The 72089-nt window shown below is 38.5% G+C and overlaps 1 protein-coding gene across 5 annotated transcripts; it reads left to right on the top strand.

The window, feature by feature from the left end:
• The first annotated feature begins 7089 nt into the window (after positions 1-7089).
• On the top strand, positions 7090-55617 carry PTGFR (prostaglandin F receptor). 5 transcript variants are annotated; one of them, XM_014849943.3, is made up of 3 exons: positions 7090-7326; positions 9342-10211; positions 49518-55617. In XM_014849943.3, exons 2-3 carry the CDS (start codon positions 9414-9416, stop codon positions 49818-49820), a joined length of 1101 nt encoding a protein of 366 aa, XP_014705429.1. In that variant the 5' UTR covers positions 7090-7326; positions 9342-9413; the 3' UTR covers positions 49821-55617. The 5 variants fall into 5 exon arrangements, with proteins under 5 accessions (XP_014705429.1, XP_014705410.1, XP_044605221.1 ...); XM_014849924.3 differs by lacking the exon at positions 7090-7326 and adding an exon at positions 7729-7880; XM_044749286.2 differs by lacking the exon at positions 7090-7326 and adding an exon at positions 7892-8068.
• Positions 55618-72089: the final 16472 nt, after the last annotated feature.

Genomic DNA, 72089 nt, shown 5'->3' on the forward strand with positions numbered 1-72089 from the left:
TTGCCCCTGTGCTGGCCCAGACAAGTCTCACTTGGAGTGGGTTGGCAGCAACCATGCCCTGCCTCAAGATGCCATAGGGTGTGTACCAACCTCAACCCTACCCAAGCTCTCAGCCAGGCCCCTTCCTAGGTGAAGAGTGGCAGCAATTCTAAGGTGGGGGTGGGGAGGGGGAGGCTGGTTGGGGTCTAGGACAAGGGAATGGGTGGCTGAGAACTTGTCACAGAGAGGTCCATCCCCATGAGGTGGGATGGTGCAGGAGCCAGAGCTTCTAAGCCCCTGGTGCGTGCGCCATTGTCCCATTAGACTTCACTTACAACACACAAATGCAAAGATAAAATGATTAAGAATTTCAAGATCGACTGGCTGCATGCCCAAGAAGCCAGTTGTACTCTGGAGCTTAGCTTTTTGATATTGTTTCCATGGCTGTGATGGCTCCATCTTCCAGGGAAAGCAGTTTCCTCTTTGTGTTGAATTAGAGGAACAGCAAGCCTGTCAATACTTTCCCTTTCAAGCTTTCTTCACTTGAATTGCAGTTCAGGGGACTAATTTTTAATGTTTTTTTAGGGATGGTTTTCTTTACTTTTCCAAGGATGATCTCATCATGCTTCCTGCTGGTTTCAGATTTGCTTTAGATTTGGATGCTGGGGTTTTGAGGCTTCATGAAAGCAAAGCTCACATGAAGATTTTGGACAAGAAGTGAATACAGTCAGGGTGTCAAGATGACCCCTGATGACCACGTAGCCACCAAAGGACATTCCGTGGCAGTCGCCAATACTTGGACAACACTGCATGTTCAGCTACAGTGAGCAGGGGAGTCTTGGCTGCTCATCACTTTCAGTGATGCAGTCTGGGCCAGGTTAAGGTCAAGGACTCAGGAGTGGAACAGACCTGGGGCTGAGTTCCTCCTCTACTGTCAGGTGATTGAACCCTTCATCTTTCTGTGCCTCAGTTGCCTCATGTGCAAAAGGAGAATCATGGTTTTGTCTTTTCTTATAGAGTTCTTGTGAAGGTTAATCGAATACACATGCAAAGTGTTTAACATGGTACTCAACACATAGTCAGTTGTCAATAGATGTAAATTCTACATCTTTTCATATGCAAGCATGAACTAAAAAGGGGAAGGAGGCAAAGTTTCTTTAAATAACCACCTGATGGTGTTAATGTGTACATTAAAAGAGCCTGTCACAGTGCTGGGCACAGGGCGGGAAATCCATACATATTATTTTTCTGTTCTGCCTCCTTCCAGCCTTCCCTTCTTTCCACCTGGCAGACTTTCTATTCTGCCCCTGTCATGAAGAGTTAATAAAAACATTAGTGCTAATAAAGGGCCACTGTTGGTTTTGGATATTGTGAAAGAATGTAGATGGATTGCTGCAAAACTTTTTGCACTGAAAGAAAAACAATACAGGCATCTGTCCTTCTGATGGTGAGATTAGCAACAACAAACCCTGTGTGGAAAGGACAGCGCTTTGTGTTTTGTTAACCCAGAGGCAGTACCAAGAGTTGGTAGGAGCATGGGTTTTGTGGTCAGACTTGGTTGTGTCACATGTGCTTGCCATTCTAATCACTTCTTTGTGCTTGGATTTCCACATCTGTAGTATACCTACTTCATTTGTTCGTTTATTCATTCATTCCTGAGCACCTCTACAGCCTGTGCAAGGTGCTGGAAACACAATGGCCATGACAGCTGTGCAGTTAGCATGATGTGCAGAAAGCACACTGACTTGTGGGGTGCTGAGCTGTGAAGCCTCAATAGGAGTCAGGCAGTGTGCGAGGGGTTGAAGGAGGGTTATTAAACGGGGAGCATGACTGAAAGCAAGAGACTGGTTTCAGGAGCTGAGAATGTCAGTGTTGCTGAGGCACAGAGTTCTAGGGGTGAGCAATGAGAGTTAAGCCTGTGGGGAGAAGTTGCTGGATAGATTAGGAAGGGCCCTGAAAACCACGTTAAAGAATTCAGAGTTTACCTTAAAGGTGACAATAGCACTTCCTAAACAGTACTTCCCCGTAAGACCAGAGTCCAGTGGGACCCACTGAGAACTCTCCCTTCCAGAAGATTCACAACACACATTAGTATCTATTAATGTTCTTTGGTAAAGGATTCTGTTTAATATTTGTTTAACAGTTTTCTCAAACCTAATTAATATTTAAAAAATATTAATCTCTCATAACTGAGGCTCAACTGGCACTGTGCTTGACAGAAATGATGAGAAATGAGAAGCCATTTTGGGGTTGTGAGTTGGGCCCAAACATAACCATATTTGCATTTTAGAGGTGGGTCTAGTCATAGCTACCACACAGGGAGCACCAGGCACTCTTCAAAGCACTTAAGTAATCAATTCTTATGACAAGTCCGTGAGGTAAGTATTGTTATGTTTTGCATTGTTAAAATGAGGAAACCAAAGCATAAAAGAATTAGGTAATTTCCTAACTTTATGGAATTAGTTATGAGGAGGGCCTTGCATATGAACTTGGCCAGTCTGGCCTTGGAGCCCATACTCAGCAGATTGATCTGACTGCATGGGGCAATGGATTGGAGTCAAACAAGACCGGAGACAATTAGGAAGAGATTGTTGCCATAATTCAGGTGAGAGATGATGGCCACATGGACTTCACACATTTGTTTAGAGGATTAAATATTATAACATGATTAAAGTACCAGTATAGTTTTTACCATATAGTAGGCAGTCAACAAATAATAATTTTCTCATACATATATGGAAAGTTGATATATGAGATACAGATATTCCAGGTTAGTGGGGAAGGGAGGGTGTATAAATTTGCTGGGGTTGCCAGAACAAAGTACCACAAACTGGGTGGATTAAACAACAGAAATTCGTTGTCTCACGGTTCTGGAGGCTAGAAGTCCGAAATCAAGGTGTTGGCACAGTTGGTTCCTTCTGAGGACTGTGAGGGAAGGATCTGTTCCAGCCCTTTCTCCTTGTCTGGTAGTTGGCCATCTTCATGTTTATATGGTGTTCTCCCTGTATGTGTGTTTGTCTCCAAATTTCCCCTTTTCACAAGGACACCAGTCATATTGGCTTAGGACCCACCCTGCTGACCTCATTTTAAGTCATTTACCGCTGTAAAGACATTATTTCCAAATAAGGTCACATCTGAGGTACTGGGGTTTGGGACTTCAACATATGAATTTGGGGGACACAACTCAACTTATAATAGAGGGGTTATTTAATAATGGCACCATGAATATTGGTTATTTATATGGAGAAAAACCCTGGGTTCCTTCCTCACATAGTACTCAAAAATCATTATTTGAAGGATTAAAGACTTAAATGTGGAAGGCAAAAAGGTTAAAATGTTTAGAAAATATAGAGTAGAATATCTTTATAATCCAGTTTCTGGAAGGATTTTAAAATGCTAAAATACAACACAAAGGATGTGATTTAAAATATTTAAATTTGATCGTATTAAAATTAAGAACTGCTCGTAAAAAATGATAGCATAAAGAAAGTGAAAAGGCAAGTTGTGATTTGGAAAAAGATGTTTGCAAAGCATATAACTGATAGAAGATTAGTATCTAGAATACACAAAACAAATTAGTAAGAAGAGGACAACCAATCCAGCAAAAAATTGGACAAAAGAGACGAACGGATATTTCACAGAAGAAACATGAATGGAAAAGGAAATGCAATTTAGGCCCATGATGTGATTTCATTTTACGACCACCTGGTTGGTAAGAAGCTGGACACCTCCAAGCATTATCAGGACTTTGGCTGAAGGGGAACTCCTAAGCACAGTTTGAAGGAGCATGAATTTATCGATACAAGGTTTTAGCATCATCTTGTAAAGTTGAACAATCTCATACCCTATGACTCAGTGATATCCCTCCAGGTATATATCCTACAGAAGCTCCCCACACAAGGTGATGGGTATGAGACATGAGACCAACCAGAGTAGAATATTTCCTAAGAACAAAAAACTGGAAATAACCCCAATGCTTACTGACAGAATACTATTAAAAAATTTGGACGTCAAAACATTGAGGTATTGTAGAACTTTGTAAATGAATAAGCTAGCACTATATATAACAATATACATGAATCATAACTCTTGTATGGAAAAAGCAAGTTACAGAAGTTACGTTACAAAACAAGGAAAATTAAATAATATATTTGTTCATTTGCATATTTATGTGATAAAACAATAAAATGCAAGGGAATGATGACAACAATACAATTCAGGATAGTGGTTATGTCAGTTGTCTCTGGGGGCAGGATACAGAGGAATGCAATGGAGGCAGAAATGTGCCGATAGATAAAACAATATTAGTAATGTTCTAACAGTCTTTGTTATGGATTGAATTGCTCCTCCCCAAAAAAGATATGTATGTTGGAGTCCTAACCTCCGGTATCTCAGAATTTGACATTATTCGGAAATAAGGTCATTGCAGATGTAATTAATTAAGATGAGGTCATACTGGAGTACAGTGGACCCCTACTCCAATAAGACTGAGGTCCTTATAAGGAGATGGTCATGTGAGGACAGAGACATGGAGAATGGCACATGAAGATGAAGGCAGTGGTTGGAGTGATGCATCTATAAGCCAAGGAACACTAGAGATTGCCAGGAAATCACCAGAAGGTAGGCCTTGGGCCCCGACAGATTCTCCCTCACAGTGCTCAGAAGGAACCAACCCTGCCAACACCTTGATTTTGGGCTTCTAGCCTTCAGACTGTAAGACAACAAATTTCTGTTTAAGCCACTGAATTGTGGTACATACTTTGTTACAGCAGCCCTAGGAATCCCTTAATGGATTTAAATTAGGTAGAAGGTGCATGGTGTTTTAATTTATATCATAATTCACAATTTACAAGTGTGTTACATATGTTACTTTTTATGTATCAAATAGTTTTGTTGTTAGTACCTTCCAGATTCGGGCTCCTAGTGACCCTGTGTACAGCAGAGCGGAACCCTGCCCAGTCTTTTGTGCCATCCTCTCGTCTTCTGGCACCATATCAGACAATGCTCTGCTGCCATTAATATGATTTTCATCAAGCAGTTATGTAATAAAAATAAAAAGATAAAAGAAGATATTATTATTTTCATTACTACCAAACCGGGGCATGTTTCTATTATTAATCTTGATGGCAAATTCCAGAAAAGCTTTTCTAGACAGTTTTTTTAAACTATAAAAATCAACTTTCAACACTCCCTTTGATTTTTATGGAGTTTTAATTTCAACCTCAGTGTCACTGAGTCCTTTTTTCTCTGACTTTAATTATAGTGTGCACATCTTCTGAGCAAAGTGTCCAGCATCTAATCCTGAATGAAAATGATTGCCAAGCACACACTTGTCATGGTATGTTATCTCCCTGTAGACAGGCCAACATCAGCTTTGGCTGCATTGAACACAAAGGGAATCCTGGGCATCTAACATCACATCAAGGTTTTGGGCATGCATGCCACAAAAGTAAGCACCTTCCCTGAGCCCAGAAGCCATACCAGAGCAGGGGCTCGTGTGCTTTGTTCTCTTAGCTATACTTCTGCCTTCTAGAAAACAGTGCCTGACAGGTACTCAAGAACTTTGTTGAACGAATGTATAAGTGCGTAGTTTTATGAGAGTATCCACTTCTCCGAAATAACAATACAAACTATCACTCTTCAAAAGAGTTTATCAGCCATCCCCGTTTGTTTCCTGATCTGTGTGTTTCCCACATCTGCTGATTCACCAGCTCTTCCTCCTCATGTAAGCAGTCAAAGACTTTCTCTGGGAACTTTGAACAGAGGATCAGATTTTGGTCCCATAAGGCCAGACATGTGTATGTGTGTGTTACTATGTTTTTTCTTTTAAGAGTAGTTAGTTGTTTAATCTTCCATACAAATTAATAGCTTGCTTTACTAACAGTAACATAATCTTGCCGTCTTGAGGAGAAGACATGTAGGTGCTTTGGAACCTTTTATTGATACTCAGGTGAAATGTGTCTTGATTAAAGAATAGATTTTTAAAAAGGAACTCTAAGAATGCATGCGAAGTAGATAATTTTTTTTAAAATGGGATTTACCTAATACTTTGAAAAATAAATTAATATTGTTTTGAGTATATTACACAATGAATGTTATGATTTGACATTGCATTAATGAGGTTTTTTCCTTTTTTTACTTGGTAGATAGAGCAGCTGACGTTAGTGGGGGGTTCCAGTGAGGGAGGGAGAGTTTCCTAGACCTCAAACTGTAATACTTGAAATGCTGACTGTAACACTGATAAATTCAAGCAACATTTGATAAGTGACCAGGCATATTTCTAGGTGAGAATAGACAGAGGAGCAAGACCTCTGTAGGAATTCAGTTCAGTGGGAGAGATGTAAGTAAACAGATAATTGCAATATAATGTGATTAAGTGCTATTAATCATCAAAGGGAAAATGGTACTCTATATCATTCACATTTTCAATGTGGTTTATTACACAGTTGTTCTTTGGATACTGGCCATCCAGACATAATGTTTCTCTACTAACCAGAATATTTGATTAACTAAATTGTTCAGTTCCCTGACCATACCTGAGTAACAGTTTATTTTACAAGTTATGATCAGGTCATTACAAAAACATCTCGATATCTACCACAGGGGAAAACTGTGCAATCATTCTTTTCTGTAATTAACGGCTAATTTATTTTATCTCGCTGTAGTATTTTATGATCCTTTTCAATTTCCAGAAATTTAGAGGCCTCTTCTGATTTTAGAATGGAGAAAAGATGGTTTATTTCTGTGTGACACTGGTTTTTTACATAGGTGGTGGCAACATTTTACTAAAATAAAAAGAGCAAAGATCAGTAATAGATTCCTATAAGTGTTTACCTGGAAAAATGAGGCACAGTTAATAGGTATGGGGCAAAATGGTATTAGTAAAAAACAGCTATAGTATTAAACTGGCTCATTATAATTTCTTATGAAGTAATGGATATTGCTTCACTTGATCATGAAATTTTCTCCATAAAATTTGTTAGATTCACATCTCTTTGGGTAAATACTCACGAGAAATTCTCTCCCCATTGGGCCTTTTAATCATTAAAATGTTACAATCCCTTGTCTGCAGGGTTCTTCCAGAATGCTTCTCATCGCTTTCCCTTCTCACATTCCTTAGAAAGCCAGAAACACAGTCAGTGCTCTAATTGACAGTGAACCCTAAGGCAGGGACTGTTTCCATTTACAACACGTGGCTTGACTACCTGCTTTCAACTCCGTGGGGGATATCAACCACCAAGCCCTTCCTCAAATACACCATCTCTTTCTTCGTACCTGGTTTCTTTATCCTTTCCGAGCTGGATTTGGGATGAATTAACTCTGCAAACTACGATCTGACAGCTGTGGGTAAGCTTTCCTCCGCTCTCCAGATTCCCATTTTGTAGCCCTAGGGATGGCGTCTTGAGCTTGAAAATGAGTTCAAACAAAACTTTTCCCTAAGTGGTCGGGCTGCTGAAAGGGCAGCTCTGAGGCTGACGGGGGAGCCGTAGCATCTGAGCGCGATGCCCTCGTCTCTCCGGGTCCGGCTCTGGGCTCATGGAAAAGGGGCGGAGAGGAGACAGAAGAGAAAGGGGCGGAGGTCACCCGCGCCCTCCAGCCTGCCCAGGCTGCGAGCGCAGCTAGGTGCTGAGGGATCGGAGGAGCCGAGCGCCCGGCAGGTTCCACGGTGGGGGAGCGCGCAGAGGGACGCGCGGCCAGACCCAGCCTGAGCCGGAGCCGGAGCCGGGGCCGGGGCCGGGGCGGGAGCGGGAGCCGGGGCCGGGGCCGGAGCCGGAGCGGGGGCGCGGCGCCCGAGGAACCTGTGGCGGCGGTGGCGGAGCGGAGCCGGGCGCGCGATGGCGCACCGAGCGGCGCGCTCTGCTGCTCCGCCGAGAGCCCTGCCGGCGGCCCTGGACGCCAAGGTAAGCACCCTTCCGGCGGCTGGCTTCCCACGCGGCTGCCTCCGGATGCTCAGCCCGATCACGGGTTGGCCACCCTATCCCCGGACGCTCGGCGGCATCTGCAGCCGGCCGCACTGGAGGGCACCTTAGCCTGCGCTTGGCGACAAGTTTGGACCATGCCCCAAGCTGGGAAGACTCCAGAGAGAAGGGTACTCGGGCTGACCCGTCCCGATTCTGAGCTGGGCGCCTGGGGACCGGGTAGAGAGAGTCTCAGAGGAGGGAAATGGGCAGAGGAAGCTATCCCCTTTTGGCTGTGTGGTTCCCTGTTGGCGACGCTTCGAGTCCTGCACCCAGGCCAGAGCAGGCCTTTGGCGCCCCCGGGGTTGGGAGAAGGAAAACGGCCCTCTGGCGTTTGAGCAATCGCAGAAAGTTTCAGCAAGTTAGGAGGTTTGGGAAGGATGTTGCAAGCCGAGGGCTGCGGGCGGCGGGGAAGTAACGGGAGAAAGTCGAGCTGTGAGTAAGACCTGGAGGAGACGGCCGCCCTCCGGGCAGGCCGGGCGGCCCCACTCGGGCGGGTCCCAGGAAAGGCTGGCTCCGGAATTCCCACCTCCCGGAAAGCTGCTCTGGGAAACGCCAAGCGAATTAGCTCGGGGCGGGGTGGCTGTGGTCGGTGGGTACTGAGGGTCTGTGACTCAGGCCTTAATTCACTAGGGAAGGAGCGGCAAATACTTTGTATTGGATGTTGCTACCCTGAAGCTGTAACTTAGCATCTAGGCAGATGTGCTCACAGTGAGCGCCGCCCGCCTCCTTTCCTCTCACCAGCCAGGATTTCTGCACAGGTGGTAGGTGGACCAGAAAACCTTCAGAGAGCCTCACCGCTCTGCTTCCCGTGGGTCACTGATGCGTGTGGTTTGCTGTTATTTGATCGAAATCAAATAGTTTTAAAACTTATTCAGAGAAGCCCTATTTAACATCAGTGAGCTTGCTGGTCCCCTTTGCCCCCTCCCAAAGTTTGGAGAAGATTGTTTTGTCAGCTAACAAACAGGTAGTTCACCTAAGGAATAATCTGCAGTTTGGGGACGAAACCCATCAAAGAAAAAGGCAGGAAATTTTGAAATGTTATGTCGTTATTTAAATAGACGATTCTGCTTTTAAAAACTTTATTGGGTTTAAATCTAATCTTGTTAGTGATTTTCGTAAAAAGTTTTAATGTGTCAGGGAAGTGTCAGGAAGAGATTTAGGAGGTGCCCATTGGCAGAGGGCCCCAGAGGTTAACCAAGGGGTCTCCATTTTGGCAGCTTCTTTACCTTGAAAATGACTCGTGGAACCGCAGGCAGATGTGTGCTGTTTACACTGTGATGCAACCTTGCTTTTGATAGGCCAGATAAATCTGATTCCCACCACAGGGTGCTGGGGCGCTGCGGTCTTAAATGTCAGATGAGCAGTTACCCAGTGCTCATAAATCCTGTCTTTATGCTACAGATGTCTGGACTGCAAGCCTGCACTGTTCTGAGAGGGAGATGACTTGAGCGACCAGCTTTTATCTCTACAACAATGTCCATGAACAATTCCAAACAGCCGGTGTCTCCTGCAGCTGGGCTCCTTTCAAATACAACTTGCCAGACGGAAAACCGGCTTTCAGTATTTTTTTCAATAATCTTCATGACAGTGGGAATCTTATCCAACAGCCTTGCCATTGCTATTCTCATGAAGGCGTATCAGAGATTTAGACAGAAGTCCAAGGCATCGTTTCTGCTTTTGGCTAGTGCCCTGGTAATCACAGACTTCTTTGGCCACCTCATCAATGGAGCTATAGCAGTCTTTGTATATGCTTCTGATAAAGACTGGATCCGCTTTGACCAATCAAATGTCCTTTGCAGTATTTTTGGTATCTGCATGGTGTTCTCTGGTCTGTGCCCACTTCTTCTAGGCAGTGCAATGGCCATTGAGCGATGTATTGGGGTCACCAAACCAATATTTCATTCTACGAAAATTACGTCCAAACATGTGAAAATAATGTTGAGTGGCGTGTGCTTGTTTGCTGTTTTCATAGCTTTACTGCCCATCCTTGGAAATCGCGACTATAAAATTCAAGCGTCGAGGACCTGGTGTTTCTACAACACGGAAGACATCAAAGACTGGGAAGATAGGTTTTATCTTCTACTTTTTTCTTTCCTGGGGCTCTTAGCCCTTGTCGTTTCATTCTTGTGCAATGCCATCACAGGAATTACACTTTTAAGAGTTAAATTTAAAAATCAGCAGCACAGACAAGGCAGATCTCATCATTTTGAAATGGTCATCCAGCTCCTGGCTATAATGTGTGTCTCCTGCATTTGCTGGAGTCCATTTCTGGTAAGAACCTAACATTTTGACAATTTCTGCTTTCTTCAGTTAATCCATGTTCAGTACAAAGTTTGCTATCTTTTTCCAAGTTGTTAGTCTTGCTGGGCAGCACTGTTCAGTCTTTTAAATGCTGGAGTTCACTCCTTATTTCAGCACTGAACTCTGGCTTAGATTTAAGCTACTTAGGATGCCCATGGTTATTTCCCCAAGCCCTGAGTTGAAAGAAATGTCTTGCCAAACAACTCTAATGGTAATGTTACCTGTTTGCTGTGCAGTATAAAGTAATTTTAACAGAAGTAACGTAGTTTTAATATACTGAATATGATTCGCCTCTAAAATGTGAAAAAAAATGACCAACTATAATACGGTATTGGAATGGACTCCAGTAAGTCTTGGTGGAAAATTAGCCAGACTTTTAATTTATAGACAAGGCATATTAGGTACCAGGTTCTTCTAAACACACAATGCCCAGGTCTCAGCTTACAAGGGGAGGTGATGAGTCGAGACAGTTGGGTAGTTCAGGTGAACTGTATGGATGGATCAGGTAAAGAAATCACTAGTTCGCTAACCCGGGAACCATGCCAGTAGTGCAGGGAAAGATTTGATTGGCAGGAAGGCCAGAGATTCTTCCCTTATCATTTCATTCCTTTCTTTTTTTTTTTAAATTTAGCCAGCAGCTATATTTGACAGCTTGGTATTTTTATTTGGAAGTGAAAGCTAAGTATAAGGAATTAGCAACAAACATAAGTCATTTATATTACATTCTGGGTAGAAGACAAGGAAAAAAATACTTATGATTGATAATATGACCTTCACTCCAACAGTTTACTTTATGATGGAAAGAGTGACACCACACCATGAAAGAGAAAAATTCCTTCTCTGCGTAGCTAATAATGGCAGCACAGATTATCTTCATTCCTTTTTCTGTGCCAATGGGGAGACGAGCTGATATCCCATGTTAGTAATAGAGGTGATACACAGGAAGAGGTGAGGAAAAGGGGTGAGACAAAGGTAGATGGAACACAAAGGTCATGGTCAATGCCTTGAATGGTGGTTTGAAGGTGCTTGTGACTAATGCAGTTTTCCTAGGCCCCCAACAGGCCCATTGCCCAGTTGTTGCCAGTGGAGTTTTAATAGAAAATCCTGATGATCTTGATGCACAGAAAATTTGGGGGGAGCTGCTGCTGCAGACAGATTTTTTGATAGCCTATTTTATATTATGGATGGATTTCTACTTTTTGAATATTTCTTTATTTCTATGTGTATTATTTCCTCACAATTTCAATTTAGCTTCTTGAATTGTTAACTCATTTAAATATTTTTATGATGTTCCCGAATTGGTCCTAGGAACCACACCAGGGGAAGGCTGGGTTGGCTCTGTCAAGACACGTCAACACTTTGAGGCTTGTTTGTTGTCAATTTAGGTGACACCACACAGGGATATGACCTGTGCTCACGGGATAGTTGTCTCTGTCTGAATAGCAGAGGCCAGTTCTATCAACACTTGGAATCACTTCAGTGTTCATTCTTGAAGAGTTTAATTTATACCACTTGACAAGGGAATTTCCATTGAAGAAATGTTGCTTTTTTTCTTAAACTTTGAGATAGAGTAGCTTCTCGAAATAAAAAGTGAATCTGATTAGAGTTAAAATTAATTTAGGGGTTGGAAAGGAAATACAAAGAAGGTGAGAAAAGAGGTAGCTGAAATATTTAAAGACATTTTGAAATGAAGGTCATAGCCCTGAGGAAAACCTGAAAATAGTGAAATCGTGAACTCAGTGAGAGACAGAGACACTGAACAGCTGAGGTAATCAGTGGGGCTTTGGTTTTTGCTTGTTCTGAGTCACCTTTAAATTCTGCTTAGTTCTGACTTTTGACTTTGAGAGCTGGGAACGATGGGTTAACTACTCAAGACTATGGAAAGTGGTAAGGTCTCACTCTCGCCATGGATATGTTGAATTTATGTTCTTCCCTAATTTCTTTTCCTGAATTTTTGGTTTCCTGCACTGTTGACATAAATATTACAATTTAGTTCCTATTTTGAACATATTTCCTACTGGAAACATAATTTTATTTTTGTGAAACATTTTCGGAGGTCTACGTTCTATTTATCTGTGAATTATTGTTCCATCTATGATACCAGTATACCATTACCTCTAAAATGCTTTTTAGTGTGCAGATTACTTCTGTGGTAGACATGTACTAGGTGTGGCACAGACACTCCTTGATGGATTGCTGTTTTGAGTTGTTTCAAGCATTCTTTGCATTCCTGGTCTGTCTTGTGGAGACTTGGGTCTTTAGCAAGTTCTGGCTAAAGAATTGATAACTTTCGTGGTCTTGGAACAAGTGCCTTGGGCATGGGTTAAGGCCATCAGACAGCTCTAAGTGGAATCCTAGTAAAACACCCAGGCTTGCAAATGTCAGAATAACACCCAACACTAATACCTCAATTGAAACATTTCTCCTTTTTTCCTTGAATGCCTAGGAGGAATTGCATAGATCTTAATTCTGAGCCAACATTCTCCTGCCCATCCTGTATTTTAAAACTTTCTTAGTTTTTAAAATACCTCTGAAACCAAGCTTCTAGATTCCCTTAGATGTACTATAATGGTGACAGCTTTCAGGTCACTGCCCTGCTTTACACCGTGAGCCTTCTCTCTATGATTGATAAATACAAATTGTTGGATTTGTAATTTGAATTGAACATCTGCACACAGCCTGTGACTTGTGCTCACTGTCATTTTCAAGCCTCAAACTGAAACGAAGGTGCAGGTGCCTACCCTAAAAGAGGAAGCGAGTAATGCAGATGATGTCTGTGCTTGACAGGATGCACTGCATCAAAACTTATCAATAGTGGCATAATTTCTAAAACTATTTAAATTTGTAACTCATGACAAAGGGGATACTTTATTAATTTTGATGATTGAGTTCTAATCAATACAAAGGTAAGATGATCATGATGTTTGTTTGAATTCTCTCTCTTTTTTAATATACTTTATTTTTCTCGAGTAGTTTTAGGTTAACAGAAAAATGAGTGGAAAGCACAAAGTTCACATATACCTCCTCATGTCTCCCCTTATCTCTCTAGGCATCCTTGTTATTAACATCTTGCATTGGTGTGGGGCGTTTATTACAATTGATGAGCCAATGCTGATGCGTTATTATTAACTGAAGTCTGTAGTTGACATTAGGGTTCTCTCATCGTGTTCTACATTGTGTGGGTTTGGACAAATGTCTATTGACATGTGTCCACCATTACAGTATCATACAGAATAGTTTCACCGCCCTAAAAATCCCCTGTGGTAGGTTTTTTAAAAAAAAATTTAATCTGTTTTATTTTCCCCAAAGGGGAAATGTGTGTGTGTGTATGTGTGTTTAGGAATTGAGATGTAGAGATGTAGTACAATCATAATATTAGTTTAAAATATAGCTTGTTAATGACTTCTTAAATTTTACAGTATCTGGATTTTATAGTTTTAAACATGGTTAACTCATATAAATTCGTTTAATTACACTCCCAACTGAAAAATACAGGAAACTACAATAGATACGTATTAGTTTACAGCTCCATTTAGCACTAAGTTAATACAAAGATTTTTGAGAGTCAAATGGCAACTATAAAATCGTCTTGTGTGCATCCTAGGTGACTCCTTTTCCTTAATAAATAAAGCTTGAAGACATTCTTTTGACATTTAAAAGAGGGTGAAAAAGACATTTACCAGCACTTTCAAGTAACATTTTCTTAATATTCTTTGTTTCTTTCTTTATACAGGTAATGATTCTTTTTAATGTTCCATTTCTAGAATATGTAATCCTAAAAGGAATTTATTATTATTGCTATGCTTATTTCACTAGTTTGGCAGAGCAATAAATACTTGTTGACTGGTTGACTGTAACTTAAGTAGCATGAATGTCAAAAGATTGGAAATGATTGACCAGAATGTGGATTCTGAGTTTTGTAGGTAAGAGTTAATTAAGCAAATACTGAAACCAAGTGGTAATTTTCAATCTGTTCCCTAAAGCAGCAACTATAGACATGACACTATTAAACTTCAGCGATCTTTCTAGAAGGCCATACGTTTGTTGACCTTCTCTTCAGGGATAGAGGATTATTTTGAATTGGGAAAAGAAGTATAAAGTATATGAAGAGCAAAACGATTTCTTATGTAGGTGAGTTTCCCAAGAAATGTGTTCTCTTGCATGTGTAGAGATTGAGTTTGATTTTTCTAAGATTCTTACTCTTAACGCTAGTATTTCTAGTCAACGTAGTTAAATTTTTGATTACTAAGATGTTTGTCACATATAAATCAAACAACTGGATGGTTAATTAACTTTACTGAGTTACTAAAGGTATCAGCATCATAATGACCAGATCTTACAGGGCTGGTGGCAAATGATTGAACAACACAACATCACAGAACACTTTGACTGTTAGTGAAGATTGTTTTCTTTGCAAGGCTGGCCCTCGTTATCATGTTTAAGAACTGTGTAATGGAAATCTGTATATGTGTCTTTTGCGCTTGCCTCTACACCAAAAGGACAGTGAATGGATGTACATTTACATGTTTTAAGTGAAAAGAAAATGTGGAAAATGTATAAACATGTACATAAATAACGTGTACATGTGTAAATTATTTCCCAAATTAAAAAAAGTAACTAATCCACCATTGGGTCTAACTGTACTAAAGAAAAGGGTTTTGAATAGCTTTCTTTCTTAAATTAAAAACAAAATGGGCTCTTATGGTTTTATGTCGCATCTTGGAAAGTGGGTCTTTCTGGTGTATCCTCGGATTGCTGCTGATTTTAGAGGCAATGTTGTCATAAATTGTTGTAGCTCATTCCTTTGTGAAGTGAGAGTGCTCCCTTGTTTGGAACATGGAAGCAGCAGTGATGTTGTCTGAGTAACGGACTGATGACACTTAGGTTCTGCTTCTACAAAATTCTTAAACAACTCAGACACATGCCACTCAAAATTCATATCCAGAAGAAAAGGTGTATTTTAAAGATGTATTAATGTAGTTTACCTTATGGGAATCCAGGCTACTTCTGTGTTTGAGAGGGCATCGAGTAAGTGGCATGAGGTCAATGACAGTAGCTGGCAGAGGAACAGTTCTAGGAGATTTGGGAGCACATTCCTGTCCCTGAGCCTTGGCGTTCTCTTCCCTGTCACTTTCCTCCTGACATCCATGTGGCTTTCTCTCTTACTCCTCTCTTAAATTTTATGTCCTCTGTGTAGGTTATCTTAAAAAGTACCCTTTCTCTTCTCTCTTGTCCTCCTCTACTGTATTTCTGTCACAGCACTTAGCAATATCTGGTAACACAGGATTCATTTCTCTGTTTGGTTGTTGTTTGGTTTCTACCTCTAGCATATCAGCTCCTTGAAGGAAGGGACCTTGTTTATTGCTATATCCTCAGGTCCTAGACCAATGCTGCACATATTTGGGGTCAATAAGTATTTGCTCAATGAATCTCATGTAAGGAGGGCTCCGTCAGTGACGGCGCTCGTTTCCACTCTGGACCCACTCTGCTGATGAGGTCAGGACTCGGATGGTTGGCCTCAGGGATGCTTCTAATGCTTCGAATTGGGATTTGAATAGGAGAGGTCTGAGAGGAGGAAAGTGTGTTCAGAGGTTCCCCAGGAGTATCAGTTGGAAGTAAAATCCTGGAGAATCCTGAACATTCTATGGTTTGCATTGGTGCTAGAATTTAGAAATTTTGTCAGCATCCAGAGGAATTTCATGGGTAAACTACGATTGGTATTATTTTATGATGATGCTATTACAATTATTTGTCTACATACCAATTTTCTCTCTCATTCTCAGTGGTCCCTGCTGGCTAGGCTCTATATTACTGGTTTCTGTTTTAGTTTCTACAAGCCGTAGGTCATACACCAATGTTTGTTGAAAGAATGAAGTAAGGAACCAAATATTGAATGGGAAGTATTGAAAGCAAAGGAAGAAATTAGGTGACATAACTAATTCAAAGTTATTTTTGCCCCTTTGTCTTTAGCACTGCCTTTTTCTCTACATGCACATATTTTCCTCTCCCCCCAAATGTATTTAATTTTATTGGTGTTTTATCTTTGAGGAGGTCATGTCAGGAGACAAGAAGAGATAATTCCTTTGAGTAAAACCTGCAGATATTGGTCGTTCATTGTCATAAATAAAACCTCTATGGTAAATGTTGAAATTTTTCTGTAGAATGAGCTTGCTTACCTCAAGTCTTTAGCAGCTGATTGAGTGAATACATGGCTTAATTTGTATTGCTAATCAGACTAAAAGATTGGGTAGGTTTTATTTTCACAGAGGATTAACAGTTTAAGGTCCAACAGACCTATTTTGTGGACACTCCGGTGCCCCATCCAGAACCCCTTTTGGGTGAGCCTTGCTCTGGGGGAAATTACTTCAGCCAAAGGGAGCTTCCCCCAGCCCATGGTTGTGCCCCGCTCTCTTTGGTCATTCTGTGTGCAGTGACAGGTGGATGTAGGGGTACAAAGCACTTACCTTCTTGCCTCATATGGGACATTTCTGAAGGGTCATCCATGCTTCAGAGCTTGCTGAGGTCTTTCCTGCAACCAGATTGCAGCTCTGCTTCTCCCTTGCCAAACCCTGCTTCCCTCACCGCCTCACACTCCCCAGAAAACTTCGTGCATGCAGATCTCTGTCTCAAAGTCTGCTTCCTGCAGGGTCCGGCTTCCCACAGTCTTCCAGAAGTCCATTTGTTCACACATTATCTAAATTAAAGTATATTACACGTAGGTTTCCACTGTCATTTGACAACAACATTGAACTTTGTATAGGCCTTTGCAGTTGAACTCATTTGAGTCGATCATCTCCCTTCTTGGAAGTGTATAGTGTAAAATTGGCCCAGCAAAGGTCAATTAATTTAAAAAGACACTGCTAGGTTGAGAATTTACGCAAAATTCTCTTGCTTCAGATGTGCACGATGGTCTGGTATACTTTGGTATTTTAAGTTCATTTACTCTTGGCAAAACATGACTTCCTGTTTTTAGGGAGAAAGACTTATAAAAATGCCCAAAGATATCATAGACATTGAGACGGCACTTACAAAACATTACTTGAATGATTCAAGTGCAAACGGATCAGAGACATGTGGATTAAATTTATACCCTCCTGGATATAAAAATCTTCTGGCTTAATGTGTTTGGGAGTTTTTATTAAGCTCCAAAACATTTGAAGAACAGTTCAAGATGTTGATGTGCCCCAAATCTCTCTGGGTTGCCAATTTTAATTTTATTTGCTTAGTCTTCTCCTTACAGGAGGTATAGAAAATGCGTTCCATTTATATTTGAGTTGGAAGGCATTTGTAGCCACACTGAATTTCACCTGGTACATCAATGCCCTCTATCTGTATTTAGAGAGGGCTTCATCCAATAGGAGCAATTCGTCTTTTGATATTTGTAAATATTAGCCTTCAGAGCTTTTGTAAATTTGTCATTCTGTCTGTCGTCTATCCTGGGTGTAAGGATAGCAATGCCACGAAGAGTGGATACAATTGTGGCTTTATACAGACAGGAAGGTGGTTTTTCTCACTCTTTCTATGCTACTGAATTCCCAAATAAAATTCAGACTGTGGAATGCCAAAGGGGAGTGTGGCTGTGGTGTGAGGATGAAGGAGACAGAGACAATTCGGTTATGTAAAAGGATTTATTTTAGCTTTTTGTGCATAGTCCCAAATCAAGCCTTCCCTTTAGAATACTGTAGTTATTCAAGTCCAGGCAGGGGGCAGGGTCCAGCCCCACCACCTCTTAGTTGTGACCTTGAGTTACTCTAAGCCAATTTTGCACTTCTGTGAACTGATTATAATAATAATACTTAGTTTAAAGTACTATCAGAAAAAATGGTTTGACCTTCCTATTATCCCATAACACAGTGATTGGTGCAGAGTAAATGTTCAAAAAAATCCAAAAATCCTCAAAAAGTCTATTGCTTCTCGCAATCCACCGTCTCAACTGGAAATAATCATCTGTGTTTAGCTCAGATGTTTTCCATTTTCTCCTCTAGTAAGAAGGTTTGGTTGTAATGGAAGGGAAAAGAGGGAGCTCATAGATTCAGAAAACTTTCTTGGACATTTCCACTTGAAGTTTCAGATTATTGCTCCTTATTTCACTGCCTCACCAGAAGTAAAGATGTTGCCTGCTAATCTTTTGCATCTTATTCAAATTCAAATATTCCAATAATTTATGATTATAATACTCTGTAATATATTCATTTATAAATTATTGGAATCAAGTTAAAATGAGCAAAAACTTACTGAGACTGTTGTGTATAAGGCACGATGCTTGGCTTGTGAGTGGTTCCAGGGAATAAAAGATAAAGCTCTTTCTTTAAGGAGCTTATAACTTAGTTGGAGTAAAAGATACACCTTGTCTAAAAGCTAAGATATTAGCTCTTGGAGAGGCAATATAGTGTAGTAATTAAGAGTTGTTTTGTTTCTTCCACTTACTGGCTGTGTGACCATAACCGCTCTGTGCCTCCATTTCCTTGTATGTAAAATAGGTCTAGAATAGTACCTTCTTCACTGGGTTGTGTGAGAACTAAACAAATTGATATATGTAAGATAAAATAGTGCCTGACATAGTAAGAACCGTATGCTTCAGTTATTATGCTGTTGTCATTATTGCTGCTGTTACTATTAAATATTAATGCTGCCAGCCAATAATTTTGTCAACGAGGTGACCAAAGGTGCTTTTTAACTAGTTATAAAATGAATAATGGTGCTATAGTAGCGAGCTGTCACTTGCAATTTGGCGGTCCGCAAGTCATTATTTGTTTATTTATTTGACAGACGTTTACTGAGCACCTCCAGGTAGTGCTCTAGATCCTAGGAGAACAATCTCTGTGATTTAACTGGTCATGATATCTATGGCCCTAAGCAATAGTACTTATAGGCAGTGAGAAAAGAGGACGTGTAGGAAATTGAAATATGAAGATCTTCAATTATATTTTCTGTTATAACAGAATAGCAGGTATTCTGTTAAGAATGTATGTGGATGAGATGATTTCTGATAACTTGTAAAAAGGAAAATTTCTATAGTGTATAATTTAGAAGGAAAAACTACTGGAAATAAATGTGATCCAAAGTCAAGTAATGTAAATTGTAAAAACCAAGAGAAAAGAGATTATAATGTGTATAATTGCTAGAGCCATAAAAATGTATGAATAAGAAACTCTGTAGCATTTGGAACAGGCTAGCGCAAGAGTAGAATTGAGCAGGTTATAATAAATTAATATTAAAGGCTAGAAGAATTTTCAACTAACGAAGCATGAATGGTAGAAAAATTAAATCTGAAATAGCAATTTACAATTCAAATTGGTATTTTATACTATCTTTTGATAAGGAAAGTGGTCAAGGATATAGAAGAGAAATAAATTTTGGTGAAACAAAGCATTACAAAAACCACCAACTCTTTCTAAAAATTTGGCTTAAGAAAATCTTAGAAAGGACTGAAAATAAAGCCAAATAAATTACTGTGAAATTAATAATAGAAATGAAGAAAATTAAAAAATTCGTCATTGTTCATTTACTCATTGATTCATTCTTTCGGCAGACTTTTGCTGAGCAAAATGTTGGATGTCTCTCCAGGTGGAAGGTAAAGCATAGAGACAGAGATGTGGACTGGGAAAATATTCCTGAGGCAAATTCTAGAATCAGACTTCCTAGCTCCTTCATTTTATCCACGATCTTTGCGCCCTCTTCTCCAACCTGTAACTCATACATGCATCTGCCTTTTTCTTCTCTTTCCACTTTTAATATGGGATAAATATAACTGTTGGCGTTTTTCTGGTCTTGCCTGGGAGCAGGGCAGAGGGTTAATTGATTCAGTGACAGTAGAGGAAGCTCTGGCCCGAAGGTGCATTAATAGGGGTTAAATAATAACACTGCTGTAGCAGCAGCCGTCACTGTTATTGTTATTAAATTATGATTACATATTACTGTGTTTTGCTTCTTGATTCATGTTCACAGCAGAGGACCAGAAAACACGGAAAATAAAAACCACGTGAATGACAGAGAGACAGAGCGAGGAGTGGGAGAGGAGCAGGGACAAGGTAGTGAAGGGTGCAGGAAGCTGGCGGTGTGGGGTTGAGAGAGTCACTCAGGTGCTTTAAGAACTCCATTGGAAAGGAAAGACCTCCCTTTATTTCCACGGACGTCTTCTCCTTGTTGAGGAATATTAAATTTTGTGTGTTATAGTCCCTCAAGCTGCTTTAAAAAATAGAATGTTTTCTTTAACTGTAAAATTCGATTGTAAAAAAAAAAATACAGCAAACTACAAATTAAGATTTAAAAAATTTTTCCTAGTCCCACTATCCAGAGATAGCCATGATTAGCATTCTGGGTTCATCCTTTTACTCATCTGATTAGTTTAATTTCTTTGATTAGTAAACTTTTTTCTTTTTTTCTTTTTTTTTGAGGAAGATTAGCCTTGAGCTAACATCTGCTGCCAATCCTCCTCTTCTTTTGCTGAGGAAGACTGGCCCTGAGCTAACATCCGTGCCCATCTTCCTCTACTTTATATGTGGGATGCCTACCACAGCATGGCTTGCCAAGTGGTGCCATGTCTGCACCCGGGATCCAAATGGATGAACCCCGGGCCGCCTAAGTGCAACGTGTGAACTTAACCACTGTGTCACTGGGCGGGCTCCACAATGCATTTTTTTGATAGAGTTTTAGGGTGTTTTTCCTGATTGTTGTTTTGAGTTTTCTACTTTTTCTTGAGACAATATTGGTATATTTTATAAAATTTAGTTAAGTTTCTTGAGAGTATAAATTTAGAAGCAAAATTTTGTACTAAGAATTTCTTTATTATTAAAGATATTCTTTTCTATTAATTTATATTTATTATGCATATACAAATTGCATATATACATACATTTATATATGTATTTATTTTACCAATATTTTGTATAACAGTTGCATTATTTCTTTTTAAATTAGCCTTTTCAGAGGGCTGTCTAGTTTAATAGTTAAAAAATTTCTTATAGCAATTAATAAATCTTATTGTTTTCAAATTAGCTAACTTACTATTATTAGATTTTGTACATATTCCATGGGCATATGAAAAGAATCTACGTTCTCTTTTTCTAAGTTACAAAGTTCAATACATAGCTATTAAATTAAGATTATTACTTATAGAATCCCATTTCCTTATTTTTTCCTAATTGTTCTATCAAATAATGTATATGAGAACTTAGAATTTTATTACATTTGTGTTTTTTTTAACAGTTGTATTCATAATGGTTTTCAATGGATTTCGATTTCAATGTAATGCCATCAGGGGTTAAAATTCATATTTGTTATGTCTTTGTTGTGAAGTTACTCCTTTCATAAATATATAGCAGCCTTCCCTCTCCAATTTAAAACGTTTTTCTTTGAATTCTTCTTTATCTTATACTGAAGGTGAGCATCTTTATTGCAATAGTAGCAATCCACTTGTGAGTATTTTGGATATTGTTGTGCATTTACTATTATTGGTATAGTCTAAGAAACTTTTAGTGCCATTCATATTAATGGAAGACAGCGTCATAATAACATTCAAACAGAGCAAGTAGAGCTTTTCTCTCCCTCTCTGTCATGCCCCCAGTACCCCTTGGGTGGGCTCCAGAATTCTGACCTTGGAAAAAATGTAATGCGGGAAGTAAGTTCTCTTCTTATATTCTGCTTCCTGTGTTCTGGTAGCTGCTTTAGTTCTGCTCATTTAGGAAGCATGAGGCTAGATCAAAAGGGAGTCAACGAATGGAAGAGCATGGCTAAACTTCCAGTTTGGAAAGCCCATTAGTTCTGCCTAGTGCCAGAAATTTGCTCCAGAGGACAGTGGACTTCAGCACCTGGGATTGGCCTCTGCCTCTTCCAGTCCTGCTCGAGGTTTTGGTTTGTGTTTGCTGGAGATCTGTGTCCTAGGAAGAAACTTCTGAGAATATTCCTCCAATCTAGCATATCTTTTGGATCTGCTTAAATTAGAAATGCACTCTTTGGGGAAAAGCTGGACTAGAACTGCATGTAGAATGAAAATACTGTGTGAATACCTTCTTTCTCCTCATTTCCTAGTATAAAAGCTTATTTCCAAATTGCAACACAAAAGTAGCAATATATATCTAGCGTTATGCTTGTGCTCATTGCGGTGAACCGAGAATTAGTTTCTGCAACAGATTAATCTTTATATGCTGCTGTAATGATATATTTTTCTGACTGACAATTTCCATATTTCTCTCATATACTATTTCTGAATCAATAAAGTACCTCACATACCAAATAATTTTTTAAAATTCCATAGTCTTTATAAACTTTGATAGCACATGGTGGCTTTGAAGCTGTTTTGGGCTGGGTGGTGATTCTTTTCTCCACTGAAAGTCCAAGGACAGCCAAGGCAGACTGTTCCTTATTTCAAAGGAATATAAAGCATTCCTGCTTTCAGTCAAGAAAAACATGCCAGGCAGTTCTAAGTGCCTGGCATTTAGAGGCGATCTTTGCCTTTTTAGTTCATCTCTTTAAGGTCATCGCAGGCTGATCTATGGATCCGGACGCCAAAGACAGCTTGCCAACAGCTTTCCTGGATGGGGGAGAAGACAGCAGTCTGTCTAGGAGAAATTTCCATTGTGTGCTACTGACCTTCTCCCAATTGCTCACTTTAGGTTTGTCTGTATAAGCTAAATAGTCATAACACAAAGCCAGTCTGCTTATTTAGATAGTTTGGGATCCATGTTAATTTCCATATGGTTGATTTAGCAAGCCATTTTATATTTGACTGTAAAGATCAACGAATAACCTGTCTTACTTGTATCACTGCCCTGTGTCTAACACCCGCCTTGTGTGTGAATTGACCTTAAGATGTAACCACAGCGTTGGTGCCATCTTTCTCTTCAACTTCTTGGTTTGTCTTACGTGGTTGCAAAAAACTCAAGCTCAAAGCGATTCAACTCACCCAGAGGTTATTTATCTGCTAAATGGTATAAAGAGATAAGCAAGAAATCAATGAAACATGATATGCATCACAGTGATTTCTCAATGATGCCCGATGTATTTGGTACCCAGCAAAGTAAGAAAACCCAGTGAGTCCTGAGGAATCTCTCTGCTACCCGCACCTACCCCAGCCCTCCCCTAATAAGGCCAAAACATTGAAAAATGTTTCAGCTTGAAGGACCAAGTTCTCTATTTTGGAATTAACCTCATCTTTCCTGTCCTCTGAAGGCCACTAGGATCTGTGGGAAACAGGCAGGGGCCTTCTTTGTGGTGAGTAGAGGGAGAAACCCAGCCTCGGGCCTCCCTAGTCAGTGACAGATGGACACTCAGCCTGAAGAGCAGAGGGGGGATGAACGTGCCATCATGACTTTAAGGTGAAACAGGGAAAGACAGTTCATTAAATAATGTTTTTATAATTAAAATCAGAACACTCATGTTTGAATGCTGGTTAAGTAACTAGGTGTTTTTCCTTCCCAAATTGCTTCAAGAAAGTCCAATGTTTCATAAATAAAATGCCAAAATTACAGGTTTGGCATGAAGTGTAGTCAAACGTATATATGACTGGTGGCTAAAAATCATTTCTCTAAGAAGAATTTGTTACTGTGGCACATTATGCTGATTCGAATCTGATTTTCTTTTTATTATTCAAATCTGGTTTTCTTTTTACAATTCTGAAAGTCTTGATTTGTTTTTATTTACATTTGTAATAATTTTCTCCATGAAACCTGCTCTGATTATTCTAGCCCACATTTATCTCTCTTTCTGTGGATAAAATATAGCAACTAATTCTATATAATTATAAAATTTGCATTGTTTGTTTTGTGACTGTCTGATCTCCAAATGGATAGGGAGCACCTTAGAGACAAGTCAGTGTCATATGTTTCTACTTTGTTTCCTGCGATGCCTGATATACAACTTGGAGAGGTTCAAGGAAAATACAGCTCATCCATTCGAATCCTTTAATCACAAATGAAGTTAGTGAATGAAACAACGTCTTTATAGCTATGGTTATTAAATGCATATGAATGTCACATAAGGATTTTTTTTAAATGTTATAAATATAACTACAAAACTATAATTGTGATGATTATTTTATATGTAAAGTTCTTGCTTAGAAATTGTTTTTGTAGTGTAAGAATTAATTAATAAACCTCATCTATAACTCCTACCGCATGGCGGACAATGCTCTCAGCACTTCACAGATGTTAACCCATGAAATCTTTATTCCATTCTCACTTGTGTATTTCCTCAGACACGGAGAATATTTATGACTCTGTATGTTCAGAGGGTTTACCCAAAGGATACGATCATATAAGGCTTGAGATTATTTGCCTTCAGCATCATGAGCAGCCGCACAACATCACTGGCTATGTGTTGTAACTGAAGTTTTAGTTAAAATTGAAGTGAGTTCAGATTTCAGTCACTATTCATGGGGAAGAGCTCTGACATGAGGACAGCTCGAAGGCGTTGAGTTGGTTGTGATTTGTGGAGAAAGGTAAACATGATTAAAAGGAAGATTATTTTTGTAATCTATTGTTGTACTGACATAGGCCTGATTGAAAGTAAATCTTTGAACAAACTTGCTAAAAAGGCTGCCTTTGATGAATTAAAAAAAAAATTTTTTTTTGCTTTTCTTCTTCCTTCCAGAGCATTTCCAATGCCCTCAGTCTCCTATCTTTCCCTGTCCTGAACTGAATGGGTCCTAATTTATCTGTATAAATTAAAAATTCCAAGTTAAAAAACTTGGCAGCTCTGTTAGTTGGTATTGAGTATTAAAAATAACGTAGATTTTGTGCAGCATCTTTTTACCTCTTGAGCAGTGTTCTTTGTCTTCTCTCTGTCCCGGAAAGGTTAACGCCCCATCCAGGGGAGAGAAGTCCTTGCTGAGTGTTTTGAGGGACCAGTGAGGCTTTGATTGAAACCAGAGGATGCCATGAGGAGGCAGTTTCAGAATTTTGATTACAACAAAACAAACTTTTGTCTTGAAAATGTGTTCATCTCGCACTGATAGCCTGTTTATTCCAAATGTCTTGCAAAATCTGATGGCTTTGCTCTCAGGACTCTCCCGTTCACCATCATGCCCAGGCACGTTTGTGGCTAGAGGATGCCATGGTCCTTGATTCTTAAAGAGAGCCAAAGATATGGCCTTAGAATTCTTTATAAAAAAGCAATCAAAACACATCCATAAATACAGTATGTTTAGAAATGCTCATTCGTCTATTCAGTAAGTGCCTTTTTTCTCACTGCCTTCCATGTGTCAGACACTGTCCTGGGTGCTAGGGCTGTGGTGCTGAACAAGACAGGCAATAGTCCCCCTCTCATGGAGGTCACATTCCTCTGGGGGTGGTGGTTGCCAGGGGCTAGGGGTTGTTTGGAGAGAAAGAGAGAGAATAAGTAAATAAATGAATTAGGATGATTTCAAATAGGGTAAGTGCCGTGCCTGAGGGTGGAGCCGGGGCTCATTCAGATTGGGTGGTGGAGGAAGGCCTCACATTGAGGTTAATCCTGGATGACCAAAAGGAGCCAGCCATGCGGAGATATGTGGGTAGGGTGGTTGAGTAGAGGGAACAGCCATCACAAAAACCCAATGGTGGGAATGAGCCTTCTGTAATAAGGGACAAAACAAAGGTCGTTAACTGGAGCAAGGGGAGCACAGGTGAAGGTGGTAGGATTTGAGGATGGAGAGGAAGGCAGGTGCCAGATTGTCTAGGACCTTATAGGCCCTGGTGAGTTTGGGTTAAAATTCGGTTGGAAACCATTCCTTAACAAAGGAAAGATTTGATCTGATAATTAGTTTAAAAAGATCGTTTTGGCTGGTAGGTGGAGAATGGATTACAACAGAGCAGGAATATAGCAGAAAGTTTTTTGTTTGAAATTTCATTGGACACATGAGTGATGAACAAATTACTCTTTTAGAACTTATATTGGGAAGTCAGGCAAATAATAAATCACTGTTAAATAAAGATCACCTTGGGAGCAACAAAGGAAATACTTTCAAAATAATTCTCCTTTAGGCTTAAAACACAGATATATTTTGTGGCAAAAATTTTAAAGGAAACATATTTAGTTTATCTATTCTACTTGGTTAATAATCTCATATCTCCTCTGCTGGTTTGGCAAAGGGCATTTTGATGGGCAGTAATTTGGTTGAGAATATGCAATTATCTATCTGCGTTTTGCTTTTGAGATGAAGTTATTTGGCTCTCTTTTAATTCTCTTTATTATTATTATTATTATTAATTTTTTGGTTCTGGTTTTGCACAGCATCACACACACACAGACACACACACACAATTAGATAACTTCATGTTTTAGTTTCAAATGGTTTTCTGTTTCTTGACTCTAGAGAAACCAGCTTTGAAATGCCCTGATAATTATTTTAGTACAAAAGAGAAATGTTCAGTCATTACCGCGTTTGTTATCACAATATGAAGGACACCCAGGAACATACATTTGTAGGAAGGTGTTTGTTACAAGTCAGAAGGACTATGGGTCAGGAGTTTACATGTCCCTTGTTTGGGGTTTATTTAGGCTTTAGCTCTGGAATGAAAAATATTTTTTTTGCTACTGATTTTAATATTAACTCCCACTATCTCAACTGTGTCAATTATGAATAGGGTATAACATTTTATTCTGTAGGGCTTTTTTACAGGGCCCTAAAATATTTAAAAATGTCAATACCCTGCAGAAATGAATCTTTCTGGGCAGAGAAAGAGAGCTGGCCCCACCATAACAGGCCTCAGCAAATCCTGACTTGAAAAGAGGCTGTGCCTTCTGAGTCAAGATGCTTAACTATTCTCCAGCTTCTGTTATTGGGAAAGGATCAGTATTCATTCCCAGTTGAATGGCATAGTTAAGACCTCAATAAGATGACCTGACTTGGAAAACTGGTTGAGTTTCGCACTTCAGTTCTGCATTCGTCTACCAAATATTCAGCAGGCACCTACTATATGCAAAGATATCTTGATGTAGGTTGTCTGTGCCGATGAGCATCTTCATCAGCGTTGACTCCACATTATATGACTCTAGTGAATCTCTTTAGCCTATACTCGAATCTGTACTTCTGGTTAGGTGAGTTCCTGTGGTCTGTTTTAGTCGACAGAAATTTCTCATTACTTGAATTTGGATGTACTAGCCACATCTCCTTTGGCAAATTATTAAGGATCTTGTTAAGGATACTGACCATATCACTGATTATATCAAGTAACGTGTGAATTTTCACGTGATACCTGGCAAACCTCCAGTAAAAGATGCTGCTTGATGGCTGTTATTACAGTTATGACCATCATTCCGTTTGATACCATAGTAAAAGTCAGGGGTAATTTGAAAAACATTGAGTGCCTACCATGGGCAGTTGCACATGTGCTACATGGGGATATAAAGATGACTAAAATGGGATCCTAACTTCAAAGGAATTTGTAGTTTATTTGAGGAGGTGTGAGCAGAACCAGCTCTATTGCAAAAGAACCCATGAGCAAGTGCGCATGGCCTTCCAAGGAGTGGCTTTGCTCAGGAACTTCACGTGTTTAGTCTCTGCTGAGAGACGAATGGTAGAGAGTTCTTGACCAAAGCCCCCTTGAGTTCAGGTTCATTGTGGTCTCTGGTGGTCTTTGGGTTTAGTGAAGTAGGTTCTTTTTTTTTTTTTTTTTTTAAGATTTTATTTTTTCCTTTTTCTCCCCAAAGCCCCCCGGTACATAGTTGTATATTCTTCGCTGTGGGTCCTTCTAGTTGTGGCATGTGGGACGCTGCCTCAGCGTGGTCCGATGAGCAGTGCCACGTCCGCGCCCAGGATTCGAACCAACGAAACACTGGGCCGCCTGCAGCGGAGCGCGCGAACTTAACCACTCGGCCACGGGGCCAGCCCCTAGTGAAGTAGGTTCTTAACTACCAATCATGAGACTGAGTTCTCTTCTAGAAATGCCATTTTGTCTTTTGACTTAATCATTGATTTATGAACTTTCTGTTCTCTTTTCTTCCTTGGATTAAATGACCTCATCTTTTCCCCACATTGATTCCTTTTCCATAAATTTGTAGTAAATGCCATTTTAGGTTTATATGGTTTCCTTTCTTTTCATGATGTGCTTCTTAATATGAATGTGTTTAATAAGGTCAATTCTTTTCTAAGATGCCAACCAGACACCATTGCACCTTTTGGAATTTTGGACCTTTGCGTTTCAGGGCTACAGGGGTTTTAGATCTTTGTATTTTTCACTGGCCAAATCAAGCGGGGAAATCTGAAGGCTAGTTCAGTCCATCTCCTTTATCAAATCACTTACTTGAATGCAAAGCCTGATTTCTTGTTGATTACATGTGTTTATCTCCTGTTGTTTATTTCTGGGAAACGTCATGTTCTTTTAAGTGAGCCCATTTTTGTGGTATTATTTGCAAAATCTCTTAAGAATTCAATGTCTTCTTTATAACCACAGAGGAAGGGCTTGGCTTTCTGGTGTTGCAAATAATACCACAAAACTTGGTAGCTTGATGGAAAAATTACAGAGAATTTATACGCTGGAAAGAAGAGAGTGCAATTGGATCCACAGTTTTACAGTAGTGCAGGGAAGAAATTTCTAGAGCTTTTGCTGACAGTCTCCTAAGGGAGGAGAACAGTCTTGATGCTGTTGGTGGTCATTTTCAGCCCTACTCATAGGATTAGTTAGACCTTTCTTGGTGATATGAGTGAATCATTAGTTTAATTCGGTGATGACTGGCTTTCAGTTTGAGATCGATCATGGTTAAAGTCTACAGAGAGTGTCTCCATTGCCTCCTTCGAATGTGTTTATAAAGGGAAAATAATTTGAACTCTCAAGCTACTTTTCATGTTAAAATTTACATACCACTCAGTGGATTTTGTAAAAGTACTTATTAAGTATGTCATTGTGCTTTAATTACTATGTTTTGATTACCCTGGGTTCTGAGACTCATGAGGCTCCATGAGGGATTTTTAACCTTGTTATTTCATAATTTGAAGGCAGATCATGGCAAAGTCCCCAGCATTCACCTCCTTGGAACCACTGAGTTCATGCGGGGAGAAGTAATCAGAGCTACACTTTTTTGTTCTGTCTCCTCAGGCAAGACAGGATAGTCAGCCTGCTGGTCGGGTACAGACCATGTGGGCTAGTCCCCTTTCTTACTGTCCCATTCTCCAGCTCCATAGATATGCCCTTCTTCTATGCCAGGTCGGTTTTTTGCCCCTGCAATCTTTTAAGTAAACCTTCTTGCCTTTTGGATCTCATTGTTCTCCATTCCTTTTCTCCTGACTACGGGAAAAATAATTTGAGAGAATTTCCTTGGAGAAAGTGGAAGGCTAAAGTTTGTCCTTCTCAGACAATTTAGAGAGAGAAATATACTAGTCACTTAATTAACAATTATGAGCCCCAAGGGGCTTCTTCACCTGGCACATGCCTGTACGGCTGAATGACTTCTTATTGCCTGTGCCATTCTGATTGGTTGGTGCTAGGGTTCTAAATATTTTGAATGTCACCATTGATAATGGTATATTTTTATCAGCAAACTATTATATGTTCATTATACAAAGTTTGAAAAACACAGAAAAGGATAAATTAAAAATGTGAGCCCCTTTAAAGGTCTTGTTTATTTCTTAAGTAAATTCCTAGATACTTTATAATTTTCATGCTATTTTGAATGATATTTTTATTATATTCTATAGTTGGTAATGTTAGCGTAGAGAGTTAGAGCCGTGTTTTTGATTTTTCTGAGTGAAAAACTGTGACCATGTATTCAGCAACTTGCCAAACTCTTTCATTAGTTTTAATCATTTATTGATTCCAATTATTTCCAGATAAAAGTTTATTGCTTTTCTTCTAATTCTTATATACTTCATCTTATTTTCTTTCTGCGTTGGCTGAGAATTACAACACTATGTTAGTCAGTGGTAGTAATAATGGATGTCTTGTCTTGTTCCCAATCTTTAAGTGCATCTGTATTTTCTCCGTTGAGTGTAACGACTGTTACAGATTTTTGTACATAAACTTTACTGTTTCTAATTTTAAGTCCCTCATAAGTACTATCTTAGTTTTCTATTGCTATGTAACAAACTTAACAGCGTGAAACAGTGCCCACTCCATTATCTCTGGGTGGGTTCGACCGGCTCTCTGCTCAGGGAACTGAAATCAAGGTATGCGTGGGGTTGGGCTCTAACCTAGAGGCTTGGGGGGAGAATCCTCTTCAGGGCACGTTCAGGTTGTTGGCAGAATCCAGTCCCTTGCAGCTGTAGATGTGAGGTGCCCATGTCCTGGCTGTCTGTCTGCTGGGGGCTGCTCTCTTCTTCGAGGGGCAGCCAACCTCCCTATGCATGCAGTCCCCTCCATCAACCAACCAGAAATCAGTGCGCCGCATCCTCCTCATGCTTGGAATCTCTCTGGCTTCTCCTGCTACCAGCTGGGGAAAATTCTCTGCTTTTGAAGGAGTGCATGTGATTGTTTTAGGCCCTTCTGGATAATCTCACTGTGTTAAGGTCAACTGTGCCATATAATACAACATAATCGTGGGAATGATCTCTTATGTTTCCGGGCTCCAGGGATTAGCTTGGGACATCTTTAGGGGGTTATTTGAGAAATTCTGTTTACCACAAAGTACATACTCAACCTCTAAGTATTGTAACATTTTTGTTTATATTCTTCCATGCTTTTCTCAAAGCATATACACGTGTAATAGAGAGGCTGTATTGAGAGTGTGACTTTGGGAGCCAGATTATCTTTAGTGTTTCACCTTGGGCAAGTGAATCAATTTTCTTTTGTCTCTTTTTCCTTATCATTAAAATGGAATATTAGTAGTACTTGTTTCAGAAGGTACATAGTAATTATGCAATACATTTTAGCTCTCGTAATAATTATTACATTAATCAAACTGAAACGCTATTATTTTGTAATCTTTATTTTCTTAACTATAATGTAAACATCTTTATCTTATCTGTAAGCATTCTTAGGCAACATCATTTTAATAGCTGCAGATGATTCCATTGTGTGGGTATACTAGAACCTATTTAATAAATCCCCAATTGTTGGAGGTTGCTTCTATTTTCCATTTTATAAACAACACTAAGGTGAACATCCCATGGACGTTTGCACACTATTTCTATTTACTTCCTTAGAATAAATTCATAGACATGGAATTGATACTTTTAAGGGGGACTACTTAAGGAAAGCTTGTGATTTATTTTACGAAGTTACTCTACAAAAAGATCACACTAGCTTGCACACTTTGCTCTCCTTTTCCCCGAGACATCTAACTTACTTTTTAAAAACACTTTTTAAATTATGGAATAATAGCATTAGAGAGTGAACCCAGGAGGTCAGAACCATGGAGCAGTGGAAGGAGAAATAGTTCAATTCATAGCTCATGGGGAAGTAGTCATGAATAGCAGTCTGAATTGGAGAACAAGTTCTGGGGAAAAGAAGACTGTGAAAGACAAGTATAAGTACCTTTGGACTAACAAGGTAATAGGAAGTCTGAGAGTCAGAATTCTACATAGCTTTCAGATATGACATAAAGTTCAATTTAGAAAATAAGTTACTTGTTTTTGGTAAGGATTACCAACATTGCAACAAAATTTTATTCTAGTTAATTTTTTGTGTCAATGGCACAATATTTTAAACTAACATACAATAAGCAGACTCTACATTATTATGGTGAGCTATATTCTGTGCTCTAAATGGTATTTATAAATGAGTGATATTTCAAAAGTTTGTAATCAGAGACTGTCTGTGTTTCATTGTTTAAAGAGATCCAGTGGGTTTTTCAAGTACTCTGGTAATTCCTTAGTTCAAAGGTTGTCCTGATACACTTCTAACTCTTGGGAACTGTATACCCAGCATGTCTAAAAGTGACCTCCAATACAGCAGCAATATCAATACCAGATTTCTGAAAAGAAAATCTCAGCAACTCTTTTCGAACACAAAGATCTAGTTGTAACTGACAGCATGCACGGTGTATGGTTTGCTTAATCTTGATGGTGCCTTTCAAGCAGCTGGTGTAGTAGCTGATCGACTCTAATCATCTCTCCTTAAACAGACTGATACAACTTGATGAGGGCACTTGTTCAAGGCTAGGGAAAACTCCATCCCTGCACTTGTCCTCTTCAACCTCCACCCGTCTCACACCACACTCAGCAACCGCACATCCCCGAGGCTTGATGAGTTACTTTGCCCAAGAATGTATTGAAGCCAGTTTACTCCATCTGACTCCAACAAAATGAGGAAGAGGATAAATACATGCTATCTACAGTCTTTCCAGACTTTTTTGAATTCTTGAAGTAACTCCAGAACCAGAAAATTTGAATAATAATAACAATGACAAATATAATCATTATGGTAATGTTCATAAGCAAATACTAGATGTGATTTTTTAGGAATTTATGATGTACCTGACACAATGCTACGTGTTTAAATATTTTATTTAGCCTTATTCACTTATAAAATTGTTTTTATTATTCCCATTTTATTATTGAGGAAATTAAAGCGTAGAGAGAGATTAAAGAACTTGCCCGAGGTCACATTGCTCCTAAGTGATAGAATCATGTTTTAAACCCAGGACTCTGACTCTAAAACCTATATTCCTTTTTTCTTTTTTAAACAAACAAACATACATGCTTTGGTTTAAAAAACCTTTTTTATATGTACTGAATAGTTACAAAAGTATTAAGGAGAGTCCCCTATATATACCTTTCACTCAACTCCCCCTAAAATTAACATCTTGCCTTTCCATAGTGTACTTATCAAAACTAAGAAAATCACATTGGTACAATATAATTAATTTAAATATAAACTTTATTTGGATCACCAGCTTTTCTACTTATGTTCTTTTTCTGTTCCAGGGTCTAATCCGAGATCCAGCATTACATTGTCATGACAGCATTTGTTGTCATGTCTCCTTAGTCTCTGTGAGAAGTTGTTAGTCTTTCCTTGTCTTTTATGACTTTCACACCTTAACCTTGAACTTTTGAAGGTTCTTATTGTTTTGTAGGATGCTCCTCACTTTTGCTTTGCCTCCTGATAGTAAACTGATATTCTTAACTGCTAGGCCTCTTAACAAAGATTTAATTGTATTTTCTAGGCGAATATATTATTTTTGAATAATTAATTTACATTTGTGTGTTTGTTTTGATGGGCTGTATCCCTTTCAGTCCCTGGAATCCTGAGGAGCTACGCTAGGATTCCGCAAGCAGCAGCATTCCTCCCGCTGTTCCCTATCGAACTGGAGAACTTCATGTTGGAAGGACTTCTGCAGCCAGAGTCTCTTACTTGCTTTCTCCTCAGATGGTGCTCGGCCACTCAGTGGGCTGGAGGTCTGTGGGGGCTCTCCTTGAATGTGCTGACACACTTAGCTGTGGGTGCCTGCTTCCTTCATTCTCTGTCTGGTTCAAATTTCTTTATGCCTCTAGCTTGAGCGAGAAATTACAGAACTGAGTTTTAACTCTTCAGACAAAGAATCCATTCTGCATTCTTTATCACAAGACTTCTGTAATAGGGGCTGGAGAATACTAGGTTGGAGATGTACTAAGGCATGTAGAAAGAAGAGCAACAAGATAAAGCGTTCCTGTTGAGAGCTTCAGGCAACTGGGCAAGGTTGTGTCCCAAGTATGCAATAGGGAAGGTTGCTTTTTCTTTTGTGTTTTGCTTAAAATCATTTAATGGCTTCACACGCCCACAGAATAATAGCCAAATTCCTTTGTCAGGTAGAGAAGACCCTTCCAGGATATCCCCACCTTTCTTCACTGTCCTCTCTCATGGCCTCGATTACAGGATTTATGCAGCTGCATTTATTTTTTTATGAAGGATGAAGTTCCCCTCATTAGAAAACAGGGGCTTAATAATTAATCTTGACATATCTAAGTTCCCAGTACTGATTTATAATAGATGCCTTATAAATGCATATAGAATGAGTGAATATCTGCATTGGCTACCCCTTTTGTAACTTACGTCAGCAGAAATGTAAAGAGACATTAGAAGTGCTACTTTAATGATCAATAGAAGAAAGACAAGATGTTTGATTATATCCTGCATGCTGTTTTTTTGCTCCCTCTTTCATTGGCAAGACAACCTGACTAGAATTTATCTGCCTTTGTTTCTAAATAATGTCTTACCGCAAGGAGCTTGGGAATCAGAGTATGGTTTTAGATGTTACAGATCTTATCTAGTCCCAGCTCTGATGCTAAATAGCTGTTGTGCAAATAACTATCCCCCTGGCCTTGGTTATTTCCTTCCCTGAGAAATGAACAAATTAGACTACATGATTTTTCAGGACTTTTCCAGTTCGGACCTTATCTTCCTTTCTATAATAAAATATTTGTCGTGTGTCAGTCAGAGGGGGATGGTAATAATTTCATCCCAAATTCTACACTTTGAACAAATGCAAGAATTTTTTTCCTTCTAGTTACACCGAGGATAACCGCCACGGCTTGTTTGAAGAGTTCACATATATCTGCCAGCTGCTTCTTCTAGTATGAAAATGGTATTCCAATCTCCAGTTCCAACATGCAAGATTGATATCACGATGCCTAAACTGAAGTAGTCCAGAGCAATTGTAATACTTCCAGCCTCACTTAACCTTTGTCATACTGACATGATCAAAGATCTTACGAGGACCTGCAATGCAATTCTGATGCTGACTGCCCAGAGTTATTTCAGATTTCACAGGGTAAGGGCACAGTTCTCCACAAGACTGCCCTTGCTTCAGACACTAACTGCAAGCTTGGGGATTTGCAGGCCACCTGCATTTCTGACCAACTGCCTACAAATTCAGGGGCTCCTACTACCTCCTCAGGTTTGATAATTCTCTAGAGTGACTTACAGAACTTAGGAAAGTATTATACTTATGTTTACCATTTTATTGTAAAGGATACAAATGAGGCCAGCCAGAAGAGACCTGTAGAGTGAGATCTGGGAGCATCCCAAACACCAAGCTTCTGTATCTTTAGGACATTTCACCCTCCCAAGACATCAATGTGTAGCACCAACCAGAGAAACTCACCTGAGCTTTGGGTGTCCAGAGTTTTAATCGGGTTTCATTACCTAGGTATGACTGTTTGAATCATTGACCATGTCGGTCTTCAGGAGGTCAGGCTGATATCAGATGGCTCAAAGCCCCAGCCCACTGATCACACGCATGGTCTTTCTGGCATGGCCTGCCTTCGTCCTGAAATTGTCCAGGGGTCCACCATGAGTCATCTCATTAGCGCAAACTCAAGCTTAATTCCAGGGGCCCACCATAAATAATAAAGACACACATCATTCAGGAAATTCCAAGAGCTTAGAGGCTACTTCCTAGGAACCAGAGAGAATGGCCAGCCAAATTCTTTATTTTACCACAGGACCTAAAAGTGGTATTATATTTTGTTTGTTGCTTTGAAATCTTAGAAACTGTTCCAATTCAATAGTTACAAGTTGGAAGTCGTCTGCCAGAATTAGTGAGATGCTTACATAATTCTTCACGTAGTGATTGCATCATGGAGACCTGAAGTGGATTTTGGTCTGTTGGATAAATAAATAGACTTATCTAATCTATACTAGACTGACAATAGAGCTTTAAAAACAAAAACAAACAGAAAAACGCAGGTCCTGCCCTCTATTGCGAGAACTATACACAATTTAAGTTAGTCACTGGAACTAAAAAATTATTGCTAGATCTTTACTTCTAAGTGGTGCCATATTCACTGATGGGAAATTGAAAACAACCAATAATTTTTTATGAGAGGCTGCTGAAGAATAGGGTTGATGTAACAACCTCCAGGTTTTACACCACCTGGAGAGCCGAGGAGGCAGGAGTCCTCCTGAACCTCCTCTATGGGCATGATGCATTTCTAGAGATACTCTGAACTGAGATGACTGAATCCTGCTAGGCATGTCTAGTGCTGTTGCCTTTTGCTTTGTTTGGTGTCATTTGTCAGCACAGAACGATTGAAATGTGTAGTGTAAGTTGACAGAGTAGAGATACAATTCTCAGACCCAATTTGCCACAGACATCCAGGTTTCCAAACGGTTTCACCTACAGATCCCCCTGAACGTTGAGGGTCAGGGCAAGAATACCAGTGGTTTTATTGGAATAAAGCCAGATCACCAGCATTTCTATGTGCTCTTTATAATATAGGTCCTCAAGTTTGGACGAATAAAAAGAATGGGATTGCCATGTGTATCATTGTTTAGAAAGCTACAAGTGAAGCAGTGAGCAGTACCTCACTTGTAACAGGGCACGGAAATACTCATGATGGGCACTGTGATCTGTGAGAGTGATGGCAATGAGGTGCCTTTGGTGGAGCAAAAGCTTGAGGTCAGTAGTGAATCAAGGAGACATTTCATACATGGATTATAGTCACTCATTAAAAGGGATAGAATGTGCTTGTGCTAAAAGGAGAAAAACCATGACTTATCCATAAAATGGATAGAGGACTCAATCTGCTTCAGAAAAGGCAGATCTTGAAGGGTCTTGTAGCCTTTGTTAAGGATAAATGATAGCATGAGTATGTTTCCTTTCTTGTAGACCATTTTGGCAAATTCTCAGTTTTCTTTTTATACTTTACCATAAGCTGTAGACTTCAGCTACAATGGCAGCATATATAATTCATATTACCACCTATGAATTTTTAGGTAAGATAAAATGCTTCATGAGGGACCGACAGAAATCTGACGAATAGTACTTTTTTCAGAAAGAGCATCCACTCAACCTAACTACTGTGTATACTGTACTGTAAAATTTTTGATTTTACTTAAAAATTGGATTTTTGTGACTTTTAAAAATAGCTATGGGGGTCTTTATTTGAAAGTTTAAATGGCGTAAAGGCAATAAGTTTTCATATTGTAGTGAAATTGCTTGATTTTTAAGCAATAATTGTTAGCCTCTCAGTCATTAAGTGTATCTTAAAATAGCAAAATAATTTCTTGAAATTTTTGGTTGCTATTGTTATGATAATACACCAGTAAATGACAACCTTTCTGAGGTCCTAGTGAAGTAAAAATTAATGGAATGTAAAAACGTCATCATAATTGTATCTCCAAATCATGCCAAAGAGGTACATCAATGACGTGCTTATGCTAATGCTGAGGCTTATGCTTGTGCTTATGTTTCCAAGGTCTAAGTTTACCACTTCAAATAACTTAGTCTCTTACCAAAAATAAATAAATAAAATTTTAAAAATTGAAAAAGATTCTCCCCAAAACCCCATATGCCATTAAATCTGTCTTTTGTTGGATATTGACCATAATAGTATCATGAACTTGATGAATGTTGGTTATTCATTTACTTATGATGATCGTGTGGCCACTGAAGCAAACTGGCGTGGTTTTGTGCATTACAGAGAAGGGTGTATGCCAGTTTACAAATAGGCACCCACTATGTGCTCAGCACAATGTAGAATGAGTAATGGTTTGTTGCTTCCATGCACTCTAACATTTCTTGTCATTTGTTCATTGCTTTATTTGGTAGTTATTGAGTGCCAAGTATTGATTATGGCACTGGGGATAAAGGAGTCCACAGGACATACAAAGTTATTTTCTTGATGGAGTTGATAGTTTAATGGAGCCATGGTATGTGCTTCTGAAAGAGTTGAAGAATGGGTGATATATAACAAAGTGTCAAGAGAAAGAACCAGGTAGAGTATAACCATTGCACTAGATTGTTTCGTAGATGAAGTGGATTTGGAACTGGGCTTTGTGGCTAGTATTTTAGGCCATGAGATAAGATATGTATTCAAAGTGCTGAAAATTACATGAGGGTGTATTTGATCAGAGATTTAGGCCAGTTGGCTGTTATCTAGAGGACACTAGAGTATTCATTGACTTAGGACTAAGGAAGATGAATTTCAGTTTGCTGCTTAGATATTCTGAAGAAAAATTAAAAGTGTAACTACAGAATTCCAGAGAAATAAGTTCACAAAGTAAAAAAACTACTTCAATAATGAACAAGTTGTCTTATCTTTGTGATCAAACAACCAGATTGACTCAAGTGACACCATGAAATGAATTATTTTTTAATTAAATTGGATAAGCTTCCAGATCTGATTTTTTTTCCTGACCAGAGGTATATGTGGATTTCATTTTGAACTATAGCCCTATTTTGCTTTGGGGTTAAATAGACATTGGTTATAATCCTGACCCAGACCCTTCCTAGCCATGTGTTCTGTGTGTCTCAATTTGTTCATCTATAAAGAGAATATAATAATATTTACCTATAAACTTGCTAAGAGATTTTGCATTTGGTCTGTGGGCTTAGGTTGTCTTTTTCAATGACTGGTTTTCACGTAAAAATTATGGATATCTTTTATCTTTAAAGGGACACTCGTTTCACTAAAAATTCCCATTAAATAATAAATTATTGTACTAGAGCTTAGAGAAGGGATCAGAAAATCTTTCCAAACTTCTGTAATAATAAACTAACCTTGCTGGTTGGAAATTTCTCTTTGGAAAAGCATGATGTGTTGTATGGCAGATGTTTTACCAGAACACCTTACTGCTAGTCTGCTTTGGCTGTTAAAACTGTTGTCAGCAGTTGAACAAAGTGGTCTTTTGTTCCTGAAACAGTGTGCCTCCCGTACTACAACCGATTTCTATCTAGTTGTTTTTGCTTTAATTTATAGATGAGTTGCTAATAATTACTTTAGTTATGACATTTTAGATAAATATTTCTTGATTAGGATGAAAATGTCTTATGCATCTATCATTGCCAAGGTTTAGAGCATAACCAATATTTTGTTAGCCTTAACTATGGGCTCGAGGTAGATAATCACAACTAGAAAGAACCAGAGTTTACGATGTTGTTAAGAGCATAGTTGAAAGTAAAATGCCTCAAATGACTTTTATAACAAGGCAGGACATATAAACATACATATTTTCATACACACCTTTTCTTCTAAGACCTAAAATTTTTGCCTACTGGTTTTTTATTTTCATCATAGTCAAAGAACAGAAGTGATTGAATAAGGATACTAATGAGAAGTTTGGATTAAAAAAAATAATAAACAAGATCCAAAATGATATCTGAAGACCAGCTAAAAGTCAAAAGGTGAGAGGAAAGAGACTGTGAAAGTGAAAATCGTGCCATTCCTCATGGGTTGATATGAAGAAGGGAAAAAAAGATACTAAGCTTTGTCTTATTGTATCACTTTACAACTATTAGTTAATATATTAAAAAGTGCCTTTCCATTCTGGGACAGATAGCTATCCTCTGACCTCTCATCTTTTTGGCAACCACCCTTCTGAAGGACACCTCAGTTGTGTGGTGCTCAGCTTACCTGAGTTACCTATCAGTTACATCTGTTGTTATGGGCACAAGAGATTTGGAGCAATACATTTATTAGCATAGGTTCCTGATTTTAAAAAGAGACACTGGTGAAAGTATATTAATAGATATGCTGGGTGAGAGAGTGCTAGAATCAGCTAGAAAGACCACTAGTCATGGGCAGGCAGAAATAGAAACCTAGAGAGTTAAAAATGAGATCTACTGATGCCAAGGAGGCTAATACATGAATTCTTACTCATCATCTCTCGCCTTTCAAATCCTGACTCTACCACATTTTAGTTGGGTGACTTTGGGCAAGTTACTTAACTTCTCTGTGCCTCAGTTCCTTCTTCTTAAAATGGGGGTAATGTTACTTTCCTCAAAGAGTTGTTAACAGGATTAAATCTGATAATAGATATAGAGTATTAAAGCAGTGCCTGGAACATAGTGAGTACTCATTGAATGTTAGCTATCATTTTCTTTTTGTCATCTTGTTCATAAATAGAACATACCACTGCTGATCTCATTACTGGGAATGCTGTGTGAAAGATCATGGGCTTTGAAGTCAGATAGACTTGGGTTGAAATTCTGCCTCTGCCACTTACCAGCACTGTGAATTTGAGCAAGTGAATGTCTTTGCGATTTAGTTTCCTTATCTGCAATATCAAAAAAATAGTAATTATCCCTGGGAGTTTTGTGAGGATGAAATGAGTTAAAATATATAAAGTGCCAACACGACTTTTCCCTTTGCTTTTCCCACTTCCTTGAAGACACATTAGAGGTAAAGGAATTCCATGATTCCTGCTGTGCCTAAGCCACCCCCGTGGACCCGGTCTTCCTGCACCACTCCTGTGGCGGGAGGTGTCAGATGCTGACAGGAAGGGTCAATGGCCAGCAGTAGCAGGCTGAAGCTTCTCTAAGCTAAATCAAACTAATTGATTAGTCAGTGAGTTTAGCAGCGGTTAAATCTAACAACTTATGCAGAAGGTGTGGGGATGGCAGAAGTCCTTTAGCCAAAATAAAGACCTCTAAGATAGAGAGGTCTCTGTCGTAGCACCTTTGAATGCCCCCCGTCCCATTTCCAAGCTCCCAAGCCCTCTGGGATCTGGCCAGGTAGGACTCTCTGCATCTGTGTCTCTTCTCTTCACCTTCTCCAATGATTCTCAGTTTTGACCAGAGACTGTGTGACCTTTCCTTAGGGACAGTAAAGGCTTCTGGGGAGATGTTTGATTTATCACCTTAAAAAAACTGAAAATTTAAAACTCACTTTAACTGTACCAGATGCCTTTACTTTAAGTGAATAGGCACTTTTGGGCAGACTAGCGATTAATGGTCTCAAAGAGTCTGAGGCTTTCCTTGAGACACAAGGCCGCATAAGCTTTCTGTTACTTCCGTTGTTTTTCACCTTAAATCCTCAATTTCTTGGATCTGGGGTTGGCTGGCCTGCTTCCTGTTGGACCGTCTGAATATCTGTATGTGAAATTGCCTGTTTCTTCTTGTCTTTCTTGCCTCAACTATGGGAATCTTGTCTCAATTATCCTGTGTAGAGTGGAGGAGAAGGATTTGAGAAAGTTAAAGACATAATTCCTATCCTCAAGGCACTCACAGTATAATTGAGGGACTATTGTACATATACTGACATTATCTCATTATATTTTATGTATTGTACTGACAGTGTATCTATCAATGCTAAGGGAATGGTGCCCAGCATGATGGGAGTGTAGAATGAGAGGTTACTGAGCTATAGGGAGATCACGGAAGGCTTCCTGGAGAAGATGGGATAGGGAGGATGGAAGGATTTAGATAGGTCATTCCTACGGACGGAAAGACAGGGAAAATAACATGTTTTGGCATTTATGAAATATTTGATAAATAGACTAAACAAATTGAAATAAGTTAAATAAATAAATAGTGTCTGGAAGACCAGTTAGGAGCCTGTAACATAATGGTCTGCTTTTTAAGCGGTGAGACATTAAACAAGAGGGGGCAGGGTGTGTGTTTGAGAGATGTCATGAAAGTGGATCAAAGAACATGTACATGGGTGCTGGTTCAGATTTGACGTCCGAGCTCCAGAATTGGATGCTTATTCTATATGGTAAATCCATTAATATAGAGTCCCAGATATGGGACTGCACCTTTGCATATTTATGTCTAAATATTTACATATCCACACATCAAAGTCTGAATAATTTGGAAACAAGCAGGGAAAAGTCAAGATTGTCTAGCTCTGCATTTCATTCTGAGTAAAAGTAATACACGAGAAGCTTATTTCCTGTAATGTACTAGGAGTTAGGATCAATTCACAAGGGGGTGAGGAAAGGAGAAACTAGCTATCATCATCCTGAAGGCCCAGATGGGAGTAGTTTGTCCAGATCACAGGAAGCGATCGTTCCACTGAGCTTTATGCTTATTGGACCCTATATACATTATTAAGTTTATTTCTGACTAGTGCATTTTTTAAAGGAAGATTGAGAAACTAGAATCTAAGAGATGGACAGCCAGAGGTTTGCAAACCATGTTGTATGAGAAACAGTTGAAGAAGTGGAGAAATAAACAAAACTACTGTTATTTTTAAAGCATGTGAAAGGCTGATATTTAGCAAGCAGACTTATTCCGTGATGCTCTGGAGAGCAAAACTAGGATATATAGAGTAAATTTTGGCTCATGATAACAGAGAATGGTCAACAGCTCACACAGGTGAAAGGGAAGAGATTCTCTCATGACTAGTGCTGAGTCTTTTCTGCCAGATGCTTAACGACACCTGCAAGGAATCTCTGCTTTGTGAAGAAGACGGGACTAGACAAAGGAAACTTTTCTGCATCCTGTAAGATTTTGTGATTCTGTCATCTCATGTGAAGTGATGGAGAGAATTCTGTCTGTCTATAATCAATGAAGCACATTTTTTCCCCCTGCTCTCAGAATCCTTTCAGTTACATTCTGCTTTACTCTCTGAAGCCTCAACTGTCTTGGTGGTAGTGAGCACACGAACACAAAATTGTTTACTGTACATCATGACTCACTTTGGGCCAAGAAACTTGAACAGAATTCCCTGGACCCCTCTGATTTGGAGACATCAATCCTAAACCTCACTTGGTCACCCCTGCCTTATCATCCTTGGCCTGTCTCAGGGGCAGGATGTATGTATTTGTGTCAGTTTGAAGGGAGGAAGAGGAGGGCTTCTTCAGGCGTTTTTACAACTGGAGCAGGATCTCAATTCTGCGCTGCCTTCTCCTTCGATCCCCATCTGCTCATCTGCTTTAGGGTGGATAGAGATGTTGACAGGAGCAGCAGCTCTTGACCTTGCAGCGGATTCCAAGGGCCCCCTCCTCTGTGAGATCTCTGTTCCTTCAGGCAAGTGCCTCTCTAAGTGTCTCCCACTCCTTAGGAAGCTTTCGCTACTCTCCTGGGCCAAGTTTGGTAAGATGATGGAGCAAGTAAGCTGCAGGGACCCTAGGCGGTCTAATGTAGCGATTAGAAGGACAGGCCCTGGACAGGCTTTGATTCAGGTCCTGACACTTAACCATGGGCTGGCCCCTTATCTTGATGGACCATAGTTTCCTTGTCTGTAAAATGTACATCACAGCAATACATGTCATAGAGTTGTATATATTAATATACAGAGTATATATATTAATATATAAATATATAATGAATCTATAATTATGGTGTGTATATGTGTGTATATATATATATATATATATATATATATATATATATATATATTTTACTTAGGAAGATTCTCCCTGAGCTAATATCTGCCGCCAATCTTCCTCTTTTAGTATGTGAGCCACTACTACAGCATGGCTACTGACAGAGAAGTAGTATATTTAGGTCCATGCCCAGGAACCAAACCCAGGCCGCTGAAGTGGAGTGCACTGAACTTAACCACTAGGCCACCAGGGCTGGTCCTACTGGTATATATTTTAATGAAATAGATAAATATTTATTTAACATATATAAATATATATAACATATATATATAAATTTTATTTATTTTAAATTTTTGTTTTCTTTGATATCTTGGATAAATGACTATTTTATTCCCTTGAAAAGTATCATAAAAAGAAATTACAACATTATTTTGTAAGGAACTATCAGCAGGGGGCCATATGGACAATTATTCCCAGGAGTTTTGGCATAAATCTTCCCACTAAACAGATTTGAAAAAAGTGCAAGCCTGGGAGTAGAGACTAGAATAGAAAATGAAAATAAATGAATTCTACAAATGCACCTTCTCTATAAAGATTGCCATTTTGGTTTTTCAGCTATTATGCATTTTTTCTTCTCTATGTACTATTCAGTTCAGAATTTTTCCTGCTGTTCATTTTGCACATTATCTCCTCAGCTGGCATAAAGAAATGAAGATGCGTATAGAGTATGATGATTTGGGATTGCCCCATTCTAGAGGGAGCAACGTTGATGTAGCATGTCCTGTTTTCTCATTTCTTTATAGCTTTCAAAGTCTTTAGGCAGAGATTGGAATGTGCTGTTAATTGGATCACTGGTTAATCCTCTATTAACAAATCAAGCAGAAAAAAAGTTTTCTGTACAAGTGTTTGTATTTTGCAGCACTAAAGTTTACTTTGGGGATGGACAACATTTCACAGCTGTTCTAGAATTGTAGTATAAAAAATTCCATATGCTTTTGGCCTTTTTTCCCCCCGTTACAATATTTCTGTCTTACTTATCTCCGAATCATTTACCATGTGCAAAATACTGCCTTAGTTTTAATAAATATTCAATAAATGAGAAGTGATTGAAATATTACTACCTTCTATATGCAATAATCTAGAAATTTGTATAATTTACATATGGAAAAAGTTTATAGTTGAAGAGATAAATCTTGTTAGAGCCTCTGCATTTCAATTTGTTACAGCCTTTCTTTTTTCTAAGCCTATTATCCTGGAGTTGCCCAAGAGTAAGTTTTTTCCTGAAGGTTCTTGTAATCACTGTTGCAGAGATAAAGTATTCTATTTCAAGAATAAATGCTATATTGTTAAATCACCATGGATATATTTAACTCTAAAAGTTACCCGTGGGACTGAGATGGATTCAGTGATTTATATAATGTGGCTTTTCTAAAATTGCCGCTGAGATTAAATTACAGTGAAATTTCTCATTTGTAAATGCTCATAGAGGCTGTGACATTTAAAAATCAATCATCTATACATAGTTGTTTAGTCATTGCTTGCTAGTCGTCTAAATTAACACAGAGATTAAACTGCTCAAACATGGAGAGGTAATGAAATGGACCTTTTTCATCATCAGGTAAGTCTGGATTGTAATCGCATAATGACAGTTAGCGTCCTATCTCGGTGGTTATTCAAGTGCCAAACCTAAAGATGAGAGTTTGTATGACAATATTATGAAGGATAATAATTTGTAAATTAATGAATTGTACTTCTGTGTATGCTTTCGTTCCCCAAAGAAAGTGTCCCTGAACTAGTCTTCTATGATGACAGAGAGGAGGAAAGGAGTGGTCTGCTTCTTGAAATAAGATAACTATGTATGAAAATACCTGCTTCAGTGACTAAATGAGAACCATGGATAATTGTCACAAATATTTTTATATGAAAATAGATGTTGATTAAATTCCAGAAAATGAGTTGGTATCTAAAGAAGTTGGACAGTCTACCAGAAATGATTTTGATGATGTGTTCATTAAAATTTCCTTAAAAAAATGGTGCCAAGGAGAACTTCAGACGAACTGCAGCGGAATCACCATGAATTCAAAATTAGTCAAATTTGAATAACTGAAGTTTTGATGTCCTAGAAAAATTGCAAAAACTTATCATTTTTAATGACCACATCTGTGATCATGGACTAGTAAATAGCCCTGCCTCTGGCGCCTTTTACATGTCCCTATTATATTACCTGCAACATTATAACTGTTTGCTCTCTCTTGTCAGTCTGTCCTCATAGGGACTTCATTTATTCAACTCATTCAACAAATATTGACTGTCCTCCTGTATGCCAGGTGCCGGGGAAACAGCAGAGAACCAATCAGACAAAAACATGTACTTTCAAGATTATATTTTAGTGTCAAAGACAGAAATAAAAACTAGGTATATAAGCAAAATATATCATATGTTAGATAGGGTTTCTCTAAATGTTCATCTCTACATCACTTGCATCTGGGACAATGCCTGGACATAGTGGACACTCGAAAACTACTAACTGCTGGATTGATTTATGATTACTCAAAGGAACAGAAGCACAATTCTTGAATTTACCATTGCATTTACTTGTGAACAGCCACTGAAGTCCTGACATTGGCCAACAGATATGCCGACTTAGGGTAGGGGATAATGGAGTAACTTCCAGAATGAAACTTTAGCGAACACGAGCTCTGTTATCTATGAGTAAAGTAGCCTGGCAGATTCATTAATTTTGGTGACCTTAACAGCTGATATAATTGTCTCATGTGACCTAAATGAATGGAGATTTTATTGTATCATCTATTTATTTTGTTCTTTGCAAGCTGGCAATGAACATAAACTCTCCTTTTCATATACTTCTTTGACCTCACTTTTTCTTTCACATGTTGGTGTTGAGTGTTCAGAGGTATGAGGTTAATTAATCGATTTTTTCATAGAATATCCAAACACTTGGCCCTGTCCACTTCTCATTCTTGTCATTGTCAAAGGCGAACAACTGTAACATAACAAGGTCCAAAGGAAGATATTTTAGAAAATAACTCGTAATAGTTCCGTGTGTTGGGTACCTCTTGGAAACTAGATGAAAGACTGTGTGTCTGTACATGACTCTCTGGAATTCAAGTTTGAGTGGGCTGGCTGGAGAAGAATGCTCTGAAGGCTTGTAAGGTGACTGTTGACAGAGCCCAGGGAAAATGGCAGACGATCCTCGTTCTTACCTCAGCTCCCACACTTCTGCCAGTCTTCTCAGGGCTTAAATTTTTCAAACAATTCTGTGGCTCCTCACTCATATAAATAGACATGCAGAAATAATCCAGATTAGTTCTGATTCTTTAGTACAATAATATATTTTGACAAATTACTTGGGGAAAAAGTACAAATTACAAAAGCAATGCATGATCTATCTAAAAAATTAGTAAGTTAGAGACAAGCCAAAGGAGAAAATCAAAATCCTGTAGTTCTCCTGTCTGGAGTTAACCAATGAAAATGTTGATGCATATCCCAGTCTTTCTTCTATGCATGCACAAAATTACATATTTGGTTTCTTTCAAAATTGGGATCACACAGTCAATGCAGTTGGTAACTTGCTTTTTAAAAAATTAACACTGAGGGGCCGGCCCTGTGGCCTAGTGGTTTGTGCGCTCTGCTTCAGTGAATCACAAACTTTAATGCTTGCATATTTTTCCATTACATGAAATTACCATAATTTATCTTTTGTTGGATACTTAGGTTGTCCTAAATTTTCAATAATATACTATTATCTATCAATAATATGCTAATGATCTTTTACATAAATACTCCACCTACATCTTTGTTGGTGGCTAAGTGGTGCTTCTCCCAAGCCGGGCTCTAGAGCAACCTCTCTTCCAGGCTGGGCTGGAGGTCAAAGGAGGGAGAGAGAGTGAGAGTGACTGCCTGGGCACTGCCCTGGTGTTCTGGAGAGAAGGCTGGCCCTGGCTTCCCTCATCAGAGGACTCAATGTCTTTTCAACCCTGGTGACCACATTGCTGTTTGCAGGAGAGAGAGTTAGAGATGTGCGTGACATGTGACGCAGGCGTTTTTAATTTGCACATCGCTAAACCAGGCCCAGCTGTTTCATGCAATTACACTGAGCAGCTTTGTTCCCAACTACACAGACCAGTGTCTTGGCTGGGCTCTGAGATCCCAAGGAACATGGCTTGTCTTTAATAGGAAATGCATTCATTTAACATTTGTGAGGCAAGAGAAATATTTGTTCATTCTTTCTTGAACCCACCCCCGACCCCACCCACAACCCAGCAAATAGATTCTAAGCTCCATGAGGGCAGGCAAAGTGTCTGCTTTGTGTGCCGTTGCGTCCTCAGTGCCTAGCACATTGCCTGGCACAGAGCAGATAATCAATAAATATTTGATGAGTAAAGAAAACATAAAGTGAAAATATCTCAATCCAACTACCAATTGGGTCTTGGCCCTGCTTTGTTCTAAGCAGAGCTGGGGCCGTGGAGCTTTACTTCTTCCATCCTTTTGGGTGGCCTGGGGAGCAGTGATAGAAGAGTCTGTATCTGACACAGGTACTATTGTATGGGGACTGTATTTTTTCTGGGCTGAGACTTGGTCAGCCTTATGCAGCTACAGAATCTTTAGGCCTGCAGTTTGATACATTATTCCCCCAGGAAATGAACCCAAGGGAAAGAACCATTTCCCAAGGGATCTGTGTGGACTGCAAGATCCTGATCCTTTTAGTGGCAACAAACCACCTTGGAATCCTTCACTAGTGGATGCTGTTGTATTAAAACTTTTAGAAACATTTTAAGCCTCAAGATATTGGACCATTGTGATGGATGGCCAGAAGTTTCTCTGATGGCTAGTTGCTATGCTCGTGGAAATAGCCTCAATGAATGAAAAATAATACAATTTTATTCATTCCGACACTTACTGAATACATCCTAGGTGTCAGCTTTGTACTGAGAATTAGAAATAAGGGAAAAAGAAGAGATGCTCATAGATATGCAGATAAATGCATAATTATCATTCAGTGTGGTAAGTGATATAACTGGGTCTGGACAGAGGGCTGTGGGAGCACAGAAGAGGGAGCAACTTGCTAATTTCTCTCCGTGAAGTCAGGGAAAGTTTCATGGAGGAGAGCCCATTTTAGCACGGAGTTTGAGAGATGGAAAGGAGTTTGTCAGGCTGAGAAAGGGGGAACAGGGGTTCAAGACACAGAGAGTCATATAAGCCAAAGCTCAGAAGGGCATGGTGCATCTGGGCAGGTGAGGCCTTCACAGCGCTTGGAACATGGGGTATTTATAGGGGAGATGAAATTGTAGAGATGGACTTCAGACGCATCATCAAGGAACCAGCTAAGGGGTTTGTACTTTGTTGTGTAGGTAATGAGGGTTTTGATGAGGGACATTTATCCTTCAACCGTTAGTATCATCAGGCCAATTGAAAACATTTCTTCTGATAACAGTCCAATAAGAAGACCAAGAAGACTTATTTTTCTTTCCATTTGGGTTTAGGCTTTGTTCTATCTTCTTGTAATCCTGGTGGCGTAATGATCCAAGCCTCCCTTCATTTTTTAGTTTCACCTTTTGTTCATTTATTTCTTATTGTTTTTATATCCAGGGTGCTTTCATCCTGTCTTCATTTCTCTCTCCTGCAGCTGTTTATTTGGAAGTCAAAGCCAGGCTCAGTGATTAGACCAGTTCTAATATGTAGCTGGGACCATTTATGGAATTTATTCCACAAGATGATCTCTTTAACATCCTGGGTGGTCAGGAGACGGGCGCATGAGACCAGAGTCTACATTGTTCTTGTTAATTCTTAGTGGTAGTGTAGAAGAGGACTCATTTTCTCAAAGTCCTTAGAAAACGTCATTGCTTTTTGGAATATTTTAGCCAAGTTAAGGCTAGAGTGAGAAATGCAGAAAACAGAATACGAAATAGAAGACATTTGTATCATTGTAGTTACTAAGCAGAAAATTCTAAAAGTCACATTTCAGAACAATATCATATACCTTGTGTGAATTAATATCAGATACTCTAAATTCGTTTTTAAAAACTGTTTGTCTATACTTTAACTTATCTATAATTTATTTGCATAAATGAACTTTAGTTTTTTCATTGAAATATACAAATGAGTGTTGGCTTTGAATTTACTATTCCCAAAAGTAAGAAAAGGTCAGTTATTAATATCAATTTGTCTTCTCTTGGGTCATTCTACTTGTGCACGTTTGACTTACCATAAAAGTTATCATTTTTGTAGTTTTGATGTCAGTTTGAATTCAGAGGATTCATATGTCTGCATCAATGTTTCTGCTATTGTTCATTTGTTTTTGTCAGTATTTTGCAAAATAATGTCATTTTGTGAAAAGTGAAATGAATATCATGTAGCATAGTTGGTTAAGTTAAACAACTATAGGTAACTGCGAAAATGGCTATCAATTGATTTTCCTATTTTGTTTGTTTTGCAGGTGACAATGGCCAACATTGGAATAAATGGAAATCATTCTCTGGAGACCTGTGAAACAACGCTGTTTGCTCTCCGAATGGCAACATGGAATCAAATCTTAGATCCCTGGGTGTATATTCTTCTACGGAAGGCTGTCCTTAAGAATCTCTACAAGCTTGCCAGACGCTGTTGTGGAGTGCACGTCATCAGCTTGCATGTTTGGGAGCTGAGCTCCATTAAAAATTCCTTAAAGGTTGCTGCTATTTCTGAGTCACCAGTCGCAGAGAAAATAAATCAGCAAGCACCCAGTTTAATAGGGCAGTAAGTCATTGTAGGTCTAGGAGAAAATTTAAAAAGTTTTGGCAATATGTCAGTTAATTAAATACATATATAAAGCCTAACTGGAAAATTCAGACCTCAGCAGGTAGTATGGGGGCAATTTTGTTAGAGTTGGCTTTTGAAATTTGTTAAATTTACTGTTTAATTGCACATTTTCACTTGCTTTTGTCAACTGGATGTAATCACAATGAAATAGTGCCCCATGGGAGTCAAAGTGAAAGCAATTTGGGGCTTATCTGTGTTAGTCATGCTTTCAGGACAGACTCTGTTGAAGCCTAAAGCATTTACTTGGCCTATTTGCCAAAGTTCATCTTAATGCTACCTGCACAGTGAAATGGCTATTTGGGGGTCATTGCTCTGCAGCTGCTCTGTATAGACTAGGCTCAATGAAATGGAGTGCCCTCATCTTTTGATCTGGCCTATTTTACCCCTCATCATGTAGCCTCAATCAATATGCATGTGGTCATGCCCCATAGGATTCACTGTGGCTTGTGATAATGACCTCTGCATACCGCGGGTCTGACTGTTGGCTTGCCTGATCTTACGAGCCTGTTTAGAATGAGCCCGTTCTTGTCATATTTGACAAATATGGTTGCTTATATTTACTATTATGAAGGTCAATTTTTGTTTGAAGGGTTTATTTGGTCAGTCATGATTTGCACAGTTTTCAAGTAATCCTCTTTTGCTCTGAAAATTCTAGTGCATTATGCACAATAAGTAATTTTTAGAGAAGCAAAGGCTCTATCTCACCACATGTAGAGACGACTGGCAGTTCCCAAGAAGCTCTGCCATGGACAATGCAAACAAACAGGACTTGACCCCAGTGGTGGGCGTCAAGAGCATGGCCAAAGGTATTTTACTTTGAGCCGTCATTTCCGTGTCAAAGAAGAAAAGAAACACAATCTGTATATAATAGTCAAAGACTATCTGTAGCTGGTGTGTTTTTGCTTTCCGTTTACACACACACACAAAGACCCACACATATACACCCCCCACACACACATATATACACACTACAAAAGGGATTAAAAATTTCTGTTGATAGTGGGCTCATTAAATCTGTAAAATGGCATCTTCTAAAGCCTGTGCTACCAGTGTCAATGGGATGATTGGCAATTAGCCAGGCACTGGGAGATCATTATAATGGTTAACCAAGAGATAATCATCTCTCCTAATATTTCCCAATAATACTTTAGACTTTGCTTGTTTGTATAATTCAACCCAAAGAATTTTGTAATCATCCAAAGTGTCCTGGTCCATCAGAACATAGGGCAGGTAGTTCTGCTTTATTATAGGGAAATGCATGTCTTTAAAAGAGTTCATTGCCTTCAAAAACTGGGGTCCATTTTAAAATTAGTCTTCCCTGAGAGACTGATTTCAGATTCTCCAGGAAAGCTGTACAGTTCAACTAGACTTAAATTATTATATTCACAAATGTTTGCTTTAGACTGGTAATTTACATTGGAAGTCATTGTTAACTTTTGTGAATGTTGGTAAATTCTCATGAATAAATTAAAATAAATTAAGCAAATAGCCTCATTGAAGATTTAAAGGCAGCCATTTTTCCAGTGAATTTAAAGAAGGAAAACACACGTACACACGCTGGCTCATGATATTCCTAATTTAGGACCAATAAATGATTAATCACACAATTTTAGGTTATTCTCAAATATAGAGCCCATAGTAGACGCTCGAAAAATACTTGCCAAATTAAATTACAGACTAAGATTTCTTGGTGCAAAATGAGCATGGAATTGTAAAGTTTTTGTGCATTTTAATTTAAACTGACAATTACATGTTGTTTATTGTGACGTATATGTTTATAAGTATACACATATATGCACATATATGTGTGTGTGTATAAATCCAGTGTATATGCTTAAAAAAAACGGCCATTACAATTTGTGATTGCTGTTACATTTCATAAATGTTGTCAGTGTTTCAAGAGCCTTAAAGCCCAGAAGAACTTTTAGATGGTTTAGAGGACATGTCTGTTTCTCACAGCTACTTAAGAGTGTTGATGTCCTGTAAACTGAGGCACAAAGAACCAAAGCTCCATCCTTCCTCATGCTAGGTAGGATGCTCCAGCGATCACATCTTTGTATTGTGACCTGGGAGAAGCACAGAGGAGAAACTCTCATCTAGAGTTCCAAGCCTCTTCTCCTTGAAGCTTCTAACTGAATGGCAGAATTGTTGCTTCTTTGTCACAATGTCACCCTGGCCGTGTGTATCTTGAGGAGATATTGTGACATGATCATGTACGGGAGTGCATGAGTATGCAGTGTTTGGAGAGTAAAAGGGGGGTCACTCTGTGAGTATCCTGGAAGGATGATCTGTATTATCTGGGCATAGGTTTGGGGCAACTAAATGGTTTTATGATGATGTCTCCCCAACAAGTAGGCACTAAAAATTGAAAAGAAATTTAGTAAAAGAATATCAATTTACATTGTTTTAGACTTTTCACCCAACGAAAAAAAAATAAAGTGAACACAACGATATGCATATCTGACTTCAGAATTTTATTTCTGTTATTATACATATTTCAGTGTAGTTGGGCAATTTATTGTATAAAGAATAATAGAGTGGAGCATCCACCAATAACTTTCATATAAATGTTCAAAAGGAAAGTGTGTTTGTCCAGATTACTGGAAATAAGTGGTACAAATAGTGTTCAACAAGTTTACCAATTTTTAAGTTTTAAAGTCTATTTTAAAATTCATAATTAGACCATCAGAGTAACTGAGTTTCTCTTCTCATTGGGTAAAGTGTCTAAGCAACTTCACATACTATTTGATCATATTATTTCTCAGGAAATATGTTATTCTGGGCAAATGACTTGAAAATGCCAGGCTTTTTCTCATGTTGGTGAATTGTTAAAAAAATGAGACTGGAAAAAAAGCCAACCCAACAGCACATGGGTGTTTATGATTACGCGTACAAAGACGGATAGTGCTGACTCATGATTAGCTGTGGATGCATCCCAAAACATGACTTTTTACTGATGGATTTAACTAGGTGGTAGAAACAGACTCTTTTAATTTTTTTCTAAAGGCAGAAGTTTGCTTCTAATTATCTGTATTGCTGAAGTGGAAAATACTTAAAAGTTAACAGACAGATGCACAGGCACACAGACACACACAGATATATCTGTCTTATCTAACAAGTGGCTCTGTTTACTCATTTTCGGACTTAAGAAGAAAAATATGCTTTAGTTTTGGGTCTAATCTGAGTTTTGAAATCCCAATAAAAGCATTTGTTAATCACGTACAGTGAACTTTTTATGGAACTTGTTGCTAGCTAGCTTCATCTAGCTAGTACCATCCTTGCTCCAAACTAATGAACTGTTTAAGGTCACAATAGAAAGGATGGGAATGTCCACTTTCTTACTTCGTCTGGGTGTCAGAGTATTTTACCACCTGGTGAATAGTGTTGGACTTCAGCCTGTTACTGACACATTTTAACAATAGGTGAAATGTGTTATGTGAATAAGTGTATTTTGTGCTCTTCATCCTTGTTGAATTGTATAAGAGATTAAATTGTGATATGTATATTTTGTTGCTTGCATCAATATGCAACTAATGTAATTTTAGTGCTTGGACTAGTTTAAAACTTCAAACAAATGATTTTGTAATAAACTTGGACTAGTGTTTATCAAGAGTGGTCATTTTTCAGGCAGGTCATCATATAAAACTTGGAACTCTTGAACCCAAGATGGGAACAGTTTCAACTTGTTTTCCCTTATTCCCTGTTGCTCTCCCTTTTCTGCTCACACTTCTGTGACATCTGCTTTCTTTCTTTGTCCTGTGCCTCACCTTACCTAGGCAGATCATAATTCTGATGGGAATCTGATCATTTCCCAAACAGAGTGGGCTAGGTGTGTCGGTCAGGATAGCTGAGGTATGTCTGTGAGAACAAACAACCCCCAAATTTCAGTGCTGTAAACCCACAAAGGTTTGGATCTCACCTGGGCCTCTTGTCACTCAGAAAGGAGCTCCGCTCATTGCAATCACTCAGAGACCTCAGGTGACAAAGCAGCCGCCATCTTCTCTGTTGCTTGTTTGCCATCCTACAGGGAAAAACACAGCAGGGTGAACCATGTGCTGGCTGTTAGGGCTTCCACCTGGAGGTAATACGTATTACTTTTGCTCACACATCTCTGGCCAAAGCAAGTGATATGGCCCTACTAACTTTAAGGGGGCAGGTAAGAGAATACTAGGATATGCACAGGAGGAGAATTGAAAATAATTGGTGGGCAGCACTAATAATTTCCATGTTAGTGAATTTTTTCCTCATGCTTCCCTTCCTAATAGCCTTCCGCCTGGAACCATGCTTAAAAGACATTATCTAGGAACATCATGGGATGAAAACATTTAGGACTCATTCCTCTATCTTGTAATCTATAAAGATAAGGTAGAATGAATGTCACATGTATGCCACATGCTTTTTGCAGTTAATAGGAATTTTAGATGACAAAAACACTATAAAACACAAAGTGAAAAACTTGGTTCCTAAAAATGCAGGAAACGAGACCTCTCTGTACCATGCCCACGCATCGCCAGTTGCGGCATTGTCTGAAACAGTTGCTTTTCTGATAAATGAGGGTGTTTGAAATGTATTTTTGCTTTTACACTTTCAGTCTCCTTCCTTTAGAATATGTTCACCTTGATGTAGCCTGTCCCATTGAATTCCATCAAACTGTCAGAAAACCTGAAATAGTATAATAGCACCAGAGTGAGATTAAACTACATTTCTTTTCTTTTTCTCCAAGGGAGAACAGTTCCTTCATTTTGAACCCAAACATGACAGTACTTGAAGTAAATCAGAAACCTGGATAAAGTTAAATCATAATAATGTTGAGATGCAAGTTCATATCTACCAAGTGTTTTGTTCAAATCTACTATAAGGAGTTATTGCAAAGAATTTCCGACAGGGCTGTCTTTCTGCCCTGCAAAAATATCAACTGAAAGCAATATGATATATAATTATGAGAAAGTAATTAGAAGGTTTTATGCCTCAAAAATCTCATATTTGCTAAAGTATATTTTTAGTTAATCTAGATAGCTTATGAAAGAATAATGAAAATACCAATATGTATTTATCTTACTCATAGCAAAGTAGAGGCAGAATTATTGAAATCTAAAGGAATTATAGTTTGGATTTGAAGTGTACTTTAAATTTCCACTTATAAAAGGAGATAAACTCAGTCTTAGAGTTTTGTATTTAATTTCATTTGAATTATTTTCAGCGTCTGATTGGTAAAACCCCAAATGAACAATTTGCAATCGTTAGTCCTTGAAGTGACACCTTTCTCATGTCAAATGAGGCAGTCCCACACTAGCACACGCCTATGTAACTTTAGTTCTAAAGAATGAGCTCGTACTAGACATGCTGTTGTGTTCTGCAACTTTTTAATTTCAATAGTCCATGTTAGCACAGAATATTCTGTTTAATAGCCAAATAGCACTACATAATATAAATGTGCCATAATTTAAAGAACACTTTTCCTGTTGAAGGAGAGTTGTTTCTGATTCCAGCTATTTCCCTCTCTCAAATAATGCTGTTCCAATATGCACAGCCTTATGCTTTTTCCGTGGTGTTTTGTGGAATTGCTGCTTAAGGCGTCCTCCTTCTCCATGTTGATATGTACCGCTGAATTGTGCAATGTGTACTCCTGTTCTCGTCTAAGAGAAAATGCCTGTTCCTAACATCATCTACCGTGTATCACAGCAATCTTTTTATTGTCACCCATCTGATTGGCAAAAATAAATCATATTTAAATCATACTTTGTTCTGTTACTTGTATTTCCCATTGCTAATGAAGCTGAGCATCTTTTCTTACTTTTATTAGTCATTTGCACTTCCTCTGTAAATTTCCTGTTCTTGACCTTTATCCGTTTTTAACATGTTATTTTTTCCTGTTGACTTTCAGGAGGACTGTGTATATTAAGGACATTGTCTTAGTCAGCTTGGACTGTTATAACAAAGTGACATAGACTGAGTGGCTTAAACACCAGCAATTTATTTCTCACATTTCTGGAGACTAAGTCCAAGATCAAGGTGCCAGCCAATTAGGTACCTGATGAGAGCTCTCTTCCTAGCTATTTTCTTGCTGTATCCTCACATGGTGATGAAAAGAGAGAGAGAGAGAGAGACAGGGAAAGAGAGAAAACTCTCTGGTCTCTTTTTATAAGGACACAAATCCCATCATGAAGACTCCTCCCTCATGACCTCATCTAAACCTAACGACTTTCCAAAGGTCCCATCTCCAAATACTTCAAATTGGGGCATGAGGCTTAAATATGAATTTGCTCGGGGGGGGGGGGGAGACATAATTCAGTCCATAGCAAATATTAACCCTTTATTTTTTATATATGTTACAAAAACTTTTCTCTCAGGCTGCTATTTTCTACTGCATTGAAGGTGTCTTTCACCATACAGGAGTTCTACATTTTTACTTAGGCAGAACTAATCTTTTTTAGATTCTTTGTTTTCTTTCTTAATCAGAAAGACTTTCTGCCCTCAAAGATTATAAATATATCCCCCATGTCATTTTCTACAATTAGACATTTTTTTTTTTTTTTGAGGAAGATTAGCCCTGAGCTAACATCTGCCCCAATCCTCCTCTTTTTGCTGAGGAAGACTGGCCCTGAGCTAACATTCATGCCCATCTTCCTCTACTTTATATGTGGGATGCCTACCACAACATGGTGTGACAAGCAGTGCCATGTCTGCACCCGGGATCCGAAGTGGCGAACCCTGGGCTTCTGAGAAGCGGAATGTGCGAACTTAACTTCTGCGCCATTGGGCCGGACCCTAGAGTTTTGTTTTTTATCTTTAGATTTTGTAGTTTTCATGGAATTCAATTCTTTGTGTGTCATGTAAGATAGGGATCTAACTTGATTTTGTAGTTTTCATGGAATTCAATTCTTTGTGTGACATGTAAGATAGGGATCTAACTTTGTTTAATCAAAATGTGTAACCAATAGACCCAACATGACAGCAATTTGAGCAAAAAATTTTTTAGTTATATTTTTGAAGTCTTAAGTAGATTTCCATTAGGCTTTTTCAAATACTGGACCTAGCTCACTTGGTGTCTTGTTATTAACTCGGACTTGGAAACACTAACCTAGACCACACAATAACAAAAGTAATACTATGCCTAGTATTCAACAATGACAGTAAGACCTATCACCAGCAGGATTGTTTTTCTAGTAAAGAGTATAATTTTTCTTTTTTTATTGAGGTAACACTGGTTTATAACATTATATAAGTTTCAGGTATGCATCATATTTCCACTTCTGTATAGACTGCATCATGTTCGTCCCCCGAAGACTAATTACCATCCATCACCAAACACAGGTGCCCTAATTATCCCTTTTACCCTCCTCCCTCCTCTCATCCCCTCTGATAACCATCAATCTATTGAATGTATCTATGTGTTTGTTTGTTGTTGTTGTTACTGTTTGTATCTTCCACTTATAAGTGAGATCATATGGTATTTGACTTTCTCCATCTGACATATTTCACTTAGCATAATTCCCCCAAGGTCCATTCATATTGTTGCAAATGGCAAGATTTCAGCTTGTTTTTTTATACCTCAGTAGCATTCCATTGTGTCTGTATACTACATCCTCTTTATCCATTCATCCCTTGATGGGCACTTTAAGTTATTTCCAAGTCTTGGCTATTGTGAATAATGCTGCAATCAACATACGAGTGCATATATCTTGACCCATTTGTATTTTCATGTTCTTTGCACAAATACCCCGAAGTGGAACAGCATATGTTAGTTCTATTCTTATTTTTTTTAGGAATCTCCATACTGTTTTCCATGGTGGCTGCACTAGTCTACATTCCCACCAGCAGTGTATGAAGATTCTGTTTTCTCCATATCCTCTCCAACATTTGCTATTTCTTGTCATTAATTATAACCATTATGATGGGTGTGAGGTGATATCTCATTGCAGTTTTGATTTGCAATTCCCTGATAATTAGTGATGTTGAACATCTTTTCATGTGCCTGTTAGCCATCTGTATATCTTCTTTGGAAAAATGGCTGTTCAGATCCTTTTCCCGTTTTTTAGTTGGGTTTTTCATTTTTTTGTTGTTGAGATATATGAGTTCTTTGTATATTTTGGATATTAACTCCTTATTAGATACATAATTTGCAAATATCTTCTCCCAGTTGTTAGGTTGTCTTTTCGTTTTGTTGATGGTTTCTTTTACTGTGCAGAAGCTTTTTAGTTTGATGTAGTCCCACTTGTTTATTTTTTTCTTTTGCTTCCCTTGCCTGGTGAGACATGGTATTCAAAAAGATACCACTAAGACCAGCATTGAAGAGTGTACTGCCTTTGTTTTCTTCTAGGAGTTTTATGGTTTCAGGTTTTACATTCAAGTTTTTTATCCGTTTTGAGTTAATTTTTGTGTATGGTGTAAGATAATGGTCTACTTTCATTCTTTTGCATGTGACTGTTCTGTTTTCTCAACACCTTGGTTCCCTTGTCGAAAATTAGCTGCCCATATATGTTTGAGTTTATTTCTGTGCTCTTGATTCCGTTCCATTGATCTGTGTGTCTGTTTTGGTGCCAGTACCATGCTGTTATGATTACTATAGCTTCGTAGTATATTTTGAAATCAGGGAGTGTGATATCGCCAGCTTTGTTCTTTTTTCTCAGGATTCTTCTGGCTATTTGGGATCTTCTGTTGTCCCATATATATTTTAGGATTCTTTGTTCTAGTTCTAGTGAAAAATATCGTTGACATTTTGATGGAGATTGCATTGAATCTGTAGATTGCTTTGGATAGTAAGGATATTTTAACAACTAATTCTTCCAATTCATGAGCATGATAGAGCTTTCCATTTATTTATGTTGACTTCAACTTCTTTCATCAATGTCTTATAGTTTTCAGAGTAAGGTCTTTCACCTCCTTGGTTAAGTTTATTTCTAGATATTTTATTCTTTTGCTGCAATTGTAAGTGGGGTTGTTTTCTTAATTTCTCTTTCTGATTGCTCATTATTAATGTATAGAAATGCAACAAATTTCTGTATATTAATTTTGTATCCTGTAACTTTACTGAACTCATTATTAATTCTAATAGTTTTTGGTGGAATATTTAGGGTTTTCCATATATAGTATCATATCATCTGCAAATAATGACAGTTTTACTTCTTCCTTTCCAATTTGGATCTCTTTTATTTCCTTTTCCTGCCTGAATGCTCTGGCTAGGACTTCCAATACTATGTTAAATAAGAGTGGTGAAAGCAGTCATTATTGTCTTGTTCCTCTTTTTAGAGGGATAGCTTTCTGTTTTTCACTGTTAAGTATGATGATAGCTATGGGTTTGTCATATATGGTCTTTATTATGTTGAAGTACTTTCCTTCTATGTCCATTTTATTCAGAGCTTTTATATGGATGCTCTATTTTTTGAATGCTTTCTCTGCATCTGTTGCGATGATCATGTAATTTTTATTCCTCGTTTTGTTAGTGTGGTGTATCATGTTGATTGATTTTCAGATGTCGAAACATCCCTGCATCCCTAGAATAAATCCCACTTGATCATGATGTACAATCTTTTTTTTTTTTTAGAGGAAGATCAGCCCTGAGCTATCTGTTGCCAATCCTCCTCTTTTTTTTTTTTTTTTTGGCTGAGGAAGACTGGCCCTGAGCTAACATCCATGCCCATCTTCTTTTAGATTATATGTGGGATGCCTGCCACAGCATGGCTTGACAAGTGGTGTGGATGTCCACACCAGGGATCTGAACCTGTGAACCCCAGGTTGTCAAAGCAGAACGTGCGAACTTAACTGCTGTGCCACCAGCCTGGCCCCTGTACAATCTTTTTAATGTATTGCTGGATTTGATTTGCTAGTATTTGTTGAGGAGTTTTCCCTCTGTTCATCAGTGATATTGTCCCGTAATTTTCCTTTTTTGTGTTGACTTTGTCTTGTTTTGTCATCCCAACTTTATAGAATGAGTTAAGAAATGTCCTCTCCCCTTCAATTTTTTGGAAAAGCTTAAGAGGTATAGATGCTAAGTCTTCTTTGAATATTTGGTAGAATTCTTCAGGAAGGTCCTGGACTTTTGTTTTTTGAGAGGTTTTTGATTACTGTTTTGATCTCCTTACAAGTAATTAGTCTATTCAGATTCTCTATTTCTTCTTGTTCCAGTTTTGGAAGGTTGCATGATTCTAAGAATTTATCCATTTTTTCTAGATTATCCAATTTGTTGGCATACAGCTTTTCATAGTAGTCTCTATAAGCCTTTGTATTTCTGTGTGTCTATTGTAATTTCTCCTCTTTCATTTCTGATTTTGTTTGAGACTTTTCTTTTTTTTCCTGGTGAGTCCAGCTAAAGATTTGTGAATTTTGTTTATTTTTTCAAAGAACCAGCTCTTAATTTTGTTTTGTTTTTCTATTTTTTTCCATCTGCATTTTATTTATTTCTGCTCTGATTTTTATTCTTCTTTCCTCCTGCTGATTTGGGGCTTTGTTACTCTTATTTTTCTAGTTCTTTCAGGTGTATTGTTAGATTGTTTATTTTAGATTTTCTTGTTTCTTATGGTAGGCCTCTATCGCTATAAACTTCCCTCCTAGTAATTCTTTTGCTGTATCCAGCAAATTTTGATGTGTTTTATTTTCATTTTCATTCGTCTCCAGGTATTTTTTGATTTCTCCTTTGATTTTTTCCATTGACTCAACAGTAGTTTAGTAGCATTTTATTTAATATCCACATATTAGTGGTTTTTCCAGTTTTCTTCCTGTATTTGATTTCTAGTTTCATACCATTGTGATCAGAAAAGATGCTTGGTATTATTTCAATCTTCTTAAATTTATTGAGACTTGTTTTGTGGCTTAATATGTGATCTATCCTAGAATGTTCCATGCGCATTTGAAAAGAACGTATATTCTGCAGTTTTTGGATGGGATGCTCTGTATTTATTTACTAAGTCCATCTGGTCTAGTGTGCCATTTAATGCCAAATGTTTCCTTATTGATCTTCTGTTTGAATGATCTTTCCCTTTATGTAAGTGGAGTGTTAGAGTCTCCTACTGTTATTGTGTTACTGTCTATTTCTCCTTTTATGTCTCTTAATAATTACTTTACTTTGCCAATCATTCCCCTTTTTGCTTGAGGAAGATTGGCCCTGAGCCAACATCTTTGCCAATCTTTCTTGATTTTTCATGCGGGATGGCACCACAGCATGGCTTGATGAACAATGTGGGTCCAGGCCCAGGATCCAAGCCTTTGAACCTTAGGCTGCTGAAGTGGATGTGAGAACTTAACCACTAAACCACTAGACTGGCCCCTGGGTCTTGTTTTTTTAATCCATTCCGCTACCCTATATCTTTTGATTGGTTCATTTAGTCTACTGACATTTAAAGTAGCTGTTGATAAGTATGTACTTATTGTCAGTTTGTTACTTTTTTCTGGGTGTTTTGGTAGTTCTTCTCTGTTCCTTTCTTCTTCTCTTGCTCTTTTCTCTTGTGACTTGATGGCTTTCTTTATTCATATGTTTGGGTTCTTTTCTCTTAATTTTTTGTGTTATTATAGGTTTCTGGTTTGAGACTACCATGAGGTTTGTATATAGTAACCTATGTAAATAGCAATCTATATTTAGTTGATGGTCTCTTAAGTTTGACCTCTCACTAAAAGCTCAACACTTTTACTCTCCACCCCTCCCCAATTTGTTTTTGACATCACATTTAACCTCTTTTGTTTGTTTGTGTATCGTTCACCTCGTATATGGAGATAGATATTTTTAGTACTTTTGTCTTTCGACCTTCATAGTAGCTTTATAGGTGGTTGATTCACTTCCTTTGCAGTATATTTACCTTTACTAGTGATTTTTTTCTTTGATAATTTTCTTTTTCACATTTGTGGCCTTTTCTTTCCCACTTTAACAAGTTCCTTTAACATTTCTTGTAAGGCCAGTTTAGTGATGAGAAAACTCTTTATGCCTCCTTCCATTCTGAATGATAACCTTGCAGGGTAGAGTATTCTTGGCTGTAGGTTTTTTCCTTTCAATACTTTGAATATATCATGCCACATTGTTCTAGCCAGTGAGGTTTCTGCTGAGAAGCCAGCTGATAGCCTTTTGGGGTTTTCTTTTATGTAGCTTGTTGCCTTTCTCTTGCAGCTTTAAGGCTTCTCTTTTTATCTTTAATTCTTGACATTTTAATTATAATATGTCTTGGTGTGGGCCTCTTTGGATTCATCTTGTTTGGTGCCCTACGTGCTTCCTGTACCTGGATGTTGGTTTCCTTCCTCAGATGAGGAAAGATTTCAGCTATTATTTATTGAAATAGGTTCTCTCTCTCCTCCTTTGTCTCTTTCTTCTCCTTCTGGGATACCTATAATGGTAATGTTAGTATGTTTGATGTAGACCCAGCAGTCCCTTAGACTCTCCTTGTTTTTTTTTAAATACTTTTTCCTGTTCAGCTTGGGTGATTTCCCCTACTCTTTCATCTGGATCACTGAGCCATTTTTCTGTGTCATCTACCCCACTGTTGATTCCCTCTAGTGAATTTTTCATTTCCACTATTGTGTTCTTCAGTGCTGATTGGTTCTTTTTTATATTTTCCACTTCTTTGTTGAAGTTCTCACCGTATTCATCTATTCTTCTCCCAAGATCAGTGAGCATCCTCATGGCTATTAGTTTGTACTCTTTATCAGATAGATTGTTTATCTTTGTTTTGTTTAGTCCTTTTTCTGAGGATTTGTCCTATTCCCTTATTTGGAATATATTCCTTTGTCTCCTCACTTTGCCTACTTCTCTATGCTTATATCTATGTATTAGCTAGATCAGTTGTGTCTCCTGATATCGGAAATGTGAGTTTTATGTAAGAGATGCCTTACGTGGCTGAGCAATGTGCTTCCCTATTATCACCCACTCAAAATGTTCTAGGATTGTCCCTTGTGTGGGCCTCATGTGCCCTTCTGTTGAGGCAGGGTTGCTTTTTCTATACACAGGGATAGCCTAGGCTGGTCCCTGGGCTGGCTGCTAGTAAAGCTCAGTTGTGTGCAGCTACTATGGTCACTTTATTGGGTGGGGCAAGCCCCAGTACGGCTGGCTGTAAGGTCTAACAGCACAGAATGAGTGCTGTTTTGTTGTTACGCAAGTTACTCCCCCAGTGTGGCTGGTTGTTAGACTCAGAGGTTCACAATTGCTTCAGGCCTCCAGTGCAGCTCTCTGCATCATGCAACTGTTGTGGGTTCTCTCAGGAGTGCAGATGGGTGGGGCCAGCCCCAGGAACACAGTCCACAATCTTTTCAGGTGTTGGTATGTAGGGCAGATTCCCTATGTGGCTGTTTCAGACGGCTGGCAGCACAAGTCTGCTGATGCAGATATGCCCCACCACCTGCAGGTCCCATGCATTCCACTAATGCGGGCTCACCTGTCTGTATGCCCTCCTACCCTGGGGTTGACCCGCTTGACCCGCAGCAGAGTTCCCATAGTTCCCATAGTTCCAACCTATGTGAGCACACAAGTTTGCTACTGGCTTGCTGGTGGCAGGGACAGTGCCTGGTTTGGGCTGCCTGTCCTGACTGTGCTTGATTAAATCAGTGCTCTAGTGGGCAGGGCAAACCCTTGTGCTCACAGGCTAGAGGAAGGAATCCAATGACATCTGCCAATGTCTGTGTCAGCACCACTGAACTAGGTCACAATAATAGCTGCTTCCAGTATCTCAGTCCCTGGTGGGTGGGCTCAGCTGCCTCCTGCCTCTCTGAGATGTGCTCAGTGCCTAACAAGTGAGTCTTTTTTTTAGCAATGGACTATGTACTTTTCTTTTTGGTGTTTTTGTGTTGGTATCTGGAATGGGTAAATCTGTGCATGGCACTTTAAGAGCAGGTTTTTCTTTCTTTGAAGTTTGATAGTTTTTCCTGGGGTATTCTGTAATGGTTTTCAAAGCCAGGAAATCCAGGTATTGTGGGATCTTGCCTTGTGCTGAATCTAAAAGCTGGGATGCCTATTGTGGCATAGATCCCCCAGGAAAGGCTTGCTACCTTTGTGTTTGCTTCCAGTTGTGAAGCACGACAGGTAGAATGTGTTATTTTCCTCAGCAGAGGTGTATTTCTACCTCTCCCACCTGGTCAGTGTTGCCTCTTGTGTGGATTCCTTTTATCCAGTTTCTAGATCTCTCTCAGAGGTAACTGTTCCAGAGGTAGTTGTAGATTTATTATTTCCGGGGGCAGAGGTGAGTTCAGAGTCCGCTTACACTGCCATCTTCCCAACTACCCACACTCTTCTAATAATGATAGTTCCATCTCCTTTTTGGCAACCCCCAAGAATAAACTTTTATGCAATGTCATTTTCCTATTTTGCCAAATGTCTGAGTTTACTAACAATAGTTTCCAGATGGTTAAGTGGGTTAATTAGGAGGTGTATTAGTGTGCTAGAGGTACTATAACAAAGTACCACAGACTGAGTGGCTTAAACAATTTATTTATTTCCTCACAATTCTGGAAGTCCAAGAACAAGGTGTCAGCAGGGTTGATTTCTTCTGAGGCCTCTCTCCTTAGCTTTTACCTTTATCTTCACATGGTCTTTCTTCCATGTCTAATCTCTTCTGATAAGGACACCAGAAATACTGGTGTAGGTTGGTGGCCTCATTCAACCTTAATTACCTCTTTAACAGCCCTATCTCTAAATTCAGTCACTTTCTGAGGAACTAGGGGATAGAACTTCAACATACGCATTCTGGAGGGACACCATTCAGCCGATGACAAGTGTATAGTCTGTGATATTGAGGCAAAGTTCCAATAACTGGCTCACCCAGGGATTGAGTCTATTCCCTCAGGATTATTATCCAGTGGTTCTTAAACATTAGCATGAATTTCTTTTAAATGGAGGGCTTCCTAAATTAAATTGCTGGGCGTCAACCCAGTGACTGAATCAGTCCATCTTGGGTAGGACTAGAGGATTTACATTTCTAACAAGGTCCTGGGGAAGGTCCTAGGCAATGCTAGTCTGAGGAACACACTGAGAGTCACTGATCAACTAGGCTAAGCAGCCACAGATGGCATGATATGAAACATATTCATGAATAACAGTGATTTTTGATAATGCAAAATTGTAACACTATTTTTGTAGGAGCAATTTAATTCCTTTCCAAAATACTTTCTTTTGCTCCAACCCCAAACCAACTGGATTTGAAAAATGTAAGAGCTATGCAGAAAGGGGCTAGAAGAATGTGGGATGATATAGATTGACAGTAAAATTTATATGTACAAAAAGACAAAGCAGACATAAGTGAGGCCATGATTTAGTTGGCCACAAATCTCTTACTGATGTCGAAAGGACTTTTGTTTGTCCTGTAGACAGGCAAAATTCTCACAAATTTCCATTAAAGAAAAAGTACAAGGCTATTTGGATTAATTTTATATTTTCTTTTTGACACTTCCAATGTTTATAATCTTTGATCCTTGCATTTTCCACTCTTTCTTTAATCCAGTTGATCTTAAAATAATTTCCTACTCTAGTAAAATAAATCTTTAGTCAGTCTGTTGGCTTTCCAGGGGGATAATGAGGCTTTTTCAGTTTCCAAATAAAATATGATACTAATACTTTTGGAACAAATAAATTATTATAGTGGATTTTATTCAAAACAATTAGAATGATAGAAGTGAACAAATGGACCAAAACTAAATAGAAAGACTTGAACAGAAAATCTCATTCTAAAGGCATTAAAAATACAAGGTCTTTTATACAAGTCCAAGTAAATGGTATTTATCGCCTGAAATTTATATAATGTTATAAACCAATGTTACCTCAGTAAAAAATAATAACAATAGGGTGAGAAAGAAAAAGCTACAGAAGCAAAAGCCCAAGCTATGCTTTTTCAAGACACTGTTCTACTCAGGAAAGTTCCTCCTCCTCTTAACAATAATATATCATTGGTTACTGGGAGACGTACAAAGGTTATCAAACATAAACATAGTTAAAAATGTTTTTAAGTAATCATTTATTTAAATATATCACTCTAAAATTTCAGCACCAAATATACTAATTTGTGAAACTTGAAATAAAAGAAAAGTTGAAAACAGCAACAAGAGATAGTTTCCTGAAGATAGTGACATTTGTTGTCACTTTATGATTTTGGTTTTATAAGATTAGTGATTTCCTCAGAGCAATACTCAAAGGAAAATGGAAAACAGAGAACTCAAAAATGCCCTGAGAATTAAAGAAGCTAAAATTAGAAGGCCCACATAGCCATTTGCTTTCCAAATTGTGGTTAGGCAGATATTAAAAATGTCCTTTAGTGATGCCTTAAGAAATAATGGCATTTCCCAAGAGGTAGAATTCTCCGGAAATTCTCGCTACGGCTCCTGTGGATCTTATGCTTTTTCTGATTTGTGGTACACACTTCCCAGCCCTTATTAACTGCACTAATCAGAAACTTGTGATTGGGAACAGTTTGTCAAGAAGAATCTCATGTGCCAAGGCCCTGGGGTGAAAAGGAGCTTGGATTTGTGTGGTGGCTGTGGTTTTGTGCTAAAATAAATGGATATCAACTGACTTTTGTCTCCTGTGTTCCCTAAACATGTTAGCCCATCCTCCATGCCTGTGAAGATAGGTTGTTGGTCCTCTACTAATTTAAGCTCATTACAGCTTATGTCCAATGAAAATGCAAATATATTTTGGACCAGCTTGTCTTTATACGTCAACAGAATCAAGTGTGGATTGTGATTCAATTCACAATTAAGATAGCAGTTCATTCTGACCTAAGGAAGCAAGATCAACCACTTAGCCTATGGGCTGGCATTGCTCTCATTCACCTGTACATGTGTTTAGGAACTTTACACCTTCCTGATTTGTGGGGAGTAAGCATGCGGGGTAGGGAATGAGTTTAATGTCTCTAACCTCAAAAGAAAAATTTCTGCACATTTCAAGAATTGAAGATGATCTGCCATCACATTACGAAATTGCCCTTGGAAATAATGAAACTCTCATAAGCATTAACAGTAATTCTTTACAAGATTCACCACTCCCTGAAGTTCAACATTTCAATTGTAATTCTCAGTAAATTTTGCAAGTAGGTGAGAGTGTCATTACCAAGTTTGTAACTATTAATACCATCTGAGAAAAAGCCTGTTATTTGACCTCCACTTGCCTAATGACACATTTCTTTATAGATGCAAGTCATTCTTTGCTCTGATGATTAAGAGATGGTAGATGGCTGTCGAGTCCCAACATGTAAGCTTCTTCATTTTGCTCTTCATTGCAATTGCCACTGCAGGTTAAGGATCCTCATGTTTTACCCGATGTATCGCTGCCTAGCTGTTTTTTTCCCCTGTCACTTGGTTTCTCAATGGGTCAGCACTTTGACCATTCACACTGAATGTGTAATTTTCTTCCTAAAAATTAATTATGACTATTTTACCCGATTTGAATTAATTTTCATTCTTCTTTGCCTTTAAAATCAAGTCCAAGCTACTTAGCATGACAACCCAATCTTTCTGTTATCTTTTGTGTAGTGGATCCTTTCTGGAGAATCTGAGCAGCCTTTAAACCATCCTCCCTTCTCTGAGATTTCTGAGTCTCTTTCTATCATTATCAGGGATGTGAAATGTCAGCACAATTTACCAATAACCATTCTCTAGATAGGAGAGATAAGGTGGTGAGTTTTATTTGAGCCAAGCTGAGGATTATAACCCAGGAAGGCAGTCTCCACAAAGGAAGAAAGCATTCCAGAGAAACATGGTTTTCAGTACCGTTTTATACCTTTTTAGAACAAAGTACATACATCAAACATGTCCAGGATACACACTCATCAAAGTCTCAAAGAGGTATTCAGTTGTAAATTAGCTGGTCAGCATGGAAGGGGAATTTATCTTCAGGAGTACTGATACTAGTGTTACCAATACTGGTGGGTGTTACTATTACTGGTGTTCTAGGAGGGGAGGTATGCATTCTTATCTTCAAAGAGAGCATTCTTTTACTTTAATGGTTAAAGCAGATGTACAATGTGTGTTTTATAGGTCATAAGTCACCTTCTTTAGTTCAAGCTGAATCAGTATTAAACAAAAATAGCTACTCCATATACCTTAATGTGTGAAAATTTCTTGTCATTATCAATAACTATGCTTGTACCCTGAGACTAACTGGATTTAACTACAAGTAGTCCTGTTTGTCAGGTTACATAAATCAGATTCTCTTGCCTGGAATTTTAAAGATTCATAAGCTTATCAATTATCTAGTTTGATCCTTGCAGTAGCCACCCCTTTATCCACAGTTTTGTTGTCTGAGTTTTCAGTTACTCGTGATCAGCCGTAGTCTGAAAATAGTAAAAGGAGAATTCCTGAACTGAACAATTCACAAGTACTAAATTGCATGCTATTCTGAGTAGTGTGATGAAACCTTGCACCGTCTTGCTCTGTCCTGCTGGGTAAGTGAATCACTCCTTTGTCCAGCGTATCCACGCTGTATATGCTGCCAGCCCGGTAGTCACTTTGTAGCCCTCGGGGTTATCAGATCAGCTCTCTTGGTATTGCAGTGCTTGTGTTCAAGTCACCCTTATTTTACTTAAGAATGGCCTCAAAACCAACTTTATTACTAGTTGTTGTTGTTAATCTCCTACTGTGCCTAATTTATAAATTAAACTTTATCATAGGTGTGTATGTACCGCACATGTAGGAAAAAGCTATCCAGGGTTTTGGGCGTCCACTGAGGGTCCTGAAATATATCCCTGTGGATAGGGGTGACTGCTGGACTTGGTATTATTATTGCATTATATTATTATGTCAACACTAAATAGACAAAATCTTTGGCTTGGAGAAGCTATTTGCTTAAAAGCACAGGCAGAGGATTAAAACACCAGTCTCTTAAGATCCAGATTATACTGCAGCCATGAAAAAATTCTTAAATGTGGTGGAATAACTAAAAAGCCACAAGAATTACTTAATTTATAGGACTGGACATCGGAACCATTATGAAGAATTCCATTTGCCTAATGTTATTTAAAAGTGATTAGAGGATTCTGTGTTTAGTGTATCTCCCCCAAAACTACTCATTACCTTTTTTTGTTTTTCTGGAGATAGCCTAAACATTTTTAATCTTCATTGTAAGTGTATTTAATACATGAATACTCAGGGTGAATGTACAATTTTAAAAGAAATATTTCCAGTTGATAATTGGCTTTAAGACATTTTGGGACAATGAAGTCCCTTGACATTACTCATGCTCATATGCCTCTGCACCAACGGCAAGGGGCCAGCCGGGAAAGGGGAATACATGTGTGCATGGGGCAGAAGAAAGACATTTTTTGAGTAGACTCTATCCCAGTCATTGTACCTAATGCACATTTCTTAATCCTCAAGAAACTCCGTGAGACATGGATTATTTTCACTCTTTTACAATGAATCTGAAGTCAAGTAAAAGTACTTTGTAGATTTCTAGAAGGCCTTGGGCATTCATCACATCATAACCTTAATGTTGTAGAGAATTGTGTTAGCAAAAATACTCCTCAAAACTCCCCAAAAAACTGTTAGAATTCTACTGATAAAGTTGTTGGTTGGCAGGACAAGAGAAAATCAAAGATGGTCAATCTCTCCAGTGAGATTCGAATTTAATTTTTGTCATGAGAATGTTAAATGGCTTTATGAATTACCGAACTGTGGCATACAAATGTGGTGCTAGAAGTTTGCAAATTCTCAGTTTTTAAAATTATCTGTACCACTTTCTTTCACAGGTAGATGAAGAAGGTTATCTAAAGAAACATCACAAAGAGTTAATGACTTCAGCCCTTGGGGCAGGAGCAGAAGATGCAGTTACAGGAATCACTCAGCCCTGGACATTCGGAAACTTTCTTGTGCACTGGGAAGGGCTCTGGTGCAATTTTCAGGTTTTCTTTCTGACTCTTGTATTTTCCGCCTTCAGGATTTCTGTATTCACACACCACCTTCTTCAAAACTGTAATGTACAAAAGACTAACTGCTAACTGATGATGTTTAGACAAAGGTTTCCTTAATCGAATACATTTGAGACACTCATTCTCAATCTTTTTCAGGGTATGTTAAAATCTATAACAGGACAAAAATCTGTTTAATTTGTTTAATGGTTTGAAAAATGTCTTAGCTGGAGCAAAAGTTTTTACATGGCATTCTTACTGGAATTCCTCAAAACTATTTTGGGAAGCACAGTTCTTGATAAGCAGAACATAGTTTCTTGCTGTTCTTAGCTATAATTTATGACCTTTTTTCCTGAGTGCTACTATTCTAGATACTAATTACATAAAGAAAATTCTAGAACAGAAAGCCATAAAATAATAAAAATTCCAAGAGTCATCAATACTACCATGTATCCTTGAGCTTTGAAAGAATAAATTGAGATGGCTTACTGACTCCTGAACGTATTCATCACAAAAGGAGGATGACCAAATAAAGTCGCTCAGGGGACTAGAAGTAACGCTTAAATCGCTTTATTTTCCAGTGTTTACTTGCTTGTTCCTTAAGAGAGATATGCTTCTTGCCCTCACATTCCAAAGAAGTGCTCGCTGTAGTTTCATCCTTGAATGTCTGAGACAGTTATTAACTAAGTTATTAACTAAGTGAGAAGGTATTAAATGGAAACTAGCTGAGAAGGAAAACTTTACCATTCTTTGACATGGATTTAAGATGTTTCTTCTGGCCTGCAGGACACTTTTATCTAATACCAAGTTTGCAATACCCATGGGTGAAACCATGGGGCTGAGAGTTTCCAATCAAGAGTGGGTCACTCTTCCAAGGACTGTTGAAAATGAAGAAGAATTTTCCCCATCCAATGGGAAATCTCAATTTGCTATCAGAATAGGTTTCTTTGTGACTTAACTACACTGGCACTTCTTTTTGGAGCCGTGGTGCATCCACCAACAACTTCACAGCTTACCTCACACTGCTAATGGTCAGTACAAGAGTCACACACAAGTTTTGAGGGAATAGGGAATTTATTGAGTCACCACGGAAGATTTTAAAACACAACCTTAGCTCATATTTTAAACAACGATTTGAACTACATTCATGTTGGGTTAGTAGAGTGCAGGGAGAACATGGGAGTAATTTTGCCTTATGCTCTTGATCTTGTGAATTTGCAAGGGAGAAGCTGCAGGGGCACAGTGCCTTCGCTAAAACATAAGATCTTTCTCCACGGAATGAAAGATTCTGAGTTAAGATTTAAGGATTCTTCCAGAAACGTGATTAGGCTTCATGTTGTGTTGACAATTTTGATGTTACGGTGCGTTACATAAAGTATAAAACAAAGTTAGTGTCTATGGAGATATCAGAACATTAGGTATCTATGTAAAGATATTTAGATAGATTTAAAAGAAGCTTAAATAGTATCTGTAAACTAATAGGTCTTTTCTTTTTCTAGAAAGAAGTCGCTTGGACAAACTCTTTTACCAAAAAATGAATTCACAGAAATCCAACATACCATTTAAAAGATATTCATAGTTTTAGAAAAGAATATTCATAGTTTTGACAAGTTTTGACACTTGTCAAAGACACTGGAAACATGAGTGAAGTAAGGAGGTTGATGGAATATCAAGGGAAGTCAAAAGAAAGGAGGAGAAAAATTCCAGGTTTGAGAGATTCCTGAGCTGAAGCAGGGCCACAGCCAGACTGACTGCTCCTTTTGCCCTACCTATTTAACCTAAATTGCAGGAACCATCAGGTAGCGGCCCGCCCCAATGACCTTGGTCCACCCAATACTGATTTCCACCCTCTCAGCTTTCCTTACTCCCTCCTAGTTTAGAAGAAAAACAGAAATGCCTTGTTGTTCTTTCTTTGTGTCTTTTCTTCTTTGCCTCCTTCATTTTTCCTAAAATGCCTTTCTTTGGTCTCAGTTCAATTTTTAGATAAATGTATGTTGCTGGAAGAAAAAAAAAGTGAAGTGTGGCTGAATATGCTATTTCTTCTACTCTACAGCTTATTTATCCTACAAGTAATATTCCAAGAAGATCTGCTTTGTTCTTACAGTTTTAATCTCTGGTTTGTAAAGCAATTGATTTTATTAAATGCTTTTGGCAAATAGAGGATTTTTTCCCCTGTGTCCTGGAATTTGCTAAATAAAACCCATCGAGGAAGATCAGCTAAAGATTTTTAATCATTGGCCACTCATCTCTTGATTGCTTCAGTAATATATTCCTGGAATCAAAGTGGTTGATATTTTTGAGATATTGACTATGCTTATAACGTTTTAAAGAAGTTTTAAAAGCACCAGGGTCCCAGAAGGCCTACCTTCTACAGAATAATCAAGTACATTCATCACTAATAAAAT

The sequence above is a fragment of the Equus asinus genome, chromosome 16, assembly GCF_041296235.1.
Source record: "Equus asinus isolate D_3611 breed Donkey chromosome 16, EquAss-T2T_v2, whole genome shotgun sequence".
In the NCBI taxonomy this organism is placed as follows: Eukaryota; Metazoa; Chordata; class Mammalia; order Perissodactyla; family Equidae; genus Equus; species Equus asinus.

Coding starts and splice junctions, on each gene's coding strand:
- PTGFR (XM_014849943.3), top strand. CDS start 9,414: ATGTCCATGAACAATTCCAAACAGCCGGTGTCTCCTGCAGCTGGGCTC. Junction 10,212..49,517: donor TTTGCTGGAGTCCATTTCTG/GTAAGAACCTAA, acceptor TTTGTTTTGCAG/GTGACAATGGCCAACATTGG.